At 37.0% G+C, this 67,950-nt stretch overlaps 1 protein-coding gene across 3 annotated transcripts; it reads right to left on the reverse strand.

Annotated features, from left to right (window-relative positions):
• Positions 1–17,650: 17,650 nt before the first annotated feature.
• GADD45G (growth arrest and DNA damage inducible gamma) lies at positions 17,651–43,208 on the reverse strand. Of its 3 annotated transcripts, XM_069088060.1 has the most exons (6): positions 43,090–43,208; positions 21,350–21,423; positions 19,503–19,542; positions 18,864–18,965; positions 18,434–18,647; positions 17,651–18,319 (listed from the first exon to the last, which is right to left on the reverse strand). In XM_069088060.1, the coding sequence occupies exons 3-6, from the start codon at positions 19,523–19,525 to the stop codon at positions 18,209–18,211; spliced, it is 450 nt and encodes a 149-aa protein (XP_068944161.1). In that variant the 5' UTR covers positions 19,526–19,542; positions 21,350–21,423; positions 43,090–43,208; the 3' UTR covers positions 17,651–18,208. The 3 variants fall into 3 exon arrangements, with proteins under 3 accessions (XP_068944161.1, XP_068944162.1, XP_068944160.1); XM_069088061.1 differs by lacking the exon at positions 19,503–19,542 and having other exon boundaries at positions 43,090–43,207; XM_069088059.1 differs by lacking the exons at positions 21,350–21,423; positions 43,090–43,208 and having other exon boundaries at positions 19,503–19,745.
• Positions 43,209–67,950: the final 24,742 nt, after the last annotated feature.

Below are 67,950 nucleotides of genomic sequence, written 5' to 3' on the forward strand. Positions count from 1 at the left end.
AGGAAGGAAGGAAGGAAGGAAGGAAGGAAGGAAGGAAGGAAGGAAGGAAGGAAGGAAGGAAGGAAAAAGAAAAGAACTAGCTAGTATTACTAAACAATTGAATGTTCTCACTCATCCACTTAGGATTGAAGGGATCCAGAAACAAAATATCAAGACAGGTAAAAGTGTTTTAAACTTCCAAAGCCTTTTGGAAATACATAAGGAAAAATGTGAGAAAAAAGGTTTTTGGACTTGACTACCTTACCCATGTACTGCTATTGAATTATGAAGATACAAGTAAACCTTTTGTCCTCTACACAGAGCTCAGTCTGGTAGTTTTGGGAGCCCTTCTGTACCAAGAGAGTGATGGTCTCCAAATGTCAACTGAATTCTCCAGCAGAAGTTTGAAAGACAGTGAACATCTCCACAATGTGCTTTATTACTTTACTTTCAAATGCTCTATCAATCATAGACTCAAAGTTTATTTATATGGAGCAAAACTTCAACTATGGACTAATAATAATTCATTGACTTATATTTTGACTAATACTAAGTTGAATGTTGCTTGCCAGAGATGGGTATCAGCAATGGTCAATTATGATGACTAGAGACAGAGAAAGATTATGTGTATGAGATAATATTTCCCAAATGCTACTGAACCCTAGAGTGTGTAATGAGAACAACACTGACATGAAAGGAGTTATATTATAATCCAATGGAAGTATATTTTAAAACTTGGGACTTCTGCCAGACAGATATGCAATATACATGTAAAGCATGCTTTTTAATCGTTTTTTTTTTGCTTCCTGCTGTAGTTGTGTGAGATTGGCAACAAAAAACAGATGGCTAATGAATGACTAAGGAGTGACACAGGTCAAAAAGCAAGGGATTGAGTCTAAAGATATTAAGTTCCAGTCAGCAGAAGGCATCTTACTACTGAGGCAAGGGCAGAAGTTAGAACTATGTAACAGAGTATTGTATTGCACTGTGACTAATCCCATACATGGAATCAGGAAACAGCTGGTGCTATGCAGAGTATACCAACTAATCATCATAAATGTCTTATATGATGATTTTGGATATATGGATCAAGAAAAGACAGTAGAAGACTTATGACTCAAGTGACCAATAAGATAGAGGACTAGACATTTTATTTAGCCAGCATGACTTCTAAAAAGTCCCCAAAACAGAAATTATTCACCAGAGATAAAGCCATTTCAGCTATTTCCAGGATCTAGGACACCAAAACCAAAGATGGCAAAAATTTCTTGAACTAACACCTAACTTGAGCTCACTAAATCTCCCCTCCAACAATGCCCAGCATGCTCTGCCAGTATTGCTGAACTAGCTGACTCAACCCCTCCCTGCTTTCTTTCCAGTACTGTCAAGATGCAAACTCAAAATTGCAGACATTTGCTGAGGCCCTGATAACCAGCACCACAGTGGTGTTCTCTGCTATAACAAAACTCTGCAGAAGGATGAGGGAACAAAAGAAACAGGATAGAATACATCAGGGCTTAAAATTTAGCTCAAACCCACCCTCCAAATCCCATTCCTCCTCCTCTCAGTTTTAGGGGCATTCAAAAGGCAAATGGAAGAAATTTATCCAAGATACAATAGCAGCAGCTTGGCAGCACTCTGTATTACTAGACCAGAGAAATAAAGAGCAAAAAAGGAAAGAATATCATGTATGAAGGACTATGTGACACTCCGTGTGATAATCCTGACAGAAAGATCCCAGTGCCAAGTTTGGACCCTGACTTCCCCCTGCCTCCATTCATCCCAAGTCACTTACAGCAGGGACCTAAGCTAGTGAACTGTGAATTGCCCAGTATGGGAGGATGTTGAGATGCTTTAAACAAGGCACCCCCAACAAAATCAAAACCAAAGGGGAAGGAGTGAAAAAAGAGCAATAGGACAAAGTACGGGGGGAGGGCAGGTGGAAGGTTGAAATTGGTAAAGATTTCAGGAGGAAGAAAAATCGAAGACCTTGAGTATATATAAAAATCAGCAAGAGAAACATTATGAGCAGAAGTGAATATGGATTTGAGATTTTGTAAACAAGTTAAAGTATCTTTAAATAGAGCATGGAACCACAGTATGCTCTTCCTGAGTGGTATAAAAGAGAAAAGATGAATTTATGGAGTGAACAACAAAATCAATTAGCAGAACAGAAAAACTTAAATCTGTAGTGTCAAGGACCTTAACAGCAACAGAGTGACAGCAGAGATGACTGAGAGTCTTTTTTCTTTATGTACCCAGGAGATAGGGGTGAAGGTCATAGTCAGGTAGAGGTAATGGTAGGAAGGTTTACCTGCGGCATTATGGAGTAAATCTTCAATGTCTGAGTATAGATGAATCTATGATTTTTATAGTATTAAAATACAGAAAGGGAGGGTGCATGGAAAATAGGAGAGGAGGAGAAGAGAGGAGAGTTAGTAATGTATTCTGGTCAAGTCAAGGCCTAACAATGAGTGAAAAGTGGCTCCTCTGATCTTAGGAAGAAGAGAGCCCATGGCCGTGTAGGAGAAGAAGTAAGGCGAGAGATTTGAAAGGAGGTCGTGATTGATGGTAGAAAGGACACCACTGATGAATGTTCCTTTGGGAAGAGATGTTCATGAAAACAAATGGGGGATTTCTGCCAGTGATTGTATGGTAGGGTTTGGTAACTGAAGAAGTCACTCATCTTCCCTAGGGAGGACAACTGTAGTTAATTAAATTTTTGGTCTTTCTAATATTCCCTTTTTTGTACTGGTAATTTGGTTTTCCTTTTTCTTCTTTTTAATCAGATTAGCTCATGATGTATATATTTTATCTCCCCCACCCAATAGCTCTTATATTTATTTATTGTTTTGATGTTTGGTTGCTTTCAATTTTCTAAATTTTTTTCTTTAATTTTTGGTATTTCTATTTTGGTATTGAATTGACATTTAAAATGTTTTCTTCTAGTATTTTTAGTTACACTTCCAACTCATTGATCTGTTCTTTCTCCTTTTTGTTAATAAAAGTATCTGGAGATAATTTTTCCCCTAAGGACTTCTTTGGTTCTTTGCCCAAAATTTTGGAATGCTATCTCTTCATTATTATTTTTAATTGAATTATCTATTGGTTTTATGATTTTGACTTACCCATTTTTCTTGGTTAAGCCATTTATTCTCCAGTTGATTTTAAGGAGTTTTTAAAGGTCTATTATTTTATATAATTTTATTGCATTTATATGAGCAAAATATATGTATAATATTCCCATTTCTCCATTTGTTTGTGAGCCTTTTATGTACCAAGATATGATCTTTCACAACTGTGCCATTCACAGTTAAGAAATATGTATATCCCTTTTCTCTTTCCATTCATTAAGGGTCACAGTCTTTTACATTATTTTTCTAGAATTCTATTTAGATTTTCAATTTCTTTCTTGTTTATTTTTTGTTAGATTTGTTTATTTCTGAAAGGGAGTATATAGAGGTTGCCCACCATTATTAAAGTTTTATTGTCTATTTCTCTTTGTATTTAATTTAATTTTTCCTTTAACTATTTAGAAGCTATCCATTGGAAGCATATATATTAAATACTGAAATCAATTCATTGTGTTACCTTTCAGGAAAAAATGTAATTTCTCTCTTTACTTATTTTAATTAAACCTATTTGTGTTGGTTCCCAATCTGAAATTATATTTCCTGTCCTTGCCTTTTTTGTGTTCAACTGAAGCATAATGCATTTTTTCCAACCTCTTATTTTAAATGTTTGTGTTTATGTGTTAGGGGGATGTACATGCAGTTCCCCTGGAGGCACGAGACCTGGAATATGCTGACTCTGCAGTGATAAGTACATGCTGACCTTGCTGTGTAAGCACTGTGGAGAGACTCAGACATTCCCTGAGATATGCTCTGTTCCAGGAAGAGAGCTCCATTGCCTCCCAACTTGTGGCCTTGGGTTTAGCTCAGACTTGGTGCCCTGGCAACTTCTGCCTCAGGAGAAAGGAGGCAGAAGGAGGATAAAAGTGGGGAAGCTCAGAGAGGAGTGAGGAGTCAAGATGTAACTGTAAAAGAAGCTGCCAAATAAAGTCTTGTTACTATTTGACTCTCTTGGCTCTCGACTCCATTCTTGGAGAACGTGGCCGGCCCACGTCCCGCTGCGCATGGAAGTAGGAGGAAGGTAAGGCCCAGCCGCCTCTGACCGTGAGACGGCTGTAACTAGTAGCACCTGAAACACAGACTTGAAGGGGGTGGTGAGTAACGGGACCCCTATTTTTCGGGAAGTCAGATGGAGTGCCCTGTAAACCAGAGACTAGAGAAGGTTAAGTGGGAAGATGGGTAACATTCCCATGATTAAGCCAGAGGAGCCAGAGATTTGGGCAAGGCAGTTATTTAAGGCAGTAAAAGGTCAAGGAGTTACCCTGCCATTGAAAGATCTTTGCTATTGTATACAAAAAATCTTGGTAGTATCCCCGTGGATTAGCTCTTTAGGGGTGGATGGACAGAGATGGGGCATAGTAGGGGAACAAATAATTTATTTGGTAAATTGGGAGCCAGCCAGGAGAGAGAGAAGTGAGAGACTAATAGAAGAGGAACTCCAGCATTTCCCTATTTCTGTATTTTTTCTATGGAATATATTAATGATATGCTTAACATCAAAAAAAAAAAAAGTGCCAGGGGTGGCTCAAATCATTCACTGTGATACAGTTGTCTTTGTTGGAAACAGATAAAAAGAATATGATCAAGTACATTTTACCTAGGATCAAGCATAATGTCTAATTTCTGTAAACAATCTCTAACAATTTCTGAGTGCACTCTTCCTGTTATTTTCTCTGTTTGTTTTGTCTATGTGTTTCTGTGTGAAAGAGTGTGAGTGAGTGAGTAATCTAACACCCTGTAAGGTTCAACATGCAGCTGGACTTTTCTTGGAATTCTCTTATCTCCTTCCCTACCCCTTCCTGAGGAGAGAGAAGAAGGAAAGAAAAATGTTTTATAGATTATATGATGGTTATATTAAGTTATAGGGTATAGAAAGAAGTATCAGGCATAAACTATTTGCGTTAAAAAGTGTGAACAGAAGTTTTAAGATTTTTAAAAGTTTGAAAATCTCCTCCTCTTCATTCTACTCTGGCCAAGTGGAGTGAGGAGAAGGTGATAAGAAATAAGGGAAATTTTCCCTCATATTGAAGGGGCATGCAAACAAGCATTTCATGCCTCACTTATTAGAAAAATAAATCTGTATATCAGAAAGAAACTGTAAGTCAATTGAATTCATGTGAAAAGTAAAAAGTGTTGCTCCTAATTTGATGCTAAAGATAAGTCATAATTCATTTTACTATTTGGCATTTAGGCAAATTGGAATATTTTCTAAGATTTGATAAGAAAAGTGAGGTTTTTGAGTGAGGGCGTAGGCGCCACTCCCCTCCCCCAAAACAAATCACTTTCCCTAGAGAGGTGGAAGCTATCACTTTCAAAGAAGTTTTTTTTTTAAGGAGTGGACACATAAATAAAGTTTACAGGAGTAAAAATTAAATCAGCTGAAAACATTTTACAAAAATTCATTAAAGCCTCTTGTCCCAGATTAGCTAAAAGAGAGTTCAGAAGACTAATAAGGAATTTAGGTTACCCTCCCCAATCTGGTAAAAGAAAGGAGGTATACTGAATTTATCAAGGACCCCACTAGCAACAACCCTGGGCATTGAAGACCACACCTTTAAGCAAGCAGATGAACCTCTCCATTAAAAACCCCTAAATACAATCAGGCTTTGCATCTATGAGGAGAGGAGAAAAATCTTGATGAGCCCAATTTTCTATCAATAATTTTTGCAAGTGATAATTTGGAAATATAATCAATGCCACAATGTCATTGTGTTATTATGGTCTTCCTAAATTGTAGTAAAATTCTCTCATTTAAAAAATTGAGGAATCATTCTAAGCCAGAAATAGTGTTAGATAAGCAATTTTTATATGAATTTTATTGGAACTAAATGATAAAGGACTTGTTTAAAAAGTTATGTCACTTACAACATATATATTTATGTATGCCATATAGAAAATAAGGTATTTATTTACACCTCTACTTGTAGTTAGAGAGAAGGTTACAACTAAAACAATTTGAATATCAGTTATTTGAAACTTGTACGATTATTGAGTTATTTTATTTGAATGCTAAAAACTTAAAATTGCTAATTGATTATGTGGAAAGAGGAGACTGGTAAGAACTTTATTCTGATTATTTCTACTCTTCAGACCATTGCTCCTGAATTTATGAGATTTGATGAAGCAGGTGAATCACCCCCAAACCCTCCCTAAAGTCCATCTCAGTTATTCTTATTTCGTAAAACTGTCAAGGAAACTATCTGTAGAGGCAAGGTCATTCAGCCTAAGAAAGGAACTTGTTTGTTGTGTTGTTTCTAAACAATGAATCTGACTTGCTAAGAAAGTTGCAAAATATTAAAAGGATTTCTAACAATTGAGAAAGAAAAACATTAAATGAAATTCCTTATGTAAGAAAACCCTAGTAAATCTTTATTGTTTATTACAGCTCCATAGGAATATAATCAACATATGATTGGATATGAGTTGTGATTGGTGAAAAATTGCTACTTAAAATAAAAAGCATTTAATATTATATTTACTTCACATCTTATTTTCTTTATAGAGAAAAATTTCTATTGATGGGGTACCTGGGGTCTAGTTCGGACCAACTTGTAAAACCAGTCTGTGAAGTTGTAATTTGTCCTTTCCTACCCTTGATATCTGCCCCTTCCCCCTATCCCACATTCCACCTAGGCAACACCCTTAGACCCCTTTTGTTCTTACTTAATCGCCTGGCCCACACCCTCCTTTATCCTTGCCTTCTATCTCCTTAACGACCTGGCCCAAATCTTATCTAAACTATCTATTCACATGCTCCTCTTGGTCAGCTCTGACCTTTGTCTATGCATTGAGGCCCCTCCTGTCAGGCCAGCCCTGACAATGGCAGTCCTACCCTTGAAAAGTAAAAGCATGTACCCCTCTCACTGGCAGGTCCCCTAAAGGACTCTTGCCCACTTCTCATGGAAGTGTAACAATAAACTTCTACAACTCTCACTCCAATTAAGCCTGAGACCTTGAATTCTTTCCAGACGATATTGCAGGTTTTCTGGTCTTGGATAAGATCAGAATATCTGCTGAACCTTTTGGGATCCAGTTTTTTACCCCCCATCACTATGATCAAAATAATCAGTCAGTAAAAGATATAAACTTTTTTGTTAGCTCATTGGGAAACCTAATATTATGTTTTATCAAGAATTAGAGCATATACAGTAACTTATACAAACTACTTAAGCTCACTCTATAATATCTCCATTGTTTAGAGGGATCCTAATACTTATAGCTTTTGTAAGTACTTTGATCAGCTTCTTAATTGTTGCCAATATGAAGATTCAATTTCTATCCCTTTTTTGATTAAAAGCTTTGTGTTAAGAATTCTGCAATGTTTGTCAATAAATACCTTAAGAATCTATGTTACTTATGTTACACCAATTTAGTTTAAATGAATTTCACCCTTAAAAGTTTTATTTTTGTTTTTAAGATATCCAAAACAACATATAGCTCAGTTAAAGTAAAGTAGAACAGATGTTGTTATTTTGATTTCAATGTATGGTCATTCCATAGCCTAGGCAAGAGTTAAATTAGTGTCTGGACATATAAGTAAAAGATTCAATTTTTGAAATATCTCTTTCTTCCAAAGTGAATATAATCAGAGGATAAACAAACTTTGTCTAACAAAGTGTAATAGTAATGAAATTTAAAGATCCCCCTGTATTGGCTTGGTTTTTGGTTTGATTGTGTTAAAACCCAGAGCTTGTGAATCCCACTTGTAGGATGGACTTGTTGACATGAAAAGAGAGGGCTGAACTGGGAGGAGTTGGTGACGTAAGTTTAGAGAGACACAAGAAAAGAGAAAGACAGAAGAACTTTTTGGAAGCAGCACCCTTGGAGTCCTAGAGAGACTGAGAGGATTGCTGAGGGCCACTTTGAATTGCCCAGGAATTTTGAGAGCTTCCACCCAGAGCTGCAAAGGACTGAGGAGACATGGCTGTTATGCTGGTACTTTGTCTGTCTGTTTTGATGTTGTTTTGCCAGATTTGTCCACTGGTGAAAGACAGTCCTGTTGTTTCAGAGGTCTTGGAACCTTGCTGTTGGATCAGAGCTACTGAGACTGTTAAGCAGACAGAAAGTGAATACTGTCCACTGGTGAAGGACAGTCCTGTTGTTGCAGAGTTCTTGCAACCTTGCTGTTGGTTCAGAGCTCCTGAGACTGTTCTGCAGACAGAGAGTGAATTCTGTCCACTGGTGAAGGACAGTGCTGTTGTTGCAGAGGTTCTGGAACCTTGCTGTTGGTTCAAAAGCCCTGAAGAAGGATTTTCTTGTTGTATGTTTACAGAAATCCTGGAAGGGGGTTTTGCTAATGTTTTCAGGGGTCCTAGGACTATTCTGCAGATAGAGAATGAATTAATGAAGAGACTGGCAATGTATCTTGTGGCCTTGCTAAGCTTTGTCTCCCCAGGGACAAAGATTGCTGAGAACTTGCCTCAGGTCAAGATGAAGAAAAGACCTCCATTTGGGTATTAAATGCTGTGCTTAAGCTTGTTGTAACTCTGGGGTAGATTCAATTGTGATCCAAGGGTGGGGAACTTTTGACCTTTTTGTGCTCTGTGATTGAACAAATTAATGTACTTTACTTATGACTGGAAGCTAATCTCCATTTAAGAATAGGGGCTTTGTGATGGACTAAATGAATGTACAGCCTAGGCAGAGTAGTATTTAGAAGAGGGACTTTGTGATTGATTAAATGAATCTAATTGTCCAGGGGTGGAGTAGTACTTGGACATTATTGAATCACACTTGGTAAATGCTGTATTTTGAATTATGCAATATGTTGATTCTCTCTGTTCTTAATTTGTCACTGAATAAAATGGAGAGCACCTATGCTGGTATTTTGAACCTTGGGAAGTTGCCTTTGCTTGGCATTACACAAGGATGTAGATCTACTATTCAGTTATAAAGTTCTAGTCAGGAACTTCTTTTGTCTATCAGTTTCCTGGAAATGTAGGCTAATTAATTGTAATTATATTAATATTAATTCTAATAATGATAAAGTCATTAATATTCACTTTACTTCTACCCACTAGACACAGCTTTCTGATATGCTATTATTGTTGAATGATTTTTCTTTTCCCTTAATATTGAGTCAGATAACAAATATTCTTTTTACATATGCCAACACATTGATACTGCTAAACTTGAACACTCAAAATAACATTTCATTCTTCATTTCCTAGGCCTCTTTATCTAATTAATGTAAGTATTAATCAAAAGTTCAAGTTCCTCCCATTTTTTCCCCAAAATATTCATAAAACTACCTTAGCTTACCTTTATTTTGATCACATTACTCTATGTAACCATATGTTATAGTTTTCTGCCTCTATGGACATTCTGATACAATTGAATACTAATAATAGCCCTGCCTACATTTCTTCAGAATTAGCAACTTTTTTCTCTTAATTGGGAATCCACCATATGACAGGCATTCCCTACAATCCCACGGGTCAGCGTTAATAGAAGGAGCCAACAAGTCCCTTAAGGCAATCCTCACTAAACAAGAAAGGGAAGAGTACTCGTGAGACAAAGACACATAGATAAAGCCTTATATACATATAATTTCCTTCAAATTTCAAAGTCTTCTGAATTAACTCAAGTCAAATTGGATCTTAGACGAGCAATTTCCGCAGCAGCTGCCAGCCCAGGAAGTCAGGTAATGTATAAAACACCCTATGGAGCATGGGAGGGGCCATTTCAGGTGCTAATATGGGGGCCAGGATTTGTTTGTATTTCCACAGGTGATGGTACCATCTGGGTCCCAAGTAGGCGGGTGCCAGAAATCTAGTCGTCACCAATGAAGACCCCCGCAGGGAAAGAGAGGAAAGCGCAAGAACAAGAGCACCAGGAAGGAGATGAAACGTCTTATAAGAATGATGATACTCCTTAACCTCCTCCCTAATGCGGCTCTTCTAGAACATCATTGGGCCATGATGCTGGAACTGCCTTGGCCTAGAATAGTTGCTTGGGGAGAAGCTGTGCAGGAGCCTGTATGGATGGGTAACAGGAGTTGACTGCTGAGACAGGAATTTAATTTTCAGGGTTCTAACAGAATTGTAACCTTGGTAAAGTTCCACTTCACCAGATTATCCTTTAGAAAGCCTTATTGCTGGTCCCACACATCAAAAGAGAACTGTGTCACCCTGTCCAATATGACCCTGAGCATTCAGGTACCTGGTATGGGGAAACATCAGGTACACATGCCAGGGATAAACGGGACCACCTGTAATTCTACCTTGGTGCGTGGGACATATGGGAACCCCTGCAGGGTGGACAACACTACTGGAGGATGACTGTTACTTGAAGCTTGTAGTGCTCATTGGAGACAATGCTGGGACACTGTGCAATCTTGGCATCTGGTTAATAACACCTTTTATGATGCAGTGCCTGGCCCAGTATAGAATCCTGAACGTGGACAACCCTGGACAGGACTTTGGAAGGCCCTAGAGGCCATGGATCATCTGATAGTTACACAAGAACTGGGAACTGCTTTTGGAATGTGGTGACATGCTTTTGATCCAGGGGCTTGCTTGGTCAGTAAACACCACCATTGGACACTGGTTGTGGGTACACGCATGTTTGGGAGGGAATTACTTTTTCATGTGGGGACATAAGTTGAATATAAAATGAGAACAAGGTACCTGCAATGTTACATGTATTAATTGGACTATTGGTGAATGTATTGATTATAAATTGGGCAATCAAACTGTAGTAATTATAACTAAGACCAGGTATGCCTTATTTCCAGTGGAAAGTAAAGGCTGGTATGGAGCAAAGGCAGACCGTGTTTTTGATATATTACAAAAAGAGAAAGATAAACGAACTGGAATACTAGTAAGAAAGAAACGATGCCTTTCTTGTGTAACATTAGTAGTTACTCTGTTAGTTTCCTTAATTGCTTTTTCTGTTTCTCTTGCTTTATCTGTATCCGAATAGCAAAATCAAATTGTACAAGCTAAGTTTGTTAATGAATCAGCAAGAAATGTTTCATTAGGATTTCAGAAGCAGGCACGGATTGATCAAGAGTTCTATAAAATGTTAAAAGAGCTGGAGTCTGCCAGTATCGCTATTGGGGATGAAGTGGATCTTCTCCAAGTACAACAGGCATTACAGTGTGATCATCATTATTCTGTGATCTGTGTCACAGCTCTAAAATGGAATAATCAAACTAGCTATAATTGGCCTACCATTCGAAATCATTTGAATGGTCTTTTCCTTAATAATTCTATATCTGCTGATATTGATGATTTGTGGCAATTAGCTCATGTAATCTCTCAAGTCGCTGATGAGGATCTTCTTCCTGATAAGACTGCTCAAGATATAATTAATTGGCAATCTAAGTCAAAGGGATGGTTACAAATGTTAGTAACTCCCCTTATTTCTTTTGGTGTTCTCCTTGTTCTTTGTTTCCTCCTCCCCTGCCTTAAAACCACCCTGACCTCTTTGTACGTTTTCCCCCCTCATCAACCCTTTCATGACAATTTGTAGGCGCTCTGCGCTAAACAAGAAAGGGGACATGTTAGGGGGTGTACACGTAGTTCCCCTGGAGACATGAGACCCGGAATATGCTGACTCTGCAGTGATAAGTACATGCTGACCTTGCTGTGTAAGCACTGTGGAGGAGACTCAGACATTCCCTGAGATATGCTCTGTTCCAGGAAGAGAGCTCCATTGCCTCCCGACTTGTGGCATTGGGTTTAGCTCAGACCTGGTGCCCTGGCAACTTCTGCCTCAGGAGAAGGGGGGCGTAAGGGAGATAAAAGTGGGGAAGCTCAGAGAGGAGTGAGGAGTCAAGATATAACTGTAAAAGAACCTGCCGAATAAAGTCTTGCTACTCTTTGACTCTGCTGGTTCTGGACTCCGTTCTCAGAGAACGTGGCGGGCCCAAGTCCTGCTGCGCACAGAAGTATGAGGAAGGTAAGGCCCGGCTGCCCCAGACTGTGAGACGGTTGTAACATTTATGGTTCAAATGTATTTTTGCAAAAGCATATTGTTGAATTTTGCTTTCTAATTTGTTCTGTTTTATGAGTTCTTCATATTCACATCCTAGTTATGATAGTTAATTGTTTATTTTCCTCTATTCTATTCTCTGATAATTTTTCTTTGCTACAATCCTCTCTTCTTATTTATTTCACATTGTAACCTTTTGTATTTTCATATTTTTCTCACTATTTCCCTCTCCAACCTTAAGATTTGTTTTATTTATGACTAATTTCTTTGCAAATGCATCTTCCTTCTTATATTTCCTTTTCCTTATTTTATATCCCTGTCCTATCAGTATCCTTAGTGTGTTTAGTGTATTTCTACACCAAACTCTTCATGTTCATTTATTTATATTCTGTTCTCTTTTGAATCACTTTTTCAAGTGATTCCCACTCCCCTTCTCCTTTCCTATTTCGTATATAGTTCTATACAATCCCTTTACTTCTTAACTAGTTCCCCCATCTTTTCTACCATTTTCCCTTAATGCATCCTCTTTACATTTTTATTTTTTTCTTGTTCATATCTTTAAAACATAACAAAACTCTACAGGTCTTTAATTCATACGACTGTCTCTGTGACCCCTTGTGACAATAGAATTTTAAAAGAATCTTTTAAAATTCCTTCTCTCCATTGGAAAGTAAATAGTTAATTCTTATAAATACCTTCTTGTTATTCTTTTTTTATTGATTTCCATTTTTATATTTAAAAGATCCTTTTCAGCTCTGGTTGTTTTATCAGTAATATTTGAGAATATTCTCTTTCATTGGAGGTCTATTTTTTTTTCTCTTGTAGGATGATACTAAATTTTGCTGGGTAAATTGTTCTTGGTTGTAGATCTTTGTCATTTGACTTCTGGAATATTTCATGCCAAGTGATTCAATACTTTAAAGTGATAGCTGCTAATCTTAGGTGATCCTTATGTGGTTCCTTGATATTTGAATTCTTGTTGGCTTCCTATAGTATTTTTCTTTTGTTTGGAAGCTCCAGGTTTTGGCAATCCTATTTCTGGGAGTTTTCATTTTGGGGTTATTTTGGGGCTTCACTCAGGAGGCAATTGGTGGATTCATTTTATTTTCACATTGTCCTCTTATTTTAATATGTCTGGCAATTTTCTTTAACTCTTTCTTAAACTATGATATACAGGTTCTTTTTTATGTCATGAAGTCATGTATGATTCTTAATCCTATGATTCTTAAATTCTCTCCTTGATCCATTTTCCAGATCAATTGCTTTCTCAAATACTTATCTCCTTGAATCATCAATATCCATTTGATTCTTTCTGATATTTAGGGAACTCATTGCTTGGCTAAGATTTTGTACCTCTCCCTTCAAGCTGTTGATTTTGTAAGTTCTCTCCTCTGTAGCTTTCATTTCTTTTATATATTTTTAAAACTCATATAATGTCTTTGAAAAAAATTCTAATTCCTTTGAACATTGTTTTTCCCATACATTTTTAAATTATTATGGGTATTTTTGAAATTATTCTCCTCTACTGAATGTATGCTTTGCATATCCTTAGCATTATAAAAGTCCTAAAAAACAACAACTCATTCTTGTTACTAAGGTCTTGGGAGTTGAGCTCTTGGTCACCATTATTCTAGGGTTCAAATCAAAGTGGAAGTGTTTTCTTTTGCCCCTTTGTTCTTTCTTTAGGGATTATTCCTTCATTATAGACACCAAAGTTGTCCTCTGTTGTATTCAACTTTAGATGAAGCACTTTCCTTTGGATGAGAAAAGAAAAGAAGGTCGTTTTTCTAACCCCTGGAGGGAAGCACTCCTCTTCTGGGAGAGATCAAGTTGAAGGAGAGGAAGAGAGAGGCTAAAGTCCCTTTCCCCTCCATACTCTTTATTTTTTGACAACCAACTGCCAATTTAACTAAAGATCTTTCTTCACATTCTCTCCTCCACATCCACTTCCTTTATTTCTAGTTTGCTTACTTTTTTTTTTTTAACTTTAGTTACAAGATATGTTAGTTTTACTTTAGTCCTTCAGGGACTTGCTATGGAGGACCATTTCTTTTAAATCAGCTGGCAGTTTGAGTATATTTTTTTTCTTCCTTTACATTAAGGTGTCCTCTGTCCCCCACCTTCACCCCCCTTTTAGTGCTTAGCCTGTTTGTGTTTACCTTAGAGGAAAAATCTGTCAGTTTCACTTTAGTCCCTCAGGGGATTTCTTCAGGCTGAGGCATTTGAGACTTTTAGGAGTGAAAGTTTCACTTTTGCTTTCCTGACAAAGGGGATTTCTTACCATAGAGCTCTTAAAGTTTTCATTTTCATCCCTAAGGGTATCTGGATTACATTTATGATTTGTCTAAGGTGTGAGTTATTTAGCTATTGGATTGTTTAATGGTAGGATATACGTGAACTATATTGTTTCCTTTTATTCTTACCATCTTCGTTTTCAGACTACTGACCAATTTTAAGTGCATACACTTAGACACCAGGATGCTGCTCAGCATACATTAAACCATATACCACAGATATCACTACTACTACTACTACTACTGCCACTGCTGCTGCTGCTATTGCTACTACTACTACTACTACTGCTACTACCACCATTACCACTGACTCCCACCACCACCACCACATCATGAAAACCCAAGAGGCTGTGTGATACAGTAAATAGTGTTCTGGACTTGAATTTAGGAAAACATGGGTTTATTTCTTGTTTCTGTAACTTACTAGCTTTGTAACCCTGGGAAAGCCATTTAATATTTATCTCATGCAACATAAACAGGTTGCAATCTGTATTAGTGGAAGTTGTTCTCAAACCTATAATTTACTATGCTGACCAAATTTCAGATACTTTACGTGTTCTAGCATGAAATGTCAAAATAATTCCCAAGTCTAAGTAGACTTAATAAATAAACTCAAAGTTTGTGTAGACTTCAGGTCAAGTAAATTAGATCCCAATAAAAATCTGGTACATTTTATTCATCTTTAAGAAAAAAGAAACATTTTCTTTTAAAAAGACATGGAAAAAGGAAAAATGATAATATCAGGTTACAGCATTTGAGCTTATTTAGTTCTCTGTTTTTCCCCTTACACTTTGAAATTTGGTGTATCAAAAACTGTATGGGTGTATCACCCATACAATTCAATTAACCTATATTCTGAGTTCCAATAATGTGAGCAGTTATACCATCTTCACAGCATATCTCTCATGCATCTTGTCCACTTATCTTTTATGAATAAACATTCTTCTTGACTTTTGCCTGTAATTAATTGACAAGGCAAGCAAAGTCCATTGAAAATATTCTCCACTGGAAAAGATGTGGGAAAATTGATGCATTGTTGCTGGAGTTGTCCACTGATCCAACTATGAGCAATTTGTAGCTATGCCCAAATGGCTATCAAACTGTGCATATCCTTTGGTCTAGCAATACCTCTACTATGTCTGTATCCCAAAAAGACTACAAAAAAGGGAAAAGGACCTACATGTACAAATATATTTATAGCAACTCTTTTTGTGGTGGCAAAGAATTGGAAATTTAGGGAATTCCCATCAATTAGTGGAATTGCTGAACAAGTCGTATAGAAATGTAATGGAATGCTGTTGTGCTATAAGAAATGATGAGCAGGCAGATTTCAGAAACACCTGGAAAGACTTACAGGAACTGATGCTGAGTGAAGTGAGAAGAACCAAGATAACATCGTAAACAGTAACAACAACATTGTGTGATAATCAACCATGATTGACTTAGATCTCAGAAATACAACAAAGACAATTTCAAAAGACTCATGATAGAAAATGCTATCTACATCTAGAGAAAGAACTATGAAGTCTGAATGCAGACAAAAGCCTTTGGGGGGGGGGGTTGTGACTTTTGCCTTTCATGTTTTCCTTTCACAACATGACTCATAAGGATGTTTACATGATTGTACATGTATAACATATATCAGATTGTTTGCCATCTTGGGAAGAGGAGGATGGAAGGGAGGGAGGGAGGAGAAATTTAAAACTCAAAATTTTATTTAAAAAATGAATGCTGAAAACTATTTTTACATGTAACTGGAAAAAATACTATTTATGAAAAAAAATTGAGGTCTTCCTGATAAACAAAACAAAAATCATTCCCCACTGAAGGCCAGCAGACTGAAATACAAAATTAGCACATGAACACTTGTTATAAAATATTAGCCTAACATAAAGGTTGAAGTTTAATCATATTGTTTCTTAACCATATGTTATTTTTTGTTCAAATCTTCTAAGAAACTTAGTGGATAGAGGGTGAATCCTGGAGTCAGAGGGATCTGTATTCAGAGATCTAAGGCACATTGGTTGACCATGGACAAGTCACCCTCTCAGTAACACTACAAAATTCTCTGAAGACCGTAAATTACAGATGTTCCCAATTTGCATTCATGTAGCAAATTTTCCACACCAAAAATTCCCACACTGGTGAAGAGAATAAAACAAATCCCACATTACTTTTAAAAAGTAACTTAGAAAAAAAAAATCCAACAACTAAGCCTGTAGGACTGCAAATAGATTTGTGAATAATGGTCCTTTTGTGTAAGGAAGAGGAAAACTCAAAATAGTTAAATCAGATGTAAGTGGTTAATTTAATTAATTTAATATTAATAATTTAATTATTATTATATTAATAATATATGATATTATATATTATAATAAATATTAAAATTTAAAATAATAAAAACCTAATTAATCATGTCTATGTAATGCCTTGCCATTTTTTGCTCAAATCTTTGTTCAGTTACCATGATGACAGAACAATATTGAGCAATTCATGCTCCTATGAAGTTATCTAGCATTGTAAAGACAAACAACTTTGAAAAGACTTAAAAACCCTCACCAAAATGATGACCAATCAGAACTCCAGAGGACTTATGAGAAAGCATGCTACCCACCTCCTGAAAGTGATGGATTCGGGATATACAATTAAACATGCATTTTGGGCACATGGACAATTGTGGGAATTTGTTTTGCTTCACTATTCAGACTTGTTACATTTATTTTTTTTTATTTTTTTAATGGAGAGGGAGAAAATAGACTGTTAATTAAAAAATAAAAAAATTGAAAAAACCTAAAAGCAATATCAAATATGGATATCAACTGTAATGCTTTTGATACAGCTACCTTTGCAATCATTGCTGGATGTGCTTAATACGTCAATAGTTGCTTTATGACACAAATATTTCCTTAGGGAATTGTCTGTCAGATCACTCGAGGAGAATACAAAGACCACCTACCACAAAAGCAGAGCTTATTAAGTATGCAGTGCCAGACATACTGATAACCATTTGTAGCAAAGAATAGAGGAGAGGGAAGGCAAAAGGTCAGATTATCAAAGTGAATAGAAAACATTTGTTAGCTTTCAGTTAGTTACTACCTTAAAATATTTGGATCTCTTAAAGGAAAAAGTATGAAATGAACCTTGTTCCTCTCTGGAACAGTTTGCTTGAGTTGCCACAAAAAGTCAAACAATGTAAAGATTCAAACAAGCATGCTGCCTAGGTAGAACTGAAATCTCTTAGTGGCTTATGTTGAGTAATGCTTTTGGAATTGTTTTACCTCCCCAAAGCAAAACAAGCAAATAGGAAACTTCATTTTCAATAAGTTTATTATTGTAAACTTTCATCAGTTCTTCAAGAGCACCACTTCTTTCAAGATAACTGCAATAATCAAATTTAAAAATGCAGAAGTCCCTGGTAAATAAGGTTGTTCTCTTGTAATCTGTAGTTAAGTCCAAGGGTCCATGACCCAACTAGTGTTTCCCTTCTTTTGCTGAACAGCTCAGTTTCAACTTCTAGTAGCTATTTTTCCCTTTCCTCAACCTGTTCTCCTTATCAAGACAGTTTTACTGATTTATAAACTTCCAGTATTCTTTCAGCTCCAAGGTAAGTCATCCTCTCCAGTGCTGAAGCACCACAAAGGCTTACTGGTGGGCACTAACCAATCACGTACACAGTATGTTCACTCTCCTTTCTTCTGTTGGCAACAGCCCACTATACACCATTCCAAGCAGCTCAATTCTGGATTTCTCTTCCATGCTAATCTACAGAATCAGCCACTGGTTGGTTGGTTAGCCCAGGTGTGTAGCACCAAGTTGATAAAACAACAAAGGTTTTAAGGCTCCTCCCAGTGCCTTACGCTATCATACTCATTCTGGCAGAGCGATAGTGGGTACCCAGTCATTTACATTTCGGCTCTCCTCACAGAACAAGCTTAGTTTTTCCAAAGCTGGATCTTTCCAGGAATTCTCATTGGGATTCTGCAATGAAGAGGAAAGGGAAAACATACAAGCACTTTACTATACAGATAACATCAATAATTGTATTTTTTATGTTGGATAAGGAAGAAGTGGACAGGGTCAAAAGATACTTACTGTAATTAAGATGCAGTGTAAGTCTTGGGGCTCCCCAGAATCCTCATTAGCACCTACAATCTCTGCCAGCTTCTGGATATTGTTGACTCGAACAATATCGATGTCATTTTCACAACAGAAAGCCTGGATGAGAGTGAAGTGAATTTGCAGAGCAATGTCACCTTCATCTTCCTCATCTGCACCCAGGACACAAAAAGTCACATTATCTGGATCGCTATATGGAGGGAGAAAGGAAAGTTACATGAGAAAGAAAGTTAGATCCTGGATGTCAAGGCAAGGAATACAAAATTACTTTGAAATTACAATTTTGGGAATGTTTTTTGGGGGTTGTCCTCTGCTTCTATTTCTACATATTTCTTGGGTAGTCTAGCAATGATCCCCACTTTACACAAAAAAGAATGTTTCTGGGGCCACTTGATAGGATACTCACACATTCATGACTTTAGCAGACTCATATACGCCTGCAGTAAGGCAGCCTTGGCGTTGGGCAGACAGCAGCAGTTCGTTCAATGCTTTCCCGGCACTCTTCATCCTACAGGGACAGCACAAGAGGGCATATGGGTGAGAGAATGATAAGAAAGGGGAGAAAAATCGTTAAGGCCTCTCTGGCTATCAGGTAGGTGCTGTGAATACAGGTAAGAGAAGTGCAAATTCTCAAATATCCTTCCCAACACATGCTACTACCGTGGATGCTTCCCACAGCCTTTCCACAGGAGGGGACCCCAATTGCCTTATAGCCTCCATAAACCAACCCTGCCCCCTTTTCTTTCTTCCTACTCAGCAGTAGCTACAAACTCCACCAAAAACTGTAAGGTCTCTTTTTGCTAAAAAGGGTAAATAATCAGAGCTATTTGAACAAAAGTTTCTGGCGTTCTGCACCCTGCAGAGACAGCAAAAGGAAGACACTTGGGAAGGTCAGGTGGAATAGGGAGCCATCCTTCCCTGCAGAGGTTGGAATGCTCCAGCTCAGGGTCTAAGAACGTGCTCCCCAGCTCTACAGGAGTTTGCCCTGGCTACAGCCTACTTCAAGGATTTCCTTTCCCTCTAGCAGCTGCAAGCTGATAATTACCTATTGGTGCTTTCGGTGACCATCTCCTGGCTGTGGATTTCTTCCAGAGTCATGATTCAGGGAGAGGGAAAAAAAAAAAGTTATCCACAAAGAAGAGAAGAAGCTTCTGGCTGCTCCTTACTCAATGGATAAGATCCCAGCAGACAGAGCAACCTTTGGTAACCAAGTAAAATGCTAGAGGAGTCTCCTCAGGAGCCTCTTTATGTTCTTTCTGACTGCTGAGAAGACAGCTGGTGGAGTTCCTTACACTGATTGGCTGGGGCAGGGGAGTATTATGATGGTAATAAGGCTGTAGGCTGGCTGACTCGTGCCAGAAGGCCACGTGTGGGGAGGGGGGGGCGGTGTTTGTGAGTGGAGGGGGTTGAGGGATTACCATGCCTCAAATCTGCTGCTTTTGTTATGCTGTTACCAGGCAGACTGGAGGCTGTAAATTTAATCTCTCCCTTTAAATCTTAAAAAGAAAAGAAAAGGAAAAGTTGGTTTGGCTAATGAAATTGCTGTTTATTAAAAAAAAAAAATAGAGGTCCACAAAAAAAAAATTCGACAAATCCTAATCATTCAACAGTATTTAATTTAATAGGGAAATAATAGTGAAATAAAACTTGAAATACTGCTTCTAGCTTGCAGAAATTGAACAAGACCTATTTGCTGCTAACACCCAGTTCTTAGAGAACAAAAATTGGCATTTGCAATGCATGTTTAAAAGTATAAATAAGGATTGGGGCAGAAATGAAAACTTTACCAAAATCCACACAAGCCCTGAATAAATAATGAGTCTTAGTGGAGCAGATTGTGGATGGCACACGCTGCTCGTTTGCATTTCTATTGAAAGCACACAATAGTGGAGGTCTGGCGTGTGGCAGTTTGGAGTTTAGACAATTGATTCTTTTTCTTCATAGCAACACTGTCCACCTGCCACTAGGGTGGGGATTTGCGGATGGGTTGTGGGGTGGGGGTGGCGCAGGATGGGACAATTGTATTACCCTTTTCTTTCATCCAATCTGTTATTGCTGTAGAATGTCTCCACTTGCACACGTTTCCAAAGTGCAATTGGACTGGGGTGCCCTAGGCACAGGCGACGGTCTCCTAGGTTAAAGACTGGGTGTTCTTTGTTTTAACTTTCATACACGCTTTCAACAATAGAGCTCAAAAGCAATTTGGGCAAAAGTCCAACTCTTGCTAGCAAACTAGAATGATAAACTACTTTTGATTGGCTTTAGGGTTTTAGAGTATGGTTCTATTCATTTAATTCATGCAGTTAAACACCTTACGTTAAAAGGGAAACGATAAAATTAGCTAAGAGATCTGAATTCTCTTTTAGTTGAGCTACACTCAATACACATACATTTGAAAAGGGGAACTTATTCTACTTTGTACCCTAAACCGGATAGTTTGTGAAGTTGAGGCCCCTGTGGGAAACCCTTTAGGGTGCAGAATGACATAAAGGTTGTAAAATATCTGGATTCAGGGTTTTTCTATATTTTTCCTATTGAAAAAGCTAAATCATTCTGGCAGATAATTTTTAAGGAAAGCAGGTGTTTTCTGAGCCCCAGATGCCCTCCTAGAAAGTAGATAAGTCCCAGAATAGTTAAAAGAAAGTGTTTTCTAATGTCACAGAGCTACATATTCAGTCCATTAAAAAAATAGCATGGAAAGAATGAAGTTGGAATAAAATTTTGCAATAGTATTTTAGCATATTTTTGTATGTTAAAGAACATACTAGTAGTGCATGTTATAACCTTTTTTTTCCAGAAGAGGTACTTGCAGATTTATGAGAAGTTAATTCTACTCTGAAATGAGTATTGACAATTAATTAAAAGAATTCAAAATTTGATCCAACTACTTACTTCCTGTGAACTCTTTAAAAAGTCACTTCCTCTCTGTTTCCATTCCCTCATCTCCAAAATGGGGGAAATAATACCTGTTGTGAGGTTCAAAAGAGATGTAAAAGCAGGAAAATACTACATAATATGAACTACAATAATGCTATTAAACGATGGCATTCATCAAATGCCCCAAATATAAAATGGAATATCTATTAAACATTGTCTGCATTTGAAACAATTTAAATCAGAAAAAAATAACTCTGACCAATGTAGCTTTGTACTGGATCATGGGTAGAGATTATTAAAGAGAAGAAAAACTTTCAAAATATGTACTTTTCCACCAAAATAAGTATTAGAGACAGAGTTTTCTACACATTTGTCAGCTTTCACAGTAATGAAATTTATGGATTACATCTATTATTTTGATACTATATGTTAAATATTCAGTTTGTAAAATATTAAATTTTGTGGTTTGTGAATTTCAAGACACTGGACAAAATTAATTTTAATGGGCAACAGAAAGAGCCTTTGGATTTTATGCAATTTTTTAAAAAAGCACCTGTCAATTATGGAGGAATAAATTACTCTACTTAAACCACTTTATCTGCAGACCAGAATCACTTTTTGCACAGGCCAATAAGTTAAATTGTAATTGTAAGTAATTCTGCCTCCTCCATCTTCCATCTTCCATCTTTCCCCTTGGGTCTATCTGTCCAGGAAATGCAGCAGTCACTCATGGCCCTGATCCTAGTGCCGATTGGCCCAGGAACTTTGACTTGTTACTCTTCCTACCTGGGTCAATGCACACCTCTTTAGGCTGACTTGTGGTTCCCTGTACCCCCTTCTTCCAGCTCCAGCTACTTATCATATTGGTACCAGACTTAGAACAGAGAGCCAATTGCTTTTAGCCCTACAGAAGTTCAGAACCCCTAGCTCAAGTGAGCACCAGGCTCAGTCCCCTCAGTAGCTGGAATCCTAGGTGTACAACACTTCATCTACAATTCTGAAACTTTCATAATTTTTTTTTCTGATCACATAAAGGATGTTAACCTGTTCAGTTTATTTTCCAAATGTACCATTCTTGCTGTGACTAGCAGTAACTACCATTAGGCAGATTAAAATAGTAGAAACTGAAAGATTTTATAATTCAATCAATAGAAATTAGCATTGGGATACAGATAAAACCCCTTTCCCAGTGTCACCATTGTTGTTATTACTATAGAAGTTGTCCTGGTTCTGCTCACTTCAGTCTTCATTAGGTCATACAAGTCTTGCCAAGTTTCTCTGTAGCAATCTTTTTTTTTTGTCATTTCTTATGGCATAACAATATTCCATCATATCGACATATACTTTAATTTATTTAGCCATTCCTCAATTGGTGAGTGATCCTTTGTTTCCAGCCCTTTGCTGTAATAAAAAGAGCTGCTATAAATATTTTTGGGTGTTTTCCTCCTTTTTTTTAAATGTCTTTGGGATATATGCCTAGTAGATGGATCCCTGAGTCATTGACTTTTAGGCCATTTAATTATTTCAAAAGGAATTCCTATTTCCCTCTCTTCAGGCTCAGTTTCTTGGTAATCTCTAAAAATACTGATGTCTTGTGTTGATTTCCTCTATATCTTCCTACGTTGTTGAAGTTATTGTTTCAAATAATTTATTCTTTAACATTTTCTATGTAGCCATCATATAATAGGCAAAATATGATAATGCATTTCCTCTCCATCTCTAATTGTTCTCTTTTTATTTCTTTGTTTTATTGCTAACAGTATGTTAAACAATAATGGTGTTAATAGACATCCTTACTTTATTTCTAATTTTAAGAAAGGGCTCTAAAGGCACCATCATATATAATGATGATGAGGTTTGAGATTCTGGGAACCTAGAGAATGCCAAGGTGGTATTGCCTGGAATGAATTCACATGATCAAGATGTCTTTTAGCCACATGGCCAAGTTTAATGTAACCTTTAACAACCCTAGCAATGTGGTCTTTCGTTTTAGATAGATAATATTTACCATCAAGAAAAAGTTTTATGCTTCTGTTGTTTTTAATAGAAATGTGTATTTTATCAAAAAGCTTTTTCTGCATCTATTGATATAGTCAGATTAGTTTGGTTATTTTTGTTATTAATAAAATCTACTAAGTTTATAATTTTCCTCATATTGTACAGAGAATATATTCTTTACTAATAGTGCAGCCTGGTCAAAAAGTTCAATCTTTTCGATGTGTTGATATCATTGTTTCATTTGTATTTTACTAAATTTTTTTGTATCAATATACATTAGTGATAATGGTTTCTTTCTATCATTTGTTTCTCCTTGGTTTAGTCATGAGGACCATATTTGTATATAGCAGGGATTTGGCAGGATCCCTTCTTTTCCAGAGGACTCTTTTCCTCAATGAGTGCCTAATTCATCAGTCTCTCTATTCAACTCTTGTCTTCATAGTAGAGCACTTCAATAAATGTATTTTTACTCTCTTAAATACTCTTATGAGAAATTTACTTAATGTCACATGACCTACTCTTTCATTCCATGTCAGCTATACACAAAGATGGTCATGCCTTTGATCTTGTCATTACACACAAATGTACCACTTTGATGTACATAAACTCTGAAATTCCCTTCTCTGATTACAATTTATTTTCATTCCATCTCTCCCTGTGACTTGCAACCCCAAACATTGTTCTTAATATGCATTGTGACCCTGAATCTCTCAACCCCTCAGTTCTCAAGGCCATGACCCCTGCCCTAGTTACATTCTTTTTCCTTCTCCATCTTAACCCCTTGGTGAATCAGTTCAACTCTACATTGTCCTTGAGACTTTTCCTCCCTATTATATTGCTGATCCTACCATGACAAGCCTCAGTCTTGGATTACTCCCACCATCTGTTGCCTTCATTCCTTCTCATATGTGGATGAACAAAGCTGGAAAAAAATCATGAAACCATGCTAACTGGGTACATTATAAATTTATATTAACCTTAGCTAAGACGTTACTTTGGCAAAGCAATCCTTTTATACATATCTAATTAACTCACTATCCCACTTATCACAATGCCTATTGCATACCTTTTCACCTCTCCTCAAAACTCCCATAGTTCCTTCCTCTCCTAGAACTCTCATCTAAGAACTTTGCCTCATATTTTGCTGAAAAAACAATGAAACCATTTGTCAAGCTAAGATGAAAATCCACCTATTAGAGCCCAAGTTGGATCTAGGACAGAGTTCAAGATTCATTTGGAGAACAAAATGGTAGGATGAGGAAAATTATTGGAGTTCAAGCAGCTTGGTTTGGAAAGGTGGCTAGGCAGTAATGTGAAGGCCTAGTTCAAGTCAAGATAAGGTAAAAGTTCATCATCAGAGCCAAGGTGGAGCTAGAGTACAAATTTCTGGTGGAAGGGGGATGAGGAGGATCAGGACAATAGCTGGGATCTTTTGAAGGGGTCCTCAAAGATTGCACTCAATTAATTTGAATTCATTGTTGAGATTCTCAGCCATAGGTTTTTAAAGATAAATTTTATTTTAATATTTAAATCATAGCAAAATGAGAAGAATCATTAATTTTTTTAAAGACTTAGAGGTATTCCATTGTATTTCAATGTAGATGTTCCATGATAAGATTAAAGAAGTTGAATTTTATTGAGGGTGTTAAAGTATAAATTTTATTAAATCCATTATGGTCTGAGTTTTTTAAAAAATGAGTTTTTAATAGCATTTTCTGTTTCTTACACTGTCATAGTTAATCCCAGTCTCCCCCATACATGATCCCCTCTCAGAGAGTCAAAATAATATTTTTTAAAGAAAAAAAATAAAAATCAGCACAAATAATTATATTTGGAAAAAGTGCAAAAATGTATTGACATGTGCTTCAACTGTGAACCTCCCATCTCCAAGAAGGTGGGAATTGAGTTTCCCCCTGTCTCTTAGTCAATCATGCTTAATTTTTTTTTATCATTTTGTTACCTTTACTTTTGAATTTTTGGATATGTGGTTATTTTTTTCATTTACATTATTGTAGTTCTTTATGTTGTTTTCTTGGCTCTGCTTACTTCAGTTTGCGTTAGTTCATGTATATCTTTTCATGCTTCTCTATGTTGATCACATTCATCATGTGTAATAGCACAGTAACATTCCATTACATTTGTGTATCACAACTTGTTTCACCAATCCCCAATTGATGAGTATCTATTTTGTTTCCAATTCTTTTTGATAAAAGTACTACTATAAATATTTTTGGTGTGTATAAATAAGGACTTTCTACTTATCGATAGCTTCCTTAGGGTATAAACCCAGTAATGGAGTGCCTCATTCAAATTTTTGCTTTCCAAAATAATTGTACAATTTCACCACTCTATTAACAATGTATTAGTCTAGTTTACAATTTCACTGAGTATTGTCATGATTTTAGTCATTTTTGCCAATTTGAAGGTTGTAAGGTAAAACTTCAAAGTTTTTTTTCACTTTTCATTATTAAATTTTGTTTGTTTTTAGCTTACAACATTCATTTCCACAAGATTTTGAGTTACAAATTTTCTCCCTGTCTTTCCCCTACCCACCACCCCAGAACAGCAATCCCACTGAATACCCCTTACCCCAATCTGCTCTCTCCTATATCCTCCCTCAATCCCCCTCCAGCTCTCTAGTATAGCAAGATGGATCTCCAGACCCCAGTGCCTGTATATCTTATTTGCCAGTGCATGTAAAATAATAAAATTAATAATAATAATATTTTTAACACTTGATTTTAAAACTTTGAATTTCAGATTCTTTCCCTTCTTCCCTAATTTCCCACCCTTACTGGGAAGATAAGCAATTCAGTATAAGTTGTACATGTGTAGTTATGCAAAACATTTCCATAGTAGATATATTGTGAAAGACTATTTCTTTCCATCCTATCCCACCCCCACTTGTTCTATTTTCTACTTTGATTCTGTCTCTTTTCAAAAGTGTGTGCTTCTAACTACCCTCTCTTCCCCAATCTGCCCTCCCATCTATCATCCCTCTCTTATCCCTTTCCCCCCTACTTTCCTGTAGGGTAAAATACCCAATTTAGTATGTATGTTATTCCCTTCTTAAACCAAATTCAATGAGAGTAAGGTTGACCCATTCTTTTTTGCCTTCCTGTTCTTCACCTCCATTGTAACAGTTTTCCCTTGGCTCTTTTATATAAGATAATTTACCCTATTCTATCTCTCCCTATCTCCTCTCAATATATTCCTCTTACCTCTTAATTTTATTTTCTAAATATTATCACTTCCTATTCAGTTGATCCTGTGCACTCTGTCTATGTATACCTGTACACATATATACACACAATCACATATGTATTCATATGCAAATATGCTCTCCTATGTAGACATATATATGTATGTATACATACATACATACATATATATACACACATACACACAAACATTTATATTCCCTTCAACTATCCTCATACTGAGAAAAGTGTCATAAGTTACAATTATCATTTTCCCATGCAGGAATGTACATAGTTCAACTTTGATAAGTTCCTTATGATTTCTTTTCCCTGTTTACCTTCTCATACTTCTCTTGTTTCTTGTATCTGAATGTCAGATTTTCTACTCAACTCTGTTTTTTTCCATCAAGAATGCTTGAAAATCCTCTATTTCATTGAATGACCATATTTCCCCTTGAAACATGATACTCAGTTTTGCTGGGTAGGTGATTCTTGGTTTTAATCTCAGCTCCTTTGACCTCTAGAATATCAATATTCCAAGCCCTTAATTCCCTTAAGGTAGAAGCTGCCAGATCTTGTGTTATCCTTATTGTGTTTCCATAATATTAAAATTATTTTTTCCTGGCTGCTTGTAATATTTTCTCCTTGATGTGGGAACTCCAGAACCTGTCTATTATATTCCTAGGAGTTTTCTTTTTGTGATCTTTTTCAAGAGGTGATTGGTGGATTCTTTCAACCTCTATTTTGCCCTCTGTTTCTAAAATATCAGGGCAATATTCCTTGAGAATCTCTTGAAGGATGATTTCTAGGTTCTTTTTTTGATTATGGCTTTCAAGTAATCCAATAATTTTAAAATTATCTCTTTTGGATCTTATTTTCCAGGTCAGTAGTTTTCCCAATGAGATATTTCACATTGCCTTCAATTTTTTTTCATTTGTTTGGATCTGTTTAATAGTATCTTTATTTCTCATAAAGTTATTAGCTTCCATTTGCTCCAATCTAATTCTGAAGGAATGACTCTCTTCAGTGAGCTTTTGAGATTCTTTTTCCATGTGAAAATTTCGGCTTTTTAAGGCATTCTTCTCCTCCTTGCCTTTTTGAACCTCTTTTGCCATTTGAGTTAGTCTATTTTTTAAGGTGTTATTTTGTTCAGTCAGGTTTTTGACACATTTTTCATGATTTTCTTGCATCATTCTCATTTCTCTTCCTAATTTTTCCTCATTTCTCTTACCTGGTCTTCTAAATTCTTCTTGAGCTCCTCTATGGCCTGTAACCAATTTATATTTTTCTTGGAAGCTTTTGGTATAGGAGTTCTGATTTCATTGTCTTCCTCCTGTTCCATGCTTTGATCCTTTTTGTCTCCCAAAAAGGAATCTAAGGTTTGAGTGCTGTGCTTGCTTTGCTTCCTTTTCTTGCTCATGTTGCCACTTAATTACTTGATTTTTGAGCTTTTTGCCACAGTAGAACTCTGCTTCCAGAGAGGAACACTTTGTCTGAAATCACTGGGGTTTTCACAGCTGCTGGGGCTATTAGTAGGGTGCCCTTTCTGAAGCCTTCACAGGCTGTGGCACCTGGTCACACAGGACCTCCATGCAAGACAGAGATCTAGATCCAAGCAGGTTAAATCATGAGCAATTACCCCTGAGAATGGTTGCTTGGTCCCCCTAGTATCGGCAGGCCAGGAGTTCTGAAGCAACCAGACTGTCCTAGAATTTTTTTTTCTTTTTGCCTTTTTGGAGGGCAATTGGGGTTAAGTAACTTGCCAAAGGTTACATGGCTAGTATTTTTTTTGTGTGTGTGTGAGGGTGTTAAGTGTATGAGACTGGAACTGAACTCGGGTCCTTCTGACTTCGGGGCTGGCACTTTACTCACTGTACCACCTAGCCACCCCATGAAGCAGCCAGACTGTGATGGCTTCAGGGCCACCACACCTCCACCACTTGTCTCTCTGGGGGCAGAGGCCAGACCGTGACATTATCACTCTCCCCACCCCAGTTCCAACAGAGTTCTACACTGACCTTTTACTTTGTCTTTGGCATTTTTGTGTTGATAATTCTGGAAACTGCCACAGTTGCTGCTGATCCACTCTACTCTAGCTGCTACTGGTCAGGGCTGCCCTGGGGCTAAAACCATAGGTAGGGCTTGGCTTCCAGAGTGCTGTGATGGACACTTCCTGCTAGGCTGCCTTCAGTGTGGGATTTGTTTCTGTCACTTTGTGGTTTCTGTAACTCTAAAAATTTGTTTAGAATCATATTTTATAGGTATTTGAAGTGGTTATGGGGGGAGCTCACAGAGGTTTCCTGCTTCTACACTGCCATCTTGGCGTTGTCTCCAAAGTTATTTTGATATGCATTTCTTTAATTATTAGTGATTTGGAGCATTCTTTCATGTAACTGTGAATACTTTGCAATTCTTTTGAATATCCCACATATTTTGATTACTAATCTACTGGAGATATGGTAGGACTTTAAGGGATAAAATGTCATTACTCTTATTTATGCCTTTGCTCTCGAAAATTTCATTCTATGTGGCAAAATACATCACAAGCATTATAAGACAGATGAGATGTGATAAATGTCTTCAGGTACTTTAAAAGGCTGTCATGAATGAGGAATCATACTTTTTCTGCACAGCCCCAGAGGTTAGAACTAATAGTAATGAGTATATGTGTCAGAGAGATTTCTTCTTGTTGTTAAGTAAGAATTTCATGATGATTATTCCAACTTAAAATGAAATAAATACTACATCAGGAGGTAGTAAAATCCACTTCACTGCAGAACTTAAGCAAAAACTGGATGGCAAATTGTTGAGGATATTGTAGATAGTATTCTTTGATCAGGTATATATCACACTTTAGTAGGATCTTCACTTAGATTTTACTATTGGTACAGTTTTTTTTATTATATCGTGACCTCTTGTGGACACAGAAAATATAGTTTTGATTTGTTTCCAAGATACAAGACAACTCTCCAAAGCTTTAAAAAAAATCTTCTCGTTAAAAAATTCATTAATGTATTTTTTTTACATCACCATAATTTTCCCTGCTATCCCCCTTTCCACCATTTCTAGAGAGTCATCCCATATAAAAATAATGTTAAAAAAGAAAAAAATACCCATCAATATAATTCATCAGTATATAAAATATCTAAAAATATGCCCACACCTGTGTACCTCAGATCTCTGTAAAGGAGAGGATAGGGTGTATTCTCATATCTCTTCTTTTGAGTCATGTTTCTTCTTTGTAGTTTTACAACATGGCTATTAGTCACACATAAATATGTGTAGATATGTGTAGGACACCAAACCCTAATCAGAGAAATTTGCTACAAAGATTTTTTTTTCATTCAATCACTTTCCTTCATATCTTAGGTGCATTAATTTTGTCTGTGAAGAAGTTTTTCAGTTTCATATGATTGGAGTAACTTTTTTAATCTTCTCTAATTTTCTCCCTCTTGTCTGGTTAAAATATTTCTCCTGCTAATAGCTGTGGGAAGTATGTGATCTGCTTCACTTTTAATTTATATTATCTAATAACTAATATTAAGGTTATGTAATTATTTAAAATGTATTATGGAATATGGCCTAAGGTGTTCATCTAATGTTAATTTCTAGGAAATTACTTTTTCATTTTCCAAGCAGTTTTTTTTTACAAAATAAGAAGTTTTTTTCCCTGGTAATTGATATTTTTGTAGCAGCAAGCACCCTAGCATACCTAGGATGTCTGCTAGCACAGGTTCTTAGATCTACTTCTCCAAAAGAAAGCAACTAATATGGGTTAGCAATCTTACTTTAACTAATCAAACATATATCATTTACCTAGTTCAAGGGAAAAAGTCAGCACCCTGAACTTCAGAGAATACAAACAGAATAGAACCGGAAGTTACAAGCAGACAGAGAGACAGATAAGCAGACAGGCTTACAGCTGTCTGACCATTACATCCATACCTAGTCAGTTACCAGAGAGGGAAGCACCAACATCTGGGTTTTGAAAGCTATGGGGCTTAAAGGCTGCCCAGAGTCTCATCTGGTTAAATCACACAACTCTTCTCAAAGTGAGCCCCAAAACAAAACCTCACATCAGGGTATATATAGCCTTCTCCTGGCTCAGAGAATGTAACAACCCTCTTGATCCACTGCCCAATCACCAAGTAACAACGTATGGGCATTCCCAAAAAACAAGCCTCCTGCCACAGGCTCCATGTGACCACATTCAGCCTATTAGAGGGCAAAGTATATATCAAATCTGGAAAGGTTCTCCGAGTCACTTAAGCCTATCAAAGGGCCAAGGGGCAGGGAAGATCTTCAGATTTCCATAACAATTTTCCACTTTATTAAACAATAGGTTATTGAGTTCCACTTTTTCTTATTCTCCATTGCTAGTCTGTTCCATTGATCTGAGAGAAATTAATATTATACTATTACTCATCACCTTTCCCCTTCTATTTCTGTCAAAACTCAACTCTTAAAGTCCATCAGTTTCTGAAAGACATGGCTGATGGATGAGATTTGATCCTAGCCCTCAAGGCACATGCTCCTCAATTTGGGGCAGTACCCCACTCAACTGGGAGACCTAATTTCTGTTTAGAGTATAAACAGTTCTTAGTCTCCTGAGCCCTTACCATGAGAGAAAGGACATCTGTTTTTTATCTCCTCTGTTAGTTTAAGGTGAAGCAGCTTGTGAAGGAGAAAACCAGATAGAGTGGTCTGGATGGAAATGACTTCCCCTAATGAGATTGATCAAGCCAATTTCTCAGCAGGAGGAGCTGAAGACTTTTAACCCATCTCCTAATTAAATGGTGATTTTTCCCTTTTCAAGAGAATTTCCTTCCAGAAACTATTTATGGCATTTAAGAGTCTCCCTTCATGCCTTTGGTTATGGAGAGAAACCATTGACCATCAATTTATTGACTGTCAACTAGCCTAATTAATAAATTGATTATTAATTGTCCAGAAACTCAGTCTCTTGGGGTTTTCTTTAGTGTTCAATCTACCTCTCATTTAAAAAAAAATCAATACCAGATGGTTTTGATGACTGCTGTTTTATAGTGCAGTTTGAAATCTGGAATTGCTATTTCTCCTTCATCCCTATTTCATCTCACCTTTTATTTTGTAAATATTCTAAACCTTTTATTTTTCCAAATTAATTTTGTTATCTCATTTTATAAATTCTCCAAAGCATTCCTTTGGCAATTTGATTGGTATAGCATTAAAAATGTAAGTTTACCTTAAAAATATTGTCATTTTCAAAATAATATTGGCATGGTCTAGAAATGAATAGTGAACAATACACCAACTATTTAAGATTTATTTATTTCTTAAACTTAAAAAAATAGATATGTTTTATTTTTGTTATCTTTTCAAATTAACAAGAATTTATTTTCTTTCCTTCCCACACCCCCCTCAGTTGGAAAACAAGCAAACAAACAAGCCCTTACAACAAATATGCACATTCAAGAAAATTACATTCCCACATTGACCATGTCCAAAATATATGTTTCATGCTACAGGCTAACTCCATTACCTCTCTTTGTCAAGGAGGAAGATATCAGGTTTCATCAGTGGAACTCTGGAATAATTGTTGGTTGTTGCACTGCACTGAATTTTTTCATTGCAGTTCTTAAACATTTATTTTTACTATTTAAATATTTTTAAAATTGTATGTAAAATGACAACTTTAAGCATCCATTTAAAAAAATTTTGACTTCCAAATTCTCTTCCTCCTTCCCTTCTCCCTCATTGAGAAGGCATACAATTTGATATAGGTTATATATGTGCAGTCATGCAAAACATATCTCCATGTTAATAATGTTGTGAAAGAAACAGAGACAAAAATGAAACAAAACCAAAAATCAAGAAAAATAAAGTTAAAAAAAAGATATGCTTCAATATGCATTCAGATTCCATCAATTCCTCATCTGGAGATGGATGGTATTTTTCATCATAAATCCTTTGGAATTGCCTAGGATCATTGTATTTCCAGGAGTAGTTAAGTCTATCATAGTTGATCATCACACAATGTTCCTGTTACTGTGTACAATTTTCTTCTGATTCTGCTCACTTTACTCAGCATCAGTTTATGTAAGTCTTTCGAGTTTTTTTCTGAAATCTGCCTGCACATCACTCTTATTGCATAATAGTTTTTCATTACATTCATATATTGTGACTTGTTTAGTCATTCCTCAATTGATGGGCCTCCCCTCAACTTCCAATTCTTTACCACCACAAAAGAGCTGCTATCAATATTTTTGTACCTGTAAGTTCTTTACCATTTTCCTTGATCTTGTTGGGATACAGAGCTAGTAGTGGTATTACTGGGTGTAAACAGTTTTATAGCCTTTTGGGCGTAGTTCAAAATTGTTCTCCAGAATAGTTGGATTAGTTCACAATTTCACCAATGATGCATTAATGTTCCAATTATCCCCAATAATATTTCTCATTTACCTTTTCTGTCATATTAGCCAATGTTATAGGTATGAGGTGGTACCTCAGTTTTAATTTTCATTGCTTTATTCTGAACATTTTAAAATGACTTTTGAAAGCTTTGTTTTCTTCTTCTGAAAACTGCTCTTGATATCCTTTGACCATTTATCAATTGAGAAATGTTTCATATTTTCATAAATTTGACTCATTTCTCTCTATATTTGAGAAATTAAGCCTTTACCAGAGAAACTTGCTATAAATTTTCTCAAAACAGTTTTTTGCTTTCCTTCAAATCTTGGCTACCTTGGTTTTATTTATGCAAAACTTTTTAAATTTTATGTAATCAAAACTATTTATTTACATACCATAATGCTCTTTATCTCTTGTTTCATAATAAATTCATTCCTTATCCATATATTTCCTCTTTATTTTTATTTATTTATTTTTCCTTTTGGAGGGCAATTGGGGTTAAGTAACTTGCCCAAAGTTATACACTGCTAGGGGTGTGTGTGTGTGTGTGTGTGTGTGTGTGTGTGTGTGTGTGTGTGTGTGTGTGTGTGTGAAGTGTCTGAGGTTGGAACCGAACTTGGGACCTCCTGACTCCAGGGCCGTCACATTACTCACTGTGCCACCTAGCTGCCCCACCTCTTTATTTTTTTTAAACAGTACTTCATACTTGAATTAATACAAGCCTTTTGTGTGTTGTGGCACCTTGATCCCCACATATGTTAGGCATTTTTATTTATTTGGGATGGGATTTACCTTTTTCTTTTTGCTTACTGGGTATCATATGAACATGCATACATACAAACATACATATAGAAAATATAAACATACATGTAAGTATACCTATATACATACATAGTCATGTGGATGCTGTTGATTATCTTTTAGTTTTTTTTAGCTTGTAAATGTGATGAAGCTATCATTTCAATTAGTATTTTTGCTAATTCTCTAGGATTTTCCAAATATATTATCAGCATATAGATAATTTAATCTTCTCTTTATCTATCTTTATGCCTTTTATTTATTTCTCTTGTTCTATTGCAGTTGCTAGCATTCTAGAATTACATATAATAGTAGATATAGTGGGCATCCTTCCTTTACTCTCCTATTTACTGGGAAATGGTCTGGAGTCTCTCCATTACATATTATCTTTGCTTTGGCTTTTATATGGCTATTTTTTATCATATTAAAAAGGTCTTTCTTTGCTTATATTTTCAAAAGTTTTTAGCATAAAATTGTATTTTGTCATACTTTTTCTGTCAGACTTCATCCACTGAAATAAACATGTGTTCTGAATGTTTTGGTTTTTAATACAATTGTGTTGGTTGTTTTCTAATGTGGAACAACTCTTGCATCCCTTGTTTAAATCCCACTTGGTCATAATAAATATTTTTTGCATGAATTATGTAGTCTGACAAGATTTTTTTTAAAGCAATAGGGGTTAAGTAACTTGCTCAAGGTTACACAGCTAGTTATTTCTGGTTGTGGTGCTAAGTATCTGAGCCTGTATTCGATCCCCAGGTCATCCCAACACTGGGGCCAGTGCTCTTACTTGCTGAGTCACCTGGCTGCCCCTAGGATTTTCTTTAAAATATTTTAATCAATATTCACCAATTATATTAGTCTATAGTTTTCCTCCTCTGTTTTAACTTTCCCAGATTTAGTTATTAGGACTATATTTCTCTCATGAAGCAAGTCTGGCAGGTTGTTTTCTTCCTCAGCTATTGAGAATAATTTATGAAAATATGAGTATTAATTGTTCTTTAAAAATTTGATAGAACTCTCCTGTGAATCTATCAGGATCTGGAGATTTTTCCCCTCCATAGTTCATTTATAGCCAGATCTATTTCCTTTTCTGAGACAGATTTTTAAATATCTCTTTTGAGCCCTTTGAAAGTTTGGGTATTTTATATTTTTTAAGGTATTCCTCTATTTCTCTTATGTTCTCAGTTTTGCTAACATATAACTCTACATATACGTTCTAATTATTCTTTTTATTTCCTCTTGTTTTGTTGTGATTTTGCCTTGTCCCCCCCTTTTTTTTTTGTTTTCTGCCCTCTTCTTTTTAATCAGATTAGCTAAAGGCATATCAATTTTTTTTGTCTTTTCAAAGAATCAGCTTTAAGTTTTATTTATCCTTTCTATGGGTTTTTGGTGACAATATATCTGTTTCTTTTCTAACTGCATTATATTCTCTTTTGTGCTTATTTTAGGTTTTTATATTTGTGGGATTTCTAACTTTTTAAAATGAATGATCACTATTAATCTATTTTCTATTTTGTTGATAAATATTTATGGAGATATGGTTTTCCCCTCAGGGCTGCATTAGCCACATCCCTCAAATTTTGGTCTGTGGTTTCATCATTATAATTTTCTTTCACAAAATTATTGTTTCTATGATTTTTTTCTTTTACCCTTTCGTTATTCAAGATTTCATTCTTAAATCTCCATTTGGATCTATCCTTTTTTTTTTCCTGTGATCTTTGGACCTATGGCAATTTTTATTGTGCTATGCTTTGTAAGGTTATATTTACCATGTCTACCTTTGCACATGTGTTTTCAGTATCTCTGTGTCTTCATACATGGTTAATGTTCATAAAAGTTCTATACAGAGATGAGAAATATGTATATTCTTTTACTACCCCATTGAGAAGATGCCATAAGTCATTTAGCTCTGCTTTCTGCAGAAATTTGTTGTTCTATATTTTTGTTTATCTTTTTGTTAAACTTATCCAAAACTGAGAAAAGAATATCAGTCTTCTGTTACTATTATGTTACTGTATCTTTTTGTATCTTGGTTAATTTTTACTTTATGAATTTGTATACTAAGGAATTTGGAGTGTATATTTGTTACTTTCGACAGAAGGTAGTTTCCTTTTTATTTTTAAATGTTTATTTTTATTTTGTCAGATAATAGGGTTCTAGTTCTGGATTCATTTGATGCAGGGTACAATTCCCCCTACCCCCCCATTTTACCAGTTTTATTTTATGTTTTCATTTTTATATGTATTTTTAGAGAGCAACATATTGTGTTTTCTTATTGTCACTCTTTTACATTTTATTGAATTGTTTAGTCCATTCACACTTAAAGTTATGAGAGTTATGTCTATGTGTCTAATATTACCTCCATTTATCTCTAATATTATTTTTCCAAGTTATTATTTTTCTCTTCTATTTTGCTTCAGTTACTTTATTATTTTTTTTAAAGTGACCCTATTAACAATGGCTTCCTCCCCCTCATCCAAAACCTCCTCACATTAGTTACCGTTTTTCATTTCTTTTTTTTTTCTTTTTGGAGAGGGGAAGGTAGGACAATTGGGGTTAAGTGACTTGCCCAAGGTCACATGGTTAGATTTTGTGTTAAGTGTTTGAGGCCATATTTGAACTCAGGTCCTCCTGACTCCAGCGCCAGTGCTCTATTCAGTGTGCCACCTAGACACCCCTACCATTTTTCTTTTGGGGGTTTTCTCATTAATTCCTTTTTCTTTCCTACTTGTATCTGATTAATAATTTTCTCCTTCCCCATCTCATTTAAGTAGATTCCCTTTTTCTTCCTCCATTCAACCAGTCCTGTACATTAGTGTTTATTTTTTAAATTTCATTTTTGTCCTCCTATCCAAAGAGAATTTGTTTTCCTCTCTTCATTATCCATTCTCTCTTTCTGTCTATGGTATATCTTCATCCTCTGGTTCATGAAACTTATAATTATCTAGTCTCACTCTATTCTCTGCGTTCTTTATGTAATCAAAATTTCTTAAGTATATGTTCTGGGATTTTACCACCAGGCAATTTCTGACACTGCCTGGCAGAGCTTTACCACAGATTTCCTTTTTCTATGATGCTTTACTTTCAAATCAAAGCCACTTCCTACAAAGTATGGATACAACATTTCTCCATGGTAGAATTCCATCCCCTTTTCTCCAAATATATCCATGATTATGCAGTCCATCACTGATTTGTACTCTTACCCTCGTCATCTGTTTTTCCATTTTCTTCAAAATCTCCCTCCTAGGTCCATGCCCTCTCATTCTCCCAGGTGTCAGTTGTCTCCATGAGTTTCAACTCCCCCTCTCTTGAGGTAGGAAAAATGGTCTTTTCAAGTATCAACTCTCTCAGGTCACACCATGGTACAAGTTCTCCAGGTTCTTTCACAGAACATTTTTCTTCACTTACAGGAGCCTTTGTCAGTAGAACCCCTTCCCATTATCAAAATAAGTCTACCTTCTTTCCTCCTCTCATTGTCATTCCTACCTTCCTCCTCATCCACTCCTCTGCAAGCTCTTCTTTTCCTGAGACCAGAGGGTTTACATTCCCCTCATGTCAAAACCCTTATTTGACCATGCACATCACATCCCCCATTCTCTGCTCTCCATTTCTTTCATTATTTTTATTTTGTAAGGTATTCTGTCTGTCTCTAACACACACACACACACACACACACACACACACACACACACACACCCTCTGATTCATCTTTAGGCAGCAGGCAGCATTCCCAGATTCTGCCCATAATCCCCTAGGCCAAGGTAATGGGAATGTAAATTTAAAGATCTTCCCTGCCCCCAGGCTAAAGTGCACCTGGAGACTGGGGTAGGAGGCTTGTTTTTCAGTAGATACTTCTTGATTGGCTAGTGAATCAAGGAGAAGGTTATATAAGCCCTGATGTGTAGCTTTGTTTTGGGGCTCACTTTGAGAAGTGTTCTGTGATTTGATCAGATGAAACTCTGGAAAGCCGTTGTCCAGAGCCCCCGGCTTTGAAACCCAGATGTTGTTTGGTATGGATGTAATGGTTGGACAGTTTGGAAATCTGTCCACTTGATCTGTTTTTGTCTTGATAATTCTGTCTGTATACTTTGAAGTTCGGGGTGCTGATCTTTTTCCCCTGAACTAGGTAAGCGATACATATTTGACTGATTAAAGTAAGCTTGTTAACCCATTTTGAGTTGCTTTCCTTTATCAAAGCAGATCCAAGAACCTGTGGTGGCTGCGAGCCTGAGGACGCTTGGGATGCTTGCCGCTACAGCCAACTTCTTCATTATCTCCCGCTGACTTCCACCTTCATTCCTGTCTATTTGTGTAATTTAGAAAAAAGTCTCTTAGTATTTTTGCTCTTACGTTGTTGCTATTACTGTTGACTTGGCATATTGAATTTGTTAATTTTTCTTGCATTTTTGCTTCTTCAAGTCTGGCCTTCCTTCCAAGAATGTTTCAAATGCCACTTTATTATGCATTGTCCATCTATTTTCATTTGTGAATAAGCTCAGATTTGCTAGGTAGTCCATCATGGGATTTATTCACAGCTTCTTTGGGACACATTATTACATTTCTTCCTGGAATTTTTTGGTGGGTGCAGAATAGTCTTGGATTTTTCAAGTATTTTTTCATTTGTGTTTGAAGGTCCTTCTCCTGATTGTTTGCAGTACATGTTTTTGCTTTAATTGAATTATTAAATATAAGTACCTTATGTTTTGGAGTTTGCAGTTTGGGGTTATTTTTAGGGGGTAACCTATGAATTCTTTCAATTGATATTTCATTTTCTGTGTTCAAAAGTTCTGGGAAGTTCTCTTGGACTATTTCCTGCATTTTTATGTTAAGGTTTTTTGCCCTGTCATGTTATTTGGGGAGATAGTCTTAGGTCATTCTTAGGTTGCTCTATGTATCCTGTCCTTGAAATCAGTATGTTTTGTTTAGATAGAAAACATGATTTCTTTTAATGATATTGTTTTTTATTCCTCTCCTTCTAGATTGTCTTTCACTTCTGTATATTTATATTCCTAACATATTATTCTATATTTCTTTTCCTTCTTTGGTGAGACTTGCAATTGTGGATTCAATTTTTTTTCTGCTTTCTCAATTATTTTTGCTATGCAAATCATAAATTCTGCTCTCATAATTATAATTTTTCTTTTAAACCACTCAGGAAGTGTGGTTTAAATTTTCTACTAAAATTCCATAGGGTCCTCTGTCTAATCAAGTGTTGATTTATTTTCCCTCATTTAGTAGTATTTATTCAAAGATTTCTTGACTAATTTGCTACTTCTGAAAACTGTATTTCCTTTTCCTATTAAGGTTTTATTTGCTTATGTTTGAGGTTTTCTTCTTCCCAAGATCTTTGGTAATTTCAGAACCTTTTCCTCCTCCTCATTTTCCCCTACTATTAACTTTCTGACTTTTTCACCTCTGATGAGTGTTTTCCTTGGGGGTTGTAGCTCACTGTTTCTCTGTCTCCTCCTTGGTGGGCAATTCATGATTCAGCAATATAAGTCTCTACCCCAAGTGACTTTTTTGGGAAGATAATTGGCAGAAGCTGAAGACTTTCAGGCATAGTGGAGTATTGTGTTACACAGCCTCTGCCTCATAAACACTGTCTTGTCCCAGTTTCCTGTCCCATTCCCTTTTTCCCTCAGTTCTCTAACTTGTCACTGGCAATCTGGAGAGTTGCTATATGGATTACTAGGTTGATTTCTGTAGTTTGGGTCTCCAAGGAGGGAATGGGGTTAAAATTTAAATCTATTTACAAATATTTTATTTATGTTGTTAAATACTTTGTACTTACATGTGAAAAAATTTTAATAATCATTTTGAAAAATTTGAGTTCCAAATTCTTTCCTTCTTTCCCTCTCCCCCCCATCTTTGAGAAGGCAACCAATTTGATATTGATTATACATATGAGGTGGTGTAAAACATATTTCTATATTAGCCATATTGCAAAAGAAAACAAACAAAGCAATAGAAATAAAGAAAGTAAAAATTATGATTCAACTTTTATTCAGAGTTGATCATGTCTCTCTCTGGAGGTGGATAATATTTTTCATCATGGGTCCTTTGGAATTTTCTTGGATTATTGTTTTGATCAGAGTATCTAAAGTTTTCACATTTTGATCATCCTTACAATATTGTTGTTACTGTCTACAATGTTACCCTTGTTCTTCTCACTTCACTTTGCATCAGTTCATATAAGTCTTCTCATATTTTTCTGAAACTATCCTGCTCATCATTTCTTAAAGCACAATAGTATTCCATCACAACTATATACCACAACTTGTTGAGCCATTCCCCAATTGTTAACCAGTTAAATTGTGGTTTACCTATTTTATTGTTTTTTTTTTAAATAAAACCAGATCCTAGGTTGTTTTTTTTTTATTTCAATGTACTGTTTACTTTTAATTTTGCTAATCCCTCCTTTGCTTTTCAGGATTTCCATTTTGATGTTTAATTAATTTAATTAATTTTTAATTTGTTTTTGTCCATTTTTACTTATTTGCCTGCCCAATGCATTGATTTGCCCTTTCTTATGTTTATTAATGTACACATTTAGAGAGACAGAGTTCCTCCTAAGTGCTGCTTTGGCTACATTCCACACATTTTGGTTGGTCCTCTGGTGCTTTTCTAGGAAGGGCAATACCTAGCTATTTCATTTGATACTACTTCTCAGGCACCTCCTCCTTTGGGATTGAAAATCATACTTTCATCAGGGTCCCTGATCTGTTGGGGCTGGAAGTGTTACTGCCTTTCAGGGTTTCCACTCTCCCTTGACCAAAAGTGCTCCTTTCTGTCTTTGAATTATGACCCAGGAGTGAGCATAAACAATGTCCCCCCTCCCTCTTGACTGAAAGTGTTCCTCTTTGCCCAGAATGATCCAGAAGTACATATATAGGCAATGCACTTCCCAAACAGCACCTAGTCCTGGCCTCCAGTGCTAACATAGGAGTGCCTTATAATCTCTTTCTTACCAGTTGCCAGGTGCTCTTACTCTTTCTGACTTGAGAGCTCTTGAAAGTGCTACTGCTTTCTATCTCCACCAAATAGTCCCACCACTGGTGTTTCATCCACATGGGCTCTGGGTTAACTTTTTATAGATCTCTCTTTACAACCCTTACATTGTCTTGGCCTTGAAGGATGTCTCACTCTCACCTTTTGTTGGCACCGCCATTCCAAAATTTGACTTGAAGCTTCATTTTAAAGTTGTTTGGAAGGGAATTGGGAAAGCTTGGCTGAGTGCTTCTCTGTTCCACCATCTTGGCTCTGCATAGGTACTCCCTGTTGAGCTCTATTCTAAACACAGATATATTACCTATCCTTTTCCTTCTGTTTCTGTTTCTCCTAAGAGATCTTTTGCACTATATAACTCTGCCTACCATGGCAGTGTGGCCCTAGAAAGCTTTCACAGCCTGGAGTACTATTCTAGTCTCTAGAAGATTTTCACATGCCAGACCCAGGAGTTCCATGGCACTGGAAGAGGGAGGGGGAACCAGGATGTGTAGTAGTTTTTGTTGCTAAAATGTACATTGGTCCTTCCCTCAGAATCTCATAGTCTTCACTGCTTAAACCACCCAGGCTCTAATCTTATTCTGCTCTTCATCTTTTAACTAGACTCAGTTCCCAGATGAGAGTGAGACTGAGGCCTTTGTGTTTCTCTCATCTTCCCCTCTCTGTTGCAGGTGAATTGGATTATCTAGCACATGGAAGGTGGATGAGGGTGTATAGAGTGAGCTCATCATAGGCCATCATTTCATGGTATTTTAAAAAAATCTTCTTTTGGATTCCAAATATCCTAAATCATGGAGATAGTTGAAGGTATTTTATCTTCAGTGCATAATTTTTATTTTGGAGGGATTTGAGAAGTCAAGGGTATCAAAGAAAATGTCTAATCTTCCATCTTGTTGATCAGATGAACCAGAAGTCATCCCACATGGATGTTAGCAGTATTAATTTTTTTTAACTGTATGTTTACATCCTTTTACCACTTACATATTAAGGAATGGCTTTTTGTCTGATTTGTTTGTATAACTTGTTGTAGTGCCAATGCAATATTTACAGCACTCATGATCACAACATGGTATTTGATCATAAAATGTGCCAGACTCTCCAGATAAAGGATAAAGTTGAAAGACTTATTTAGACACCAGAAAACCTAATCTCCAAACCAGTAAGCCGATTCCATCATAGTACCAAAGACATTTAGAAGCCATAATAATGCTCAGAGCCACAGCATCCATTAGCCTTCCCACAAACCAACACGAGATCAATATTTACTCACAAAACTCTCTACCTCTTTGCCTAAACTATTCTTCTATCTCCAACTGTCTCCAACTGTCAGACTCACTCTCTACCAGCCTCTCTGTGGGCTCTACTTCTACTCAGCAAATTCCTCCCAACACAGGCTTTATGTGACTACATTCAGCCAATCAGGGGGCAGAGATTATCTTCACAGCAGGAAAGCTCTTCATACTCCCCTCTACGTCTATTAAGGGGCAGGGAAGATCCTCAAATTCCCATTCCCATTACTTGTATACCAAATCTGTGTTGGAGAAAAATAATACAAAGATTTATTTTTTCCCATTTGACCACTTTCCTTCTTATCCAAGGTCAGTTAATTCTTTTTTTTTATGAAGAAACTTTTGAGGTACATGTAAAGAAAATTGTCTATTATGTTTTTTCAGTTGCCTCTATCTCATATTTTATTAAGAAATACATGTATTTGTAGATGAAAAAGTCTTCACTTATAATTTTTAATAGTATTATCTTTAATATTGAAGTCACTTTCAGTATAATTTCTGCCAGACTACTATTTACCTTCTAGTTTTCCAAGCAGTTTTTATTAGGGGGTTTTTTCCTAAATAATTTATGTTTTCTTGTTTAAAAACTTTGAACTATCAAATTCCATTGTTTTTTTGTTCTCCCTTGTCAGTGTGTTCCCTTGGTTTTTTAACCAATACCAGATAGCTTTGATAACCGCTGCTTTGTAATATAATTTGAAGTCAGAAAGTGGTACCCAGAAGTCTCCCCCCTTTACTCCCAAAGTTTTACTTTCTAATAAATACCAGGCCTTAAATAGGTTTGACCTAAGAGATTCTGAATTATTGGATAACGAAAGACTCTTCTAGCACGATGACCGAATGAAAAGGTAATTCTAAATCAAGTAATCCTTTACCAACTCAAAATAGCAAGGAAGGACTAAAAATAAAGGACAACAAGAACAGCAAAAAAATGGGGGAAAATCTACATATGGAAAATAGCACATACACAAATACAAGCAGAAGAAAGAAATGAACCCCCAACACAGAAAGGAAATATCAGAGTACATAAACATTTGAAAAATCACCATAAAATGTGGTAGGGTTTACATACATTTCAGTGTGGAGGGAGTCTTCTGGAAGGAATAGCCATCCAAAGCTGTTACAGAAGTTGTTTTCTTAGAAACTGAAAAGTCCCCTGAGAATTTTTTTTGGGGGGGGAGGAGAAGAGGGAGACTAGGGCGTGATGACATAAAGTCAGAACAGCTGACTCCAGTGCATCAACTAGGAGTTTCAAAAGAATGGCAGAGCCAGAGCAACAGTTGGTACAGTCCTCTGTAAATTGGAATGAAGGATATGATGGATTAACTGAAGGAAAAAAAGAGGCATGCATGGTTTCCTGAAGGGACAGCAAAATATTTGGGTCAAAAAAGACATTGGAAAGCAGTGGCCTATAACCCATGTACTAGAAGGACTTTGGAAAGTACTGGGATATGTAGAAGTAGTCAATATGCTCAAAATCAAAATAAAACAGGGAGGACAGTGTCATATATTCACTGATTCATGGGTGGTAGCTAGTAGGTTAGCTACATGGATGCCCATGTGGAAAAATCAAAATTGGGAAATTCATAGCAAACAAGTCTGGGGCAAAGAATTGGGAAGATATCTGGAATATGTCTTTGGTCACTGACTTGTCAGTTTTTCATGTAGATGCTCACATGGCCCTCACCACGCCAGAATGTGAGTACAATGCTCATGCTGATCGACTAGTGAAGATAGTTACTGAATATATTGTCCCTACTTTGATAACAACTGATGATCTGGTATTAGCAAAATGGGTCCACCAAACTGCCAGTCATTTGTGGCTCTAGGCCACACACTGGTGGGCACAAGATAGAGGTATTAGTATCTCTCATTCACTGTTAAAACAGATAGCAGAAAAATGTCATATATATCAATTGGAAAAGGAGTAAACTGTTCCTCAGGTAGTAACTGAAGAAATAGCAAGAGGAAAGGTCCCAGAACAAATCTGGCAAATAGATTATATTGGTCCGCTACCACAAGATAAAGGATGCAGATTTATATGTACTTGTATTGACAAATATTCAGGTGTACTAGTGGCTTGTCCTTATAAGAATGCAACCCAGAAAAACACCTGTAAAACTCTAGATCTCATAAGTCTATATTATTGAACTTCAATGCAGATTCAAAGTGACAATGGGTTACATTTCAAAGGTAATGAAAACTGCTATCGTGCTTGGAGATGCAAAATGCAGATCATGATACCCCCTTCCTCCCAGGAGTTCCTCATAGAAATATCATAGTGAACACTGCTCCTCCTGCTTAGAAGCACCTAATTCTGACTCTATTAATTGAGGAAATAGGGCACCCTCTTTTGGAGGTACTGGATAAGATTTCACAATTAAGTGACTTAGGGGAATGGGGGAAAAGATAAATTTCCTTTAGAGAGAATAGTAAATAGCCAGAGGATTCAAAGACAGAATAGATTGACAAGAAGGGAACTGTTTATTGCTCTATTGAGAGCTGGGGTGGATTTCAGAAGAATAGATGGTATTCCAACTGAAGAGCTGTGTAAGATGTACCAAGAAAAGGTACTTAACATTAGAATGAATAGGGAAGTGGGAACCACCTGGGCAGGCAGGTACTCCTGAATCATTGCATCCAAATTTGCCACACCTTCAGGGAGAATCTGAATGATTCTATCCAAGTTTGCCACACCTTCAGGGAGCATAGGAAATAAGTCCAGCCCCAGCCCAGACTAAAGAAATATACCTAGGAGATTGCAGACCCCATATTGTTTAACAATATATTTGAAGAATAGATCAACTACTGTAATTAGGGCATTGCTGGATAGGGGAGGGGGGCTGAGGCCACACTTATCTATGGGAACCCTGATAAGTTTAAACATGAAACTCCTATTACCATCACAGGACTTGGAGGGGCTGAAATATTAGCCGGACAATTTAAAATAACAATTAAAATAGGGCAATTACCAAAGAAAGAATATATTGTGGTTGTACCCATTCCTGAGTACATCATTGGAATAGATACATTGAGAGGCATGACTCTGAATTTACCTGAAGGAAGATACCAATTTGCTGTAAGGAAGATGGGAATTAATACAGTTTTAGTGGGAAAAATTAAAATGGACCCAATCATTTTACCTGAACCTTCTGAAGTAATTACTTTAAAGTAGTATCATGTGCCGGGTGGGCAAGATGAAATCAATTCTACTATGAAGGAATATGTAGAAGCAGGAGTGTTAGCCCCTACAACCACATGATAGGCTGAACATTTGAATGAATTAAAGCTACCTGGTGTACAGCTTACCCACTACATTGATGATATCATGATGCAGGGAAAAGATGCAAAAGAAGTAGAGAGGCATTTGACCCTTCTAATTGAACATATGAAAAGTAAAGGGAGGGAAATTAACCCTGTAAAGGTTCAAGGATCAGCTCAAAATGTAAAATTTTGGGGTATACAATAGAATAGGGAGTACAAGAGAGTCTTCTGCAAGCCCAACAAAAGATTCAGGGTTTTCCCACCAATAAAAAGGAGGCCCAAAAGTTCATGGGATTGTTTGGATACTGAAGGCACCATATTCCATATTTGGGACAGATTTTGAAACCTGAAATATGAATTCGATAAGGTACTTGAGCAGAGTAAAGCTTTTGAAGAAGCCAAGGCTGTGGAGATTATAGCACATGGGAGCGATAACATTGTAACTATTGTTTATTCTGGAGAAGATGATTACAAAATTGTATACTTAACTCATATATTCTACCGTGAGTGAGGCTACAATAGTGGGTTCATGGACTCCAGTAGCATGGCTAATCCTATATCTACATTGTTTCTGGTTATTGTCTCCTTGCTTCTTCTTGCCTTTTTGTCTGTTCACCTTGTTTGCTAGATTTGTTTCTGCAGGCGTGGTACACTCCTCCACCTGTAGATGCCTGATAGCTTAAGCTGGATGTCAACCCCTGTCCACGCCTGTGACATGTCACCCCTGGACCTGGCATAAAGCACATTCCAAATGCTGGCTAAATAACTTTCCTCTCAATTGGGACCCCTTGGGACAGGGACAGCTCTATGTCCAATTTCAGTAGCAAATAGCCATGGAAGAAGACACCTTCATCCCTTACCCCGAGATTTTGAGACCCCATTTGTTCAGGGGGGAATGAAGGGAAGCTTGTGCTCAAGCCCCACCCTAAAATATTGTTTTCTGTGTTTATTGTGTGCTACCCTTGTTATATTGTTGTAGAATTCTTTTGACATCAGTTACTCCTATTAATCTATGTAATGAAATGTATTGTCAATGTGTTTTTGCCAAGTAAGGGACATGAAAGATCTTGGGGCTGAATGTAAAGGTTATGGGATTTGAAGATTTTCCATGCCCCTTGAACTTGCTGATGTGGCAGGAAGGGGTGGGGCAAGAGGAAGCTGGAGCCAAGCTAGAGTCAATGTGGTGACTGGAAGCGGCGGCTGTGGTGTGAGCTTCTTTTGAGCCAGCCAGAATTTCTGCTAAGGACTCCTGCTTAGGACTGAGGGGGATGGGAACTGCGGGGTGGGTTAGGTGTGGGGCTGGAGCTGCTGGGAGCAAGCTGCGTGGATGCTGAGCAGTTGCCATGAGTGAAGAGAGGAGGATCTTTGCCTGAGGTAGCCTGTTCTGTTTTGAAGGCTTGAGAATGTAGGTGTATACTACATTAACTATGTGTACCAACTTCGTAACTACTGTGATGGCTTTGACTTTCTGGTTTTGGGATTCAGTTTTCTGGTATTTGAATAAATGTTCTAGTTATATTTCCCATGTAGAGATCCTGTTACATTTTGTGATTAATAACCATATCAGCATATTTATAGTTACTGTAGGCATTGTGAATACTGCATTGTTGGTACACCGTTCACCCATTAGGTTCTGATAACTGAATTGAACACTATCTTCTTTTGGTCAGGATGAGTTCCATAGTTCCAACATTGACCAAGGTAGGTATTGAGGAGTTCTATGCACTTCTAAACCTTGGTCCCAAAGGCAGAGGATGACCAATGACAAAGAGGAGAAAGAGCACAATAAAAACAAGAATTAGGGTGAGGATAGTCTGGAAAATGGGAAGGAGGGAACTGAGGTCAGCAGGAATTCAAGGGAAGAGGTCTCCAATCCACCAAGGATGAGCAGGACTAACTTTGGCATGAGAGTAATCTTCTGGTACACCAAGATTTGTTCATTTGAACATGATACTAGGTTTTGAGGTTCTCTCCAAGTACTAATTGTTTCTTACATGATATCTAAGGTGAAGGTCAGGAAGGCCAGAAACTCAGAGATTTGTAGCAGCTGGTTTCAGAGTGGTGAACAAACTAGAGATAAAAACCTCAAGTCATGAGTTTTCTTGTTTTTCCCCCTAGCCCATGTTCCCTTCCTGTACAAGCCACAGAGAAAATAAGTGGCATTAGGGAAACCTGTCTTTTAGGAAATTAAAATTTCTATTATATACAATCACAGTGTCTTGGAAAGAATTAGATTGTGTTGGCTCTGTAGCTGTTATATAAACTTAATTAAAAAAAATATCTTTGCATTCTATTACATGGCAATGAATAACAGCAAAATGTACAAATAATTTCTCAGGGTGGTAAAGCTACAACCAAATCTTAAAAGGAAAAGATGAATACTTGTGGGACTCTCTCCACATACACACACATATACATACACATACATATACACATATACATTTAAATATGTATATACATACATGCATGAACACATATGGAAAAAGCACTGATGATTTAAAAATTAAGCCTCATAGTCTAACACAGTACTTTACATTTCCTTGATTTTAAATTATTGTAAGGCATTCAGTGAAGAATTCACTGACTCATGCTGTTAGCAGAAATAGGCTTGCAGTATTACTGGCTTAAAGTTTTAATACTGATTAAAATGTTTTTATTGTTGTATTATATTAAACTGAAGTGGACTCCACCCTCATGGATGCATCATTTAATAGTCTAGCTAATGTCAAGTCTTAATTTAAATATGTTTTGATAAACTCACTATCCTTTTATGCTCAACATGAAAGTGCAGCAAGATTCTGAATGATGCTTAATGAGTAAAACTGAATGCAACATTATTTGATCATGTGACATATTCATCTCAATACCTTTGGTAATGTACCTTAGAACAAAGGTATAGCCTTTGAATCCTTTGGCAGTGGTGTATAGAGCCATGATGAAAGTTAATCTCATTAGCCATCTTGATTTAGTTAAATGTACAATATGCTTTTAGCAACATCCTTTTACATTTATATCAGAGATTAATTGTAATAATAATCATTAGAAATTTCGTGAGCAGGTATACATACTACTAAGATTACTTATAAGTATTTTAGTTTTGGGGTAGACTTAGAGGCACTTTAGTACCTTTCAAAGAGGAAAGAAAAATAAAAATAGAAGCTGAATCTGTCATTAGTCACACTTACTATGAAAATGCAATTTGCCTAAAAATATCATAATAGTGACATGGTTAAGATAACATTTAAAAATAGATATTAAGCCATAAATCATTTCATGCCATTAAACTTTATTTCATATCAATCAGACCAATCAATGTTTTAGTTACTAACTCATTAGCAAATATTTATCATCTGTTTAACAGATTTTGGGGACATATGTAGTTACCAAACTATACACAATTGCTTAGAGAAACCATTTACATAAGAACTACTTCATCTCAAAATGGATACTTAAAGTAGAACTGCTAATGTTAAGATAACATACTTATTCCCACTACCATAAGCAAAACAAAATATTTAAAACTACAAAGGAAAAAGAAAGCACTGGAAGGATTCAGAACCACTCATCTAGAAATGTGATTCCAAGGCAGAAGTGTTCTGGTAAATATTTAGCAACTGGCTTCCCCCCCCCCCCAAAAAAAAATTGCACATTTCTGAATTTAAAACTCAATTAGAAAAACATAAAATAACATAGCTATTTGACATTGTTGAATCATTCAGTTTAGACAGTAAAATTTAAAATTCAAACATTTAAAATCCATTTAAGATTGAAAACTTGTGTCTGAGTTCAGGACAATTCAAATTGAAACCTGATCTCAGAAAAATAGTGGGTTACCTCTGAGGTAAAAAACAAAAATAAGGTAACATCAGCACCATGGGTTAAAAACTATTCCAACTCCTTCTAAAAAAATAAAAAACAAACAAAAATTTGCAAGCAACCAGAAATTAGTACAATATGGGATCTCACATATATCAAATGTGGGAGCCCCTATTTAGATGTATACAATTTAAATAAAATAAAATTATATTTGAATACAATAAATCTTTTTTTAGAAACAGAAATAGAAGTTATAAAAATTGGAATATGCAAAAGAACACACAAAATGGAATGAGCTATTCAGCCGAGAGCAAAATTAGATCTCAGTTCAAGTCAGCAGAGAAGCAATCTCACCCAGAGGAGATTCATTCTAGCAGTCCTAAGAATTTCACTTCATAGACATGATAGTGACAACAATGCATATCTATTTCTAAGCCTTTCTCCTTTGCCTCCCTGGAGTATCTTTTGTTCATATGTCCCTCCAAAGAACTTCTCTACAACCAACTCATTAAGTCCCTTAAGCAGGTATGCAGTGTCATGTTCAGTATTCTCTCTGCCAATCAGGAATAAAATCTCCCTTTGCACATAAAATCCAAAATCCAAAAGCTACTCCATTTGTCATTTTCCTCTTTTCACCTTAGCCAGATATGTCTTCATTACTCTCCATTACAAACACCACAATTTGTTTAGTGTTCCCCTAATCAATGGACATGACGGAAAAGAACATATTTGGAAATGAAGGTGATATAAAAACAAAAATTAAAATAAAAAATCATTTATTTAATCGGACAATAGTATTTTGATTTGTGCCCATACTCTCATTCAACCCTGGAGTATTCCAGCAATTAGTGTTACATGAGTGAGCAATAGTGAGACAGAACAATATAAAAAATTCAGAATATATACAATCCATTTGCAAAAATGCAGAGAAAAATCTATAATAATAAAACTATAACTAATATACCTAAGGTAGAATGAAAGTGTGAATAGAGTTTAACTACAACTACATCTTTTTTAATGTCCTTTTTAATACTGACAATACCCATACTTTAGTTACCAATTTTATTCTCTTAGTAGAACCAAATTCTTTAGTTCCTCTGATAGTTATTTCAGAAGGAGGGCCAGTTTTCACAAGTGGTATTGTGAAACAAGGAATAATAATCACTTGAACTACTCAATCATTTTTACAAAACTGTATGGATTCTTCACCAAAATTTTGCAATGTTACAATAATTTCTTTTTGATAATTAGAATATATTACTCCAGCCAATACATGTATACCTCGAGCTGCTAAATTTGATTTAGGTAATATTTGTCCAAAAGGATTTTTAGGGATTCTCATACATATTCCAGTAGAGATGTTTCTTATTTCTTTTCTATCCAACCAAAAGTCTTTTAAACAATATAAATTATATCATGCCGAACAAGGTGTTCCTGCATACAGTGCTCGGACATCTTGGCTCACAGTTCAACATTCAATATTTGGGATCTTATGTGTCTGCTGTTTTCTAATTTGCAGACTTGTGGTCATCATTCTGGCTAGAGGTGTACTTTCTCCCAATGGTCTTTTGTTAAAATTATGTAAAGATATGAACAAATTATCTTTCCAATGTTGATATGAATTATTAGAACTTAACTTCCTTAACTGTTCTTTCAGTACTCCATTCATTCTTTCAATTAACACAGATGCTTGTGGATAATATGGAATATGATATATCCATTCTATATTGTTTAATATACAATATCTCTTCATTTCATTACTTTTGAAATGTCACTTTGAATTTGCTTTGGGGTTCCATAATATAGACTTATAAGATCTAGAGTTTTACAGGTGTTTTTCTCGGTTGCATTCTTATAAGGACAAGCCACTAGTACACCTGAATAAGTGTCAACACAAGTACATATAAATTTGCATCCTTTTTCTTGGGGTAGGATGCCAATATAATCTATTTGCCAGATTTGGGCTGGGGTCTTTCCTCTTGTAATCTCCCCAGTTACTACCTGAGGAACAGTTGTAATGGAAATGCAAATTTAAAGATCTTCCCTGCCCCTAGGCTAAAATGCACCTGGAGCCTGGGGTGGGAGGCTTGTTTTTCAGTAGATACTTCTTGATTGGCCAGTGGGTCCAGAAGGTTATTAAATTCTCTGAGCCAGGAGAAGGCTATATAAGCCCTGATGTGTATAGCTTTGTTTTGGGGCTCACTTTGAGAAATGTTCTGTGATTTGATCTGGATTCTGGGAAGCCATTGTTGAGAGCCCCCCTCAACTTTGAAAAATCCAGATGTTGAAACCCAGATGTGTATTTGGTATGGATGTAATGGTTGGACAGTTTGGCAATCTGTCTACTTGATCTGTTTCTCTGACTTGATAATTCTGTCTGTGTATTCTGAAGTTCGGGGTGCTGACCTCTTTCCCCTGAACTAGGTAAACGATACATGTTTGACTGATTAAAGTAAGCTTGTTAACCCATTTTGAGTTGCTTTCCTTTATCAAAGCAGATCCAAGAACCTGTGTTGGCAGACACCCTGGGGATGCTGGGGTGGTTGCTGCTACAACAGTCTGCTCCTTTTCCAATCGACATATATGACATTCCTCTGCTATCTGTTTTAACAGTGAATGGGAGATACTAATACCTCTATCTTGTGGCCACCAGTGTGTGGCCTGGACCCCTAAATGGCCGGGTGTTTGGTGGAACCATTTTGCTAATACTGGATCATCAGTTGTTGTCAAAGTAGAGAAAATATGTTCATTAGCAATCTTAGCTAGTCAATCAGCATGATCATTGTACTCGCATTCTGGCATGGTGAGGGCTACGTGAGCACCTATATGAAAAACTGACAAATCAGTAACCAAACACATGTCCCATATGTCTTCCCATAATTCTTTGCCCCAGACTTGTTTACCATGAATTTTCCAATTTTAATTTTTCCATATAGGCCTCATGTAGCTAACCCATTAGTTACTGCCCATGAATCAGTGAGTATATGACACTGTCCTCCTTGTTCTGTTTTGATGGCTTGATGTACTGCCATAAGTTCAGCTTATTGACTACTTCCACCTATCCCAGTACTTTCCAAAGTCCTTCTAATACATGGGTTATAGGCCACTGCTTTCCAATGTCTTTTTTGGCCCAAATGTTTTGCTGTCCCATCAGTAAACCATGCATGTCACTTTTGCTTTTCAGTTAATCCATCATATCTGTCATTCCATCTTACCAGGGACTGTACCAATTGTTGCCTTGCTTCAGGGGATATATCATGTCCCTCAGTATCAATGTTAGCTACAGATTCATGTAGGGCAGAAACTCCATTTTTGCCAGTTTTATCTCTATTTTGAATATACCACTTCCATTTCATTATACTAGCCTCTTGGGTATGTCCAATTCTATGAGAAGCCGGGATTCCAGGCATTAATGTCACTTCCTGGCCCAGAGTCAGTTGTTCAGTCTCTACCAAAGCCCAATAAGTAGGTAGCAACTCCTTTTTGAAAGGTGTATATTGCACTCTAGATGAAGGAAGTTTCTTGGACCAAAATCCTAAAGGTACATTTCAGCTTTGTTGTTTCTGCCATAAACTCCACTTTGCATAATCATCCTATACAGTCACGTGTAATTCCACCAGACCATTCTGCATAGGCCATAAATATAGAGCCAATTGTATAGCAGCTTTGGCTTCCTCCAAAGCTTTATTCTGCTCAAATCCCCAACCAAATTCATATTTCTTCCTGGTAACTTTATATAAGGGTTTCAAATTCTGTCCCACCTGTGAAATGTGATGTTACCAATATCCAAATAATCCTATAAACTTTGGTGCCTCTTTCTTATTGGTAGGGACAGGAAAATCCTGAATCTTTTGTCAGACTTGTGGCAGAATCTCTTGCAGTCCCTTATTCCACTGTATTCCCCAAAATTTTACATTTTGAGCTGCTCCTTCAAGTTTTACAGGGTTAATTTCCCACCCTTTGCTTTTCATATGTTCAATCAAAAGGGTCAAAATCTTCTCTACTTTTTTTACATTTTTCCCTGTATCATATCATCAATGCAGTGGGTAAGCTGTATACTAGGTAGCTTTTTTTTCATCCAAATGTTCAACTATAATCCTATGACAAATAGTGGGACTATGCAGATATGCTTGTGGCAAGGAGGTGAAAGTATATTGTCTGCCCTACCAAGTGAAAGCAACCTGGTCTCACTGTATAGAGTCTATTGGGATGGTGAAGAATACATTGGCCAAAGCAATCACTGCATACCATGTCCCATCATATTTCTGAATCCTTTCTATTAAGGTGACAGTATCTGGAACAGAAGTATACAAGGGATCAGTCACCTTATTCACTAATTCACTAATCCATGGTCATTCTTCATATCCCATCTGATTTTTGTACTGGCCAAACAGGGTTATTCCATTGTGTGGTTGAAGGGACTAACATCCCTACTTCAACGCGTTCCTTTATAGTATTGGCAATTTCATCTTGCCCACCTCGCACATGATACTGCTTTAAAATAATTACTTTAGAAGGTTCGGGTAAAGTTATTGGGTCCATTTTAATTTTTCCCACTAAAACTGTCTTAATTCCTACCTTCCTTACTGCAAATTGGCATCTTCCTTCAGGTAAATTCAGACTCATACCTCTCAATATATCTATTCCAATTATGTATTCAGGAATGGGTATAATGACCACAGTATATTCTTTCTTAGGTAACTGCCCAATTTTCATCATTAATTTGACTTGTCTGGCTGATATTTCAGCCCCTCCTAGTTCTGTGATGGTAATAGGAGTTCCTTGTTTGAACATATCAGAGTTCCGGTTACAGTATTTGACCTATTTTCCCAATATATAGTCAGATTGATATGGGGTCTGTAATTTTGTCTCTGTATTTCTTTTATCTGAGCTGGGGCTTGGCCAATTTCCTGTTCTCCCTGTGAAATATCTCTCTGATATTTCACACCTCCCTGAAGGTGTGATGAACTTGGATACAATGGTTCAGGAGCATCTGTAGGGGCAGCCCTTACTTCTCTATTCTGTCTGATATTAAGCTCCTTATCATGGTATATTTTATATAGTTCGTTAGTTGGAAAACCATCAATTTTTCTAAAATCAACCCTTCCCTGCTCTCAATAGAGCAGTAAACAATTCTTTTCTTGGCAATCTATTCTGACTTTGAATCTGCTGGCATTTACTTTTCTCTTATGAGGAAATTTATCTTTTTTTCCCATTCTCCTAAATCACTTAGCTGTGAAATTGTATCTGGCACTTCTGACAGAGAATATCCTATTTCACCAATTGACAGTCAATTCAAGTCAAGTCAGAAGGGGGAGTTTAGCTATCTTCACCATGATATTTCTGTGAGAAAATGCTAAGGTGATTTCATGATATGTATCTTCATCTCCAATCATGATAGCAGTTTTCATTACTTCTTTCAACTTTCTCATACAGTCTCTAAGTTCGTACCAGGGTCTGTCTCCACTAGGCTACATAGAATCAGTAGGATACATTCTATTGTTTCCATCAGCAGCTAAAGCTAACAGATTGGTCATTTACCTCCTGCCAAATGAAAATTTCTAAAAGCTTGCTGGACAAAAGGATTCTGGCAAATACTTATAAATTTCAAGCAGTCCACTCTATCTATCACTATCCCAGCAGCTCCTTTGTTACTGATTCTTACCATCCAAGAAACTAAGGATTCTCCCATCCTTTTCATGAATCTATTAAAAAATATCAGTAATTTCCTGTTGAGTGAAATCCTCAAGTATCTCCTTGAACACTGCTTGCCCTCCCTGACTCTCCTGCCTTCTTCTCATGGTGCGAGCTTCTGCCCCTGTAGAAGCTTCAGCATGAAACAATGTATCATTCTGTATTGTATCACTTGCTCCCAATGCACTTTCTTGGGAGTTGTTGTCATAGCAACTAGCCTCAGACTCTATCAAAGCTATATGAACTTTCCTCCTGTTACTTTTTTGCTTATTTTTCTTAGCCAAATTTACAACAGCCATCTCTGCTTCAAGAGACTCTCTGGTACTCTCTCCTTCCACCTGAGTCTCAGCTTGCTGTTCTAAAGAAGGTCTCGCATTCTGGCACTTAGCCAACTCTTCTAACAGCTTGTCTCTGCTTTTACATACAATATGGCCTGTTAGTAAAACCTAGCCTCTTGGAAGATCTTCAAATTCCCATTCTCATTACCTACGCCAAGATGTGACCTGGATGAGGATCCAGCAAAGGAATCTGAAAAGGGGTGGCCAGATAAATAGAAGAACTACAAGAGAGTAGTGTCCTCAAAACTCAAAGAGAACAGCAAGGATAAGAAAGTGACCAATAGAATCAAAGGCCACAGAGAGGATGAAGATTGAGAAAAGACCGTTGGATCTGGTAATTAAGAGATTTCTGGCAATTTTGGAATGAGCAATGATGAGGGATGGCTCACAATAGGTTCAGCAAGAACTCTGATCTTTATGTAAGACCAGAAAGCCTACGATTCAGTCTGGAAAGAATTCAGCCCAGGCCAACTTGGAGTCAGAGTTGTAAAAGTTTATTGTATGCTTTACAGTGGTCAAGGGTCCTTAGGGGACCTGCAAAGTTTAAAGAAGACACAGGCATAGCTTTTAAAGAGTTAAGGCTATTCATTAGATGTCAATTATGCTGACCAGGTGAGAAGAGGGTGGGATTAGGGAGGATTTAAGGTGGGGCCAGTGTTTAAAGGAACATGCATTTTTAATGTAACTTCGAAGGCGTATTGCCCATGATTTACTGGGAAAAAGCCCAGGGAGTGTGTGTGTGTGTGTGGGGGGGGGGGGCTACCTGGAAGTGTGGTTTTAGGCTTGAAATGTCACTAAGTCAGCGAGTGGTCAAGGGCTGACTGAGAAGTGCCCAGTCTGCCACCTATCATTGTCATGTTTGACAGGATTGATGTCTGGGAACCAAGGCTAACGAGACTCAGTATGTGGATAATTGCTTCAGGAGTTAACCTAGAGATAGGGTATTGAAGGATTCATGGGGGCATCGGAACACTATACAAGGGGGAGATAATAGTTGCCTAAGCTGGAATGTTTATAGATACTTTTGTGACGGATTGATAGGTGTAGCTTGTTATTGTTCCAAGCTGACATAAACAATTCATGAGTTGTTGCTGGGCAGAGTTCATGCTCTGAGACTGGGGAGAGGAAAATGTGATTTTACAGACTGGTTTTACAAATTGATGTTACAGGCTGATGTTGCAAATTGGTTTTACAAATTGATGTTACAAATATAGATCCCAAGCACCCCATCAAGCAGTGTCAGTTGAATCATGAGGACAAAAGTCAGATTGTTGAGAGTGAGAGGAAAGAAAGTGGAGGCACACAGAGCAGACAGCCTTTCAAGGAGTTTAGGGCCAAAAGGTAAAAGAGATGTGCGATGATAGAAGAGAATGATGGATCAAGTGAAGGTTTGTTGAGGATTGGAAATTTTGTAGGCAGAATAGAAGGGTTGACTTCTTCCAGGGATGATGTGTGGAAAAGTGACAAAGATGACCAAAAATGGCAATAGTCAATGTTGGAGGAGTTGTGGGAAGATGGACATACTGGTACATCACTCATGCAACTATGAATCAGTACAAATATTTTGAAAAGCAAATTGGAATTATGAAAATAAAATGATTAAAATGTCCAGACCCTTTGACTCAGAGTTCATTATTAGGTTCACACCTAATTGACTTTCAGGTAATCCATAATTTGAAGAATGACTGAAAAACACTATAGCAAATTTATGTAATTAAATATTACTATGGAGTAAGCAAAGATGTATATGAGGAATTCTGAGATTCAGATTTGTACAAATTGATTAATAATGAAATAGCACCAATGAAACAATATAAACATTACCTACAAAAATGTAAATTAAAAAAAGATAAACTGAACTCTGAAGAATAGAAAATCTAGCGAAAGTCCCAGAATAGAGAAAATGAAACATATTGCCTTCTTGATATCAGACAAGGTGGGGTACTACTTGGATAGTATATTACATATATATATATATATATATATATATAGTCAAACAAGGTTTCTTTTTTCCCCCAGATGCTTTTGCTTAACTTGTTTTGCTTTGTCAGGAGGAAGCTTTCAATCTAGATGTGGGGCAATGGGGAATGACTTCTGTAAAGCCAAAAGGCATTAATAAAATATTTTATTAAAATAAATTTTTGAAGAATTTTTGTGGCATAAAATGCAATAGAATATTATTGTGAAGCAAGAAATGACAAGCATGATAAATTCAGAATAAGTTGGCAAGTTTTGCATGAAATGATGGCATCATGTGAGTAGAGCCAGAAGAAAAAATATATAGCAACCAATGTACATATTGATCAGTATATATGATTAAAAATATACATTAGAAATGACAACAAAGCTCACTAAAAGGAATCTGAACTCCAGCATCACAGTTCCCAATGTTCTCTATGAAGAAGTAGAAATGGTGCTAAAGAGAAAAATGAGAAAAGCAGCTAGACTAAACAAGGTATACACAGAGGAATCTGTTTTACGTGTCACTTTTGAAGGTATTGAGGGATCAAAGCTTAGCTTATCATCTTCACTCTCCCCTGAGACCTCCCCCTACTCATCCCCATAAAACTCCTCCCCTCCAACCCCTTCTGAATTCCTTATTTCTCCTTACAGCAATACAACCCATTCAATAATCCAGGTTTTTGACATCAGAGTAATTTTCAAGCACTAGTCTAGACATGTCACTTTAGAACACAATAAATTCTAGAGGCTCCCTATCTACTAAGATTGAATTAAAATTATGGCCTTCAAATTTGGCTCCAATTCACCTACTTCACACATACTATGTTCTTGCTAAACTGGCCTGTTTGATCTTCCTCACTTATGGCCCCATCTTCCATCTCTATCCCTGAACAATCTGTTCTCCCTGCTGGAAATAAACCTCTTCTTTGCCATTACCACCTCTTATAATCACTAGCTTCATTCAAATTTCAATTCAAGCTCTGCTTTCTATGTGAAGTCTTCCCAGTTTTCCCCAACTTCTAAGTTTCTCTGCTTCAATTATCTTAAATCTATATATTTATTGTATATATTTTCTATTGCTTATATTGAAGACTATAGAAAGGGCCCTGAACAGGCTAATCACCTGCTTCCCTGTCTCCAGTCAGTGATGCTCATCTGAGTAGACTCTTTGACTCAATGATCAGCATACTTTTATCCCATCATACTTTCCCTATCTCAGTGATTCTCATCTCCTGGTAAATTTAGAGACTCTTTTCCTCATCCTCCTCAACTCTTCTCTCACCATATGGCAACTCTATGTCCCATTCCAGATCTGCTTACACCTTTCACTGTGTTCTCTACAATGCCTGCCCATAATTACTAAATTCATTTTCATCTTAAATTTTTTCCTTTCCCAGTCCCTCCATCTTTGGCCCTCAATGAAAGCCAGTGATCTTACTGACACTGCATCCCTGGCCCCACTTTCCAGTACTGGTTGCTCTTTCATTTATAGCCTTCAAATCAAAGATTGTGGTAGTGGTAAATGAATACTCTTGCTCCCTCTGCTGATTCCAGATTCTCCATCTATTGCCATCATTCGGTAACCTCTCCCTTTTCACACTATTTTCACACAATTCAAAAATTATCACCCAATCCAGAATCACCCAATTGATAACAACTGATATTATCTATTGACTCCCAGGATATTCTGTTTGTTTCCTTACTGCTTGGCTCACAGTCTTTCATTTCAGTACAATTTCTGCCTTTATACTAGGAGATATCAAAATTCATATTGATACTCACTCAAGTAAACTAATTTCCCAGTTTCCCAATATATTTAATTTCCCAAAACTACGTATTCCTCTACTCTACCTTAGCCACACACAGTCATATCCTTTATCTTCCTATCAGAAGTGGTCCTGTCCCATGTTTATGAACTCTAAATGTTTTATCTGATCATAATCTTTTATAACTTCATCACTCGCTGCATTATGACCTCTATAACTTCATCACTGTCTCTGCCTTATGACCTCAATTCTTTGTACTCACCATAACTTCCCGTGCCTCTACCAGGAAATTCTTTTCCAGACTATCATTCTTACATTGGCTTCACTCTCCTCCTATCTTGTTCCTTATCCTTGGTGAAATTAGTTTAATGGTTTACTCTTCTCTATGCTTGAATTTCTTGCCAAACCCAAACACTGTATTATTCCAATTGAAAGCTAAATATATGTTCTTGAATGGAGCTGGAGAAAATAAAATGAAATTGTTTTGCTTTCACCCACTACAAATAACTAGAACCTCATTGCACTAAACAAGCAGTCCCTTTTATATTTCCCTTTTTGATTTGCTGCCTTATTCACCACAGATGATATTCCCCCAACCCACCAACCTCCCTTCTTCCAAACATCCTTACTCCAAACCACCATGCTCCAAGTCATGCAACCTCTCAAGAACAGATTCATTCTCCTCATTGGCACTCATACTACATAGCCAATCTGTTGTTTAGTCTTTTTATTTCCACCTTTATGACAATCACATAAAGAAACCATTGCCTGTCAAGATATTAGGAGACACCTTGTTTTTCAGAGCTAAGGCCCAGCAAGCAAGCTGTGACCAGAGCTTGGCCTAACAACAATCCTTTGTGCTCAAGTCTCTCAGCCACAGCAAAGTCCCCAAACTGTTTCTGGTCATAAAACCCTGCTATGAATCAAACTTGTCACATCTTGATTGTTACTGCTCATTGTCAGGGCTACAGTTCACTGCACAGCTATTGGTGTAAGTATTGCAATCTCCCCATACTGCCTTATCCCATCCACTAGAGGCATGGCTCTAGAATGTGTCTTTGCTTGCAAGCCCTTTACCTCACTGAAATTAAATTTCTGTTTGATGTCTGAATCTCCTGTCTCTAGCCTGTTCAGTTCTGCCCTGGCCACTGTAATGGGAATGTAAATTTGAAGATCTTCCCTGCCCCAGGCTAAAGTGCACCTGGAACATGGGGTGGGAGGCTTGTTTTTCAGTAGATACTTCTTGATTGGCCAGTGAGTCAATAAGGTTGTTACATTCTCTGAGCCAGGAGAAGGCTATATAAGCCCTGACGTGTAGCTTTGTTTTGGGGCTCACTTTGAGAAATGTTCTGTGATTTGATCTGGATTCTGGGAAGCCATTGTTGAGAGCCCCCCTCAACTTTGAAAAACCCAGATGTTGAAACCCAGATGTTTATTTGGTATGGATGTAATGGTTGGACAGTTTGGCAATCTGTCTACTTGATCTGTTTCTGTCTTGATAATTCTGCCTGTATACTTTTAAGTTCGAGGTGCTGACCTTTTCCCCCTGAACTAGGTAAACGATACATATTTGACTGATTAAAGTAAGCTTGTTAACCCATTTTGAGTTGCTTTCCTTTAACAGAGCAGATCCAAGAACCTGTGTTGGCAGACACCCTGGGGGGGCTTGGGGTGCTTGCTGCTACAGCCACCCACAAGTTTGAGACCCATTCCAGGTGGTTGCCAATTCCCCACCTCTCTACTCATACAGCTGACACCTTGGTTCTGACCTTCATCACTACACCTGGACTATTGCTTATTCTCTCTGTCTCAAGTTTCTTCCAACTCTGATTCCTCCCATACAGTAAATGCTTTTGCCTTCATTCTGTGAGGGATAACTTGCAGTGGTTTCCCCTTTCTGAACATCATATTCTTATTACTTCCTTATATTTTATAACTAAGTTCAATCTTGTTTCCCAATATATATGTAAGCCATTGAGTATTTCAAGGTAATGTAAGAGGTATTAATACAATTGATTGGATTAACTATTGAGACCAAATTAGAGGTGTTTTTAGTTTGGGGAAAGGAACGGTAGTGTGAGAGGTAGCAAAGGGGTAAGTTTCTCTAGAATTGCAAGAATTGCTGAAACAAGACTACTGATGAAAAGTACCAGCCTTGGGAAGAAGTTGAGTTCCCAGAGAACTCCTAGATAATACTAAAAATGAAATAATGTAGAATAAAAGGAGCTGGAAGCAGCAGGTGGATTTGACCAATCAGAAAGCAGACATCGGACTTGGGAGACTCAGATAAGAACACATCTAGGTTGGACTGAAGGTTGTTACTGCACTTGCATAGTGGATCTCATGTATTATGTATGTTATCTAACAAAATTAGAGCCTCATTAGTAATAATTAGGTTAATGTTTGGGAGGGGAGGGTAACCCTTGCTTATTTAAACCCAGTTTCTGCTCCTGTAAGGCAGCCTCCTCTCCCTGGATTTCCCAGTGACTGGACCTCCCGCTTCTCCTGAGATTCTAATAAAACTTTCTACCTTCACTTTGAGAAGGCTCCAAGTAGTCAATTCTGAGTTAGGGTCTCTCTACCCCACACAATTCAGGCAGTGGAATCCACGTAAGCACCTGCAATTTTGTAGAACATTTCTACTTCTTTGTGCCTCTTTCTTTCACTCTCACAGCATCTGTGCTCTTTTCCTCTCCTTCATCACCCCCCAGTTCGTCCTTTCGGCAGTTTTTATAAGTATCCAGATTAATTTTCCTTTTATGATACTGGCCAGCCAATAACTATGCTCATTTCCTTTTGGAAGGCAAACTGACCAATCCCAACACATCCTTGGCCTTGTTCACTGTCGCAGTCCTCTAAGATATAGCTTCTTTTGCTTTCAAAGATATTTTCTTCCCCTCCCTTCTTTTCACTTAAAAAAAAAAAAAAACTTCTGAGTTCATTTGCAATTCCAGATGTTTGAGGTGGGAGGATAAATGAAATGTGCAGATAACGGAGGCACCCCTGTACTTTCATTTCCAGGTGCAAATGCTGCAAAAGCCACTTGGGTAGTGGCTCCTTGGCCGGAGGCGGGGGTGGAAGGCTGGCGGAGACCAAAGACCTTTTTCTTCCTCCATCTCTCCCTATAGCAATACCTTCGTTTCTGTCTGTTCTGTCTCTTTCCTTCCTCCATCACCCCTCTCCCTGCCGCTGCCTGGGGGTGCGAGGTGTTTCAGCTGCCCTCAGCCCTCCCACCTGCTCCTCGGACCCAGCCGCCGCCACTGGAGCCCAGGGGAGCCGGCTTCCCTGAGCCAGGTGACTAGGGGCAGCGCAGAGGTAAAACCCCGCGCCTCCACTCCAGCTCAGCTCCTGTGGACTCTCCTTCGCCTCCCCCTCTTCTAGAGAACGCCTGCCCGGAGGAGCCGCTTTTCCTCGGCGTGGCCCTGGATCGTGGTACGGACCGCCTGACCTCTGGCCTGGGCTGCAGTGGGTGTCCAGGGTGTGGGGGAAGGGGCAGGTGGAGCGTCCCGGGACTGAGGAGTGTGATGTGATGTGATGCCAGGGCTCGGGGTAGGGGTGGGGTGGGTGAGGAGGATAAGGGGGGATGATTGTTGGTCTGGTGAGGAAGTTGTGAGATTGAAAGAGGGTGATTAGGTATTAAGAGGTAAGGAGCCCAAGGGAATGGAGAGAGGGGAATGTTGAGCGTTAAAGAATTAAAGATAGGGAAGATGGTAGGGGTGGGGATAAGGTCTTGTCAAAGTTCACAGGAGTGGGACTAGAGCCTGGGGTGACTTGTGTTTTACCTGAAGAGCTTGTGTGCTCCCGGCCACTCACCCAGGTAGATTTAGGCATTTAAGATAATAAAGATTAGAGAATCCTGTGCACCGTTATTGTTATCAAATAATTGCCATTAATACGTGCATTTCAGATTACCTGATTACCCTTCCTTTCATATCTTAATTGAAAACTTACGTTTTGATAAGTTGAGTGGCTAGTAGAATATCTGTATAGTTAATTTTACTTCTTTATATAATAATGAGATGATAAATGTTAACAGGTGATGCTCAAATGATTTTTAGTATTTTAAATCATGTATTTATTTGCTTTTTTAACAATTACCTTTAAAATGCACAAAAATTCCTTAAGAAAAACTATGGGGTTAAAAAGATAATGTAATAAAATTGCACTTAAGAATTATGGAGGGCAGCTGGTTGGCAAAGTGGATAGAATACTGGCCCTGGAGCCAGTAGGATCACAGTTCAAATCCGGCTTCATAAACTTTTTAGCTGTGTGACCCTGGGCAAGTCACTTAATCCCAATTGCCTCAAAAAAAAAAAGAATGATGGATGAAGGAGACTATTTTTTTGAAAACTTTTCTGTTTAAATTCATTTTAGATTTAAATAAATAATTCTTAGTTGCCTATGATGGGGAATGTACTTATGTGTTCTCTAGTTTTACTCAACCAGTTCAAAATGAATTTGGTATAAAATATGTTAATGTCATAATTTAATTACATTTTTCTTCATTATTTGGGAGAAAAGAGAAAATTGGAATCCTGGGTACTGAAATTTCAATGTTATGTTCTGAAAATGGTTCACATTTAAATCTCTATGTATCTCAGAGCACTAGGCCTACTATATGTTATAGGAATGTTAAATTTTTAAGATCTTCCCTACCCCTAGATTAAGTGCACCTGGAGCCTGTGGGGGGAGGCTTATTTTTCAGGAACTGCTTTGTGATTGGGCAGTGGATCAAGAGGGTTGTTACATCCTCTGAGCCTGGGGAAGGCTATATAAACCTTGATGTAAGATTTTATTTTGGGGCTTACTTTGAGAAGTGTAGTGTGATTTGACGAGATGGGACTCTGGGCAGCTGTTGAGAGCCCCCCTCCCCCCTTTGAAAAACCCAGATGCTGGTGCTTTCCTCTCTGGTAACTGTGATTTGGTACGGATGTAATGGTTGGACAGTTGGAGGCTTGTATGCTTGAAATGTTTCTGTCTGTATACTCTGAAGTTCAGGGTGCTGATGTTTTTCCCCTGAACTGGGTAAATGATAAGTTTGATTGATTAAAGCAATATTGTTAACCCATTTTGAGTTGCTTTCCTTTAGAAAAGCAGATCGAAGAACCTGTGTTGGCAGCCACCCTGGGTATGCTGGGTGCTTGCCGCTACACTATAATGAAAATAATAGCTGGTGTTTATATGATTGTTTTAAAGTTTCCAAAGTGCTTTATATACATCATCTCATATGAGCTTCACCACAGCTCTAGAACATAGTATTATAATCTCTTTTAAAGATGTGGAAACTGAAATTTAGTGGGACTAAATAAGTGGTTTAGTCACACAAAATTTAAGTGTTGAGGCAGGATTAGAACCCAGTTCTCCTTGGCTTCAAATCCATACTATGAATGATGTCACATGTCTCTCAAGGTAGAATTTATGGAATATTTAGTTTTATAGGTGTTTATAATCCTTGTTGATTGATGTATGAACCTCTTCTGTAAAATGGTGTTTTAAGGTGTTTAGCTGTTCATAATCCTAGTTGACAGATGTACGAGCCTCTTCTGTAAAATGAAAAGGACAAACCTGGCCTTTTCCTAAGATCATGAAGATCAATGAGCTAATGTATATGAAATGCTCTGGAAGCTATACAATTCTACATAAAATGGAAGGTATTCTTTATTATAAATAATGATTTAATGGACCAATGGTTACCATAAATGCAAAATTCCTATGTGGTTTTGCATCCTGTATAATGCTTATCCATGTTTCTTTTATAAAATCATTCATACTACTTACTATATTCAAGGCCCTCTACTAGGCTATAGGAATTCAAAGAAAAAAAGGAAATGATCCCTGTTTTCAAGAAGGTTATATTCTCTTGGAGATTACAACGGGAACATAGATCATAAATACAAAGAAGTTGAAAGAGAAAGAGAACAATAGCAAATTTGTCAACCAGAGAAGATTTCATGGAAGAGGTGATGCATAAGTCAAAATTTTTAGGAAAATAAGAATTCTGAGAATTGGGGGAGAGAGTACATTATTAACTTGGGCAACAGTTTGTTAGAATTCAGGATTGTTGTTATGTTTGTTCTTCGTTTTCGAATAGGACCATGGCTTCAGGGAGATGATGACATGACTTGCAGTTGACTTTGATTTGAGTGAGGGACGGCTGTGCAAGGTCACCAGCCTCACTTTCTCCTCCAGAGCCATCTGATGCATTGACCAGATATTCATCAAGATGACTGGAGAATTCGGGGTGGTGACAGATGGAAAGTTGAGTATAAAAAGCAACTCAGTTTCTGTGGAATGTAGAATAACAGGCAAAGGGAATAATTGAAATCTAAGTTAGAAAAAGATTCTTGAGGGCTGAAAATCCCAGACTGAGGACTTTAAATGTAGGTTGGGAAAAGATTGTTCAGGACCCTAAGTCCCAAATTGAAGAGTTTTATCCTGGAGGCAATTGAGTACTTCACTTAGAGTCAAAGAATTTAGGGTTAAAAACCTGTCCTTGCCATTTGTTAACTTTGTTATTTTGGGCAAGTAACTTTATCTCTCCTGGCCTCAGATTTTCTTCCTTTGTAAAATTAGGTTGTTGGACAAGAGTCTCAGTTCTCAACCAATGATCATAGATTTTTGAGTAGGTGAACATTTTGGAACTGCTGTGGATTGTGAATTTTAGAGGGAATCTTTGGAGATCGACTAATAAGCAGATTATTATAATGGTCTGGGTAAGACTTTAAACTACTAGGTGGAAATGTAAATTGATCCCAAATCCTGGAAAGCTATTTGGAATTATGTGAAAAAAAGTTGTTTTACTGTTAATGCCTTTTGATCTAGTAATCCCACTAATGGACATGCACCTCAGAAAAATCAAAGATAGAGGGCCAAAACAATAAGAAATATTCATATGGAAAATTAAATTCCATGACTAATAATTAGAGGAATTACTTAACAAATTATGGATGTAGTGTAATACTGTTGTTCTGCTAAAAACAACAAATATGAAGAACTGAGAGAAATCTGATTTATATGAACTGAAACAGTGTAAATAAAGCAGGGCCAGGAGAACGAAGTTACTATAATGACATAAGTGAAAATAATGCTGAAAAAAAATGAAATTCAGATTATTTGCAATGACCATTCCTGGTTCCTGAGAACAGACAAGGAAACACCCTTTCTTTTTAGAGAGGTAGGGTACTACAGGTACAGAATTTTGCTTACGTTGTCAAACTTGTTTTGTTACTGTTTCACCAAGCAATTCTTTGTCATAAAACAAGATTCAAATAAATTCAGTAGGGGAGAATGACAGTAGTCTGTGATATATTGGGAAATAATTATGGTATATTAAAAGAAAGACACTAATGATTTTTTTTAAAAGGTAGTCCTGGTGAGAGATAATGAGGACCTTAACTAGAATGGTATTCTTGTGATCCTAGAGAAAGAGACTGTGGTAGGACCAGTTTCAGAGTTCATCTAGTAGATAAGAATTCATACTATCTCTTCCTCAGCTACCCATGAGTTAGTCCTGATTTTCCGTAAAAGATGATAGAACCAGTACTTAACCCTGGATTGGGATGAGGCTTTTAAATTGTAATTTCTTTCATAAAACTTCCTGTTAGCCTCTGAGTGTATTGAGTTGACTTCCTGGTCAACTAAGCACATTAAAAAGGTCTACTTCCTTCAGACTTGGTGGATATTATTCTGTGACCATGTGAATCACTATACCCTGCCTTCCTGACTAGAAGTGAGAGGAGTCAAATACCACTTTATCCTTATTGAATATCTTTGGTATGTTAGGTCTTAGTAAACTTTCTTTTGCTAATTATTTAATGATTTACGAGTGCCTCATTCTATCCCAACATTGAATTTAAATGAAGATGCTGGCAGTTGAGCCCATAAGAGGGATAAATGTGAGACATAATGTAGGAGGGGTATAGTCAGTGACTTCAAGGTCAATTCCTGGCTCATTGAGATGATGGTAGCTCCTTCTGTGGAAACAAGGAAATTTGAAGGAAGGGTAGGTTTTAGAAGAAGATAATGAGTCCCATTTTTGACATTTTGAACTTGAGCTGCCAGTAGGACTTCCAGGTGAAAATGACCAACAATTATAAGGAACTGGCATTCAGTTAATAAGTATTTATTAAACAACAACTGTGTCGGGCACTATGCTAGGAGCTGAAATTAGGAGCTTCATTACAAAGAATGAAAAAAGCCCTACTTGCAAGTAGCTTACATTCTAACAAGGCACATGAATGCATCTATGTATGTATTTATTTATCTATATGTACACATATGTTTATATATACTTATATATACAATATAATGCCCATCTAAATTTATACTTATATGCATATATGTTTGTAATATATGCACACATGTATATATATATAAATATAGACATTACACACATACATATCAAAATGTATGTGTGTATGTGTATACCCTTTTAGAATATAAGCTCCTTTGGAATAGGGCTTGTTACACATTGTATTGTTAATGTATTGTTACTAGAATGGGAAGATATGTCTTGCCCATTAATAGGCCTATGTGACCTGCTTTGAGCCTGAGTCACATGAGCCTGTCATGGGAGGAGCTTGCTGAATAGGTGGAGCAGGAAGCAGCTGAAAGGGAGTGAGACAGAGCTGGGAGAAAGGTAGAAGGCAAAAAAGAGCAGAGCAGTTAGCATGAGTGAAAGAGGGAGTGATTTTGCCTAAGGGAACTTGCTTTGTGGGGAAGCCTAACAAAAGGTTTGGGATTTTGGTGTTTCCTGGAATGGTGATGTGTATGGACTTGATCTTAAAAATAATGCTTGGGATGTTGGTGCTTCTTGCCTTGGCAATATGTATACACTTCTTTGTTACTATGATGGATTTGGCCTTCTGGTGTTTAAATAAATTTCTTGATTTTGTCTTCGAGGAAGAGAGGAAGAGAGTCTGTTATATCTTACAATTCAAACCTGGAAATAGGCCAGCATGTTCATAGCAGTCGCTGTGGGTATCACATTGGTGATATATACATATATGACATATATACATGTATCTTGTGTACACACACACATATCTCTATCTATCTATCTATCTATCTATCTATCTATCTATCTATCTATCT

This window comes from Petaurus breviceps, unplaced genomic scaffold, assembly GCF_028583685.1.
Source record: "Petaurus breviceps papuanus isolate PSGF00001 unplaced genomic scaffold, PetGlider_PUasm1.0 184, whole genome shotgun sequence".
Lineage (NCBI taxonomy): Eukaryota > Metazoa > Chordata > Mammalia > Diprotodontia > Petauridae > Petaurus > Petaurus breviceps.

Coding starts and splice junctions, on each gene's coding strand:
- GADD45G (XM_069088059.1), bottom strand. CDS start 19,555: ATGACTCTGGAAGAAATCCACAGCCAGGAGATGGTCACCGAAAGCACC. Junction 18,648..18,863: donor TCTGCTAAAGTCATGAATGT/GTGAGTATCCTA, acceptor CCCTCCATATAG/CGATCCAGATAATGTGACTT. Junction 18,320..18,433: donor TACACTGCATCTTAATTACA/GTAAGTATCTTT, acceptor TCTTCATTGCAG/AATCCCAATGAGAATTCCTG.